The 72,089-nt window shown below is 35.4% G+C and overlaps 2 pseudogenes; one reads left to right on the top strand and one right to left on the bottom strand.

Moving 5' to 3' along the window:
* Positions 1–5,825: 5,825 nt before the first annotated feature.
* On the bottom strand, positions 5,826–6,162 carry LOC124514299 (60S ribosomal protein L31-like; annotated as a pseudogene).
* A 34,210-nt stretch (positions 6,163–40,372) lies between these two features.
* LOC124514298 (60S ribosomal protein L15-like) lies at positions 40,373–42,550 on the top strand (annotated as a pseudogene).
* The last annotated feature ends 29,539 nt before the right edge of the window (positions 42,551–72,089 follow it).

Genomic DNA, 72,089 nt, shown 5'->3' with positions numbered 1-72,089 from the left:
GATACTTTACAGCAATGATAAACTGTTATATTCAGTAAAAATGTATCAAGCACCTACTATATGTCAGACACAACTCTGGGTACTGATGATAAAGCAATAAAGAAGACAAATAGGGTTGTGATCTTACTGAATTTCCATTATATATAGAAGGATTGACAATGATAGAAAAGCATATTTAACATATATTTTAAGGGAAAAATGAAGTGTCTTAACTTGGTTCCCTGGAAGCAAATCCAACAGCAGATGATTTATGTGCTATTATTTTATTAGGGAGTGCAATCCCAGAAAGCAGAAATGAGGCACAGAGAGAGTGAGGCCAGGAAAGAAGGGAGAGTCAATAGTTAGAGAAGGCGTTACTGATATGGTCCCCACTAAGTGAAACCAATGATTGGACCAGTGAGACTGAATCCTTCTCAAGAAGCCATATAAACTATATACCCAGACTCTGGAGGATGAGGGTTGGGAATAGAAAAGGGGCTGAATGTATCTACTGGCATCTCGGTTGATCCATTTTCCCCTGTAGGAAGTTAACTCCTCCATACTTCCTGGTTACTCATTAGTGAGGGTGGACACTAAGTGGGTTCATCCGTAAGGATCCCCAAGGCATGTCAAGTGTGCCTATGTGAAGCAGGTCCGAGACCACCCAGGAGAGGCCTGAGCATCTAGGCATGTAGAACACTGGCTGAATACCTTACAGAGTAGTATGACTACTATGATCCTATCTTTGATATAGAAATTTTTATAGTATTAACAATGATTATAGTTGGGTTTTGAGAATATGGTTTGTATTTATTTTATTTTATCTGTTTTTTCTATTTTTTCCTGTAGTATGATTGATTTTATAATAAGAAAAAATTAAAAATTCATTTTCAAAGTGTTATTTTATTATTCTCCATATTTAACAAATTCTCATTTTCTCCATTAGTTGGTTATTTACTTAGATTTGGCTTAATTTACCCAAATTTATTTTGGTAAATACGATAAAAAAGGATTATCAGCTCCAGCAAGCTGCCAAATTAATTAATAATTCCCTGTAATCTGTATGTATAAAAAATGCTAATGATCCCACTGTCATAGGATATGAATCTGAACAGTAGGAGCTTACAAGTGATAAGTAAGATAGGAAATACATGTCAACAAATATATAAAACATATAAAATATTTAGCATGTTAAATGGTAATGAAACATTTTCTATGGAGATAGATGAAGTATTGAGTGGAGAAGGGGAATGTGCGTGCAATTTTAGACCAGGTGACCAAAGAATGTCTTACTGTGAAGTCGACATTGGAGAAAGTGAGGAAAGTGAGAGAATGATCCTAGAGATAATTTAGGATTGGAAGAACTTTCCCAGGGAGGAAACAAGTGCAAAGCTTTGAGATGGGAGGGTGTCTGGCATGTTCAAGGAACAGCAAGGAGGCTGGACTGGGGAAACTGAGTGAGAAGAAAAATAGAACTACAGTGTTTAATACAGTAAGTGCTCAATAAACTTTAGTTGAATTGCAATAAATCTACTTTTGAAATTGTGTATATATAATATATAGTTCTAGGTCTTAGTATAATGTGTGGCAGAGAGTAAATTCACAGAATTAATGAATTCTCTTATTCTTGCATTTTCTAAGAATCTAATTTATATTTTGGAAATATTTCATAATTTCCCAGTTTTATGTATTGATGCTTGCTGTACTTTGTTTGACTCCTTGTTAGATGATAAGTTTTATGAGAGCAGGACTATGTGTGTTTTTATTCATTAGTGTAGTTCCAACCTGGCACACTTTTAAAAGAATAACTTGCTACCTTTTCAGTGGGAATTTCAGGGACAAGTAAGTTCAAGGTGTACATAATGTAATTAGTTGGATTTAAATTCACTGTAGGGACACCTGGTTGGCTCAGTCTGTTAAGTGACTGACTCTTGATTTTGGCTCAGGTCATGATCTCCCATTTTGTAAGATCAAGCCCCATGTCAGACTCTGTGCTGACAGCACGGAGCCTGCTTGGGATTCTCTTTCTCTCTCCCACTCTCTGCCCCTCCCCCACTTTTGAGTGTGTGTGTGTGTGTGTGTGTGTGTGTGTGTGTGTATACCTACGTGTGCACATGCTGCCTCTCTCTCTCAAATAATAAATAAATTAAATAAATAATAATATTTATTAAATTATTTAATAAATAAATAAATTCACTTTAAAAAATTTTTAAAAAGAGCAATCGTTGGTCTTCTAAGCAGAAATATTCTGAGATAAATTGTGGGGAGGATAGGGAAAACCATGTAAAAACGGGCAAAATGGCAGCATGATGAAGGCTCTCCAGATCAGATACATTGATCTGGCAACAGTGGCCAATTTAGAGGAAGGTGAACAATGCTCCTTCTTCATAGCTTCCTTCACTCTGGTGTATTTTATTCAGATAGTAGAGTGAAAATAAACCCATTTTTATTTATTTTTTATTTTTTTCATATGAAATTTATTGTCAGTTGGTCTCCATACAACACCCAGTGCTCGTCCCAAAAGGTGCCCTCCTCAATACCCATCACCCACCCTTCCCTCCCTCCCACCCCCCATCAACCCTCAGTTTGTTCTCAGTTTAAACCCATTTTTAAAGGAACACAGAGTGCCAGCACGATCTTATTCCATATTCATACTTGGTGCCTCAAGGCTTTCAAGTAGAATTGCCCTTCTACTCTGAATGTTTTCCTCATTACCCCTCCTTTTGCCAGCTAGCCTACTCAGTTTTCAGGTTTCAGGACAAATACCATTTCCTCTGAGAAACATTACCTGTCTCCAAGACTAGTTCAGATCTGCCTTTTTATATGCTCTCTTGGCACCAGGTTTTCTCCAGGATACCTTTCAACTGTGCTGCAATTAAATAACCACTAGGAAATTAAAGGTTCAGCTTGGTCTTCCCCATAGAGATATGTAAGGTCTGAAGCACAGGGACCATCTCTGTCTTGGTCATCTCTTTGTCTCCAATGCTTGGCACATCTTTGAAACATAGATGGTCTACAGTTAAGAGAGGTAAAAAATTAATTGTTCAGATAAGCATAATTTTTTTTTTTTTAAAGAAAGGACAAGAACCACACAATCCTCTCAATAGATGCAGAGGAAACATTTGACAAAATACAGCATCCTTTCTTTTTTTTTTTTTAATTTTTTTTCAACTTTTTTTTTTTTTTGGGGGGACAGAGAGAGACAGAGCATGAACGGGGGAGGGGCAGAGAGAGAGGGAGACACAGAATCGGAAACAGGCTCCAGGCTCTGAGCCATCAGCCCAGAGCCTGACGCGGGGCTCGAACTCACGGACCGCGAGATCGTGACCTGGCTGAAGTCGGACACTTAGCCGACTGCGCCACCCAGGCGCCCCATAGATAAGCATAATTTTAACAAAGGTCACAGAAAAGATCCAGTCTCAGTTACTTTTCTAAAGAGTCTTAATTTAAGAATATAAACTGAATCAGGTTATACAGAAATAAAGTGCCTATAAATGGGAAGAAAACAAGTTAAAGCTCTGACTGCTGGAGGTACTTCCAGTTACACTAAAAATATCATCTAGTATCTTATAAATACTCTGTCATGCAGATATGATCGAGTTAACTTACCTCACAGAAATAATGAAAATCTGTCATATATCAGCTTCTGTTTCTAGTAATACTCTGATGCCAACTATGTGTCTCCTTTTAAAGATTGTAATGCTTTATTTTTGATATTGGTTCAGCATGAAGTTATAGCAAACTACAGAATTCTGTTACAATTACCAAACACTGCATAATTTCTGTCTAATTATACAGAACTAATGTGCAACCTCTCTGTATTAATAATAAAGCAATTAACCTAAAATACCAAATTGGTGTGAGTTCCTTGACTATTTTCTTATTACCACAGTCTGTTCCTGGTTTTGAACAATTGTACATTGTACTTTATAAATGTTAACTGCAGATAAAGTTTATCTTTATATCTATTACAATAGCCTTCACACTCATCACCTCCAATGTTCTCACCTTTCCCATTCCCTAAATTTGTGTGTATGAAAAAGCTGACGTCTGCAACAGGAGTTCATTATAAATCAGATGAATTTATGGACAATTAGAAATGTTAAGAGACATTATATTACCATAATCTTTTGCATTTATTTTTCTCCTTTTTTTTAAATACCAATAGATCTTGTAGGAGACGCTTCCATTGTGTCTGACACTTCTGATGTTATGGTGTCAATGTAAGTATGTGTGAAAACCATTACCTTGTCAATTCTGTGATGTCAATGGCAACTTGATGTCAATGAAAATGTATAAGGTTCTTCCATTATCATTGTAACAGCTTCTGTAGTCTTTTAAATATATCAAAAGACACTAGTCTGTAAGAAAGACTAACTACCGAAAATTGCTGCCTGAATTTCTTAAATTTAAAGCTGGGGTATTGCATTATGATTTCTCTTTGCAGCCAGCAGTAGAAAAAATATGTAGAATCACAAATAAATAAAATAATAAGTAGGTTATTTTGTGGCTAAGGTTGTAAAATGACTTACTGTTTTGAATTTTTAGAATTCAAATGGCTGGTGCACATAACAGGGAAAATTCTTATTTATAAGTGGAAATAATGAAGAGAACTTCATCTGTAGACAATGCTATGTTGAAAATATATTATGAAATACACAAAAAAGTAGGAAGGTCACTGGAAGCAATTACCTTACCTAAAATTATGCCCATCAAAAGCCGCAATGTCCCTGTTGTGGTATTGAACTGTTCATGTAGTGATTTTCCTAGGCAGAGAGTAATCACGGTATATCACTAATCTTAGGTAAATAACACTTAGGTCCTTGTGTAATAAAATAAGTATGGATTGCTTTGTACTTTCACACCATTTATGTTTCTTTCCCATATGTATCGTGTTGTTTAGCAAGGCTCACTCACTTTTTAAATGACTCTTTAAGCATAAATTTTGCCCCACTTTGCTTTGGCAGATGTTGAGTACTTCTAAAAGTACTTGAATAGGTACTTTTGCCATACAAAATGCACATGCACATGCACACAAATAGTGGCATCATTTGCTTTAGGTTCTAATCATTGGAGATGATAGGATTTGGGAACTTATAAAATATTAGGAATTTGTTTAATTATTTTTAGCAGTTTGCCTATTAGATCTTTGGCATATAAAATTCTTAGAATGAGAATAAAGTTATAAAATTTTAGGAATATGTATTGTGTATATATACCCTGTCCTTCAAAAACCTGACATTGTGAAGGGGGACAGAAATTAAGTATATAGGTTGATTACAATTCCAAGAGGTACTTTTTTTTTTTTCTAGGTTTTTCATCCTGAAGTCTTGGAGACTTTGCAAAAGATAGCTATGTTAGTCGAGCTGTCTTAATGTAAGTGTAGGGTTTTCTAGGTAAAGAGTGTATGGAATGACATTATTAGAAGATGAAGTGAACTGATACATAACAAAAATTCTATCAAAATAGGTGTATAGGGGCGCCTGGGTGGCTCAGTCCATTAAGCATCCAGCTTTGCCTCAGGTCATGATCTCATGGTTCATGGGTTCGAGCCCTGTGTTGGTCTCTGTGCTGATACCTCAGAGCTTGGATCCTGCTTAACATTCTGTGTCTCCCTCTCTCTTGGCCTCCCCCTCCCCTGGTCATGCTCTGTCTCTATCTCTCAAAAATAAATTTAAAAAAAAGTTTAAAAAAAAAGGTGTTAGTGTAAATGATGTGTGTTTGTGTATGTATATATATAATCATATAGCCATGTTGTAAGTTGATTCATAGCCATAAAAATACATTTTTAATTTAACTTTTGGAAACTTTATACCTTTATTTGATAATCAGCTGTTAGTTCTCATCTACACTAACTGTAGATTTTTGAAAATGGTGACAGGTACATAGGTAACCAATGTATAGAGCTTCATCCTTGTTAGGTTTTCTGGACCACCACACATGGGTACGGTGTGGAACATCCCTTATTCCTCTGGCCCAGGCAGCTTTGTTGTGCTTGGTGTCAATGCACGTTTGGAGTTCCCATCTCCTTCATGGCAAATTTCCTCTGAGTGCCCATGGGGCATGCTTCTTGAAACCCACTCTGTGGATGCGATTGTGAATGTTGATGGTATTTTCTCTGGTCAGTACCTCATGGATGGCAGAACAGCCCTTCTTCTCACTACCCTTCCTTGAAGAAGCCATTCTGCCAGGCCCTGATTGGAAAAGCACATCTCATTTTTAATTTGGGGTCAAAATCTGTTGTCTTTATTATCTGGGTCTAAATTTAGCATCCCCCCTGCAAATCTTTACTGATTATTTGGGGGGGGCATTTCAGAATTTGTAAAAAGGACAGAAAATAATCAAAGCTTTTAGGCTTCAAATGAATTAATTTGCTATTTGTGAGCAACTTGATGAAAATTTGAGAGGAAAATTAAAGTGATTGAATTAGATAAGACTTTTAAAGATTATCTATGGATTTCAGTGAATGTGTTGAAATATATAATGTGTATATTCCATGATTTCCCATTTGCAGAATAATCAGGAGTTGGGTACATCTTAAAGCAGATGTGTGTGTGTGTGTGTGTGTGTGTGTGTGTGTATGTGTGTGTGTTGCAGACTATGGAAACTTTTCTGAAAATGCCATTTTCTATCTTATGGCATGTACCAAAAGAAGATACCATTAAAAAGGAAACCATCAAGCTTAATAGTGTCTTTCAAAGATGAAAGCCCTGTAGATTAATTCTGGTGGATATATAATGTACTTCTTTATCTTCACCCATATACAGGATTGGGGTTGAGAGTGAGAGTGAGAGAAAGAGAGAGGATGAGAATGTGTGTGTATCATCTATCTATCTATATATCATCTATCATCTATCTAAAGACGAAGGAAGCAATAAAAAAACAATTAATGGAAAAGAGAACAAGAAACTGTTGCTACCTGGAAGAAATAATAAATATTAGGCTGAAAAGCTCTGCTCTCAAACCATGGGATTTGGCATCTCTCCAACTGGAGAAGACCCTTTTAGAAAACATATTCTCCTCATCACGGTGCTCTGTTTTCCCATTTGTGAGAGTGAAAGAGAAGGCATCACTAAGAAATATGTTCTCCAAACTTTTTTAAAACAATTTTCCAATTCTGAATCAGATGCATCCTTACACAGCTTGAATCACATGCCAGCAGCATACTTCATATCCCAAATCTAAGACATTGTAGGAAATTCAAACTGAATTTTCATTCTAAAGACAATAGTGACACTGAAAAGAAACCAGAGCTGCTTACCTCAAAATGTGAATCAAACTGTGCAAGTGGGTGGTGGTTAAAAATATTCACTAAGCCTGACTTGATTTTCTTTAGGATGGGTGATTGTAATTCTTCCCTAGCATGAACAGTTTAAGTAAATTTGGGCACCTTTGTTTGCATTAACTCATTGTATGCTTTCCTGAACTTTCTGTTTTATTGTTGTCAAAAGGCAAAGATGCTGAAAGACAACACACTCCAAACTAAAAGTTGGCTTCCTCAGCTAGGGCAAGTGTTATCCCTGAGGTCAAGGACTGTCTGAATCAATAACACACCATTCTATATAGTTGAATTTAAATGGTGAGTCAGTTCACATAATCTAAATTCTCGTCAGCTGCAGAAGAACTCTTTAAAAATACCTTGCTGTCATCTATTTCTTAAAACTGATTAGCAGCAAATTACTAGAGACCATTCTATCAATGCATCAATATATCTTGATGCACTAGCGATTTGGGCAAGGTGGTGTTTTTCTTCATATTTAGCTGCTTATCAAGTACTTTTTGATACATACATATTTATTTTCAAGCACCATTTAGAAAATATTAACTAGAGTTGCTGCATCCACAGAAATTTTAAGCCACTTATTTTGTTTCCAATTAACAAATGTATTTCAAAGGCGGTGAAAGCTGATTAAAAAACCTGCCACACATCCACTTTATAATACAAAATAATTTATCTCAAATGAAATTCAAAATTTAAAAATAGACTCCCTTTGCCAAGCATATAACAGTTAATAATGCCTTGATTTTTCTTTTTTTTTTAAATCATTTGCTTAAACTTTGACATATTTAGCACACTAAATTCCAACTTAAAAATAATTTTGTATAATAGTAAGTAATTCCATTGAGCTGAGTATATCTGGTCATTATTTCCCACCATTTATGAAGAACTTCTAGTATCTCAGGGACTATTTTGTGTTATTTTATTCAGTTATTGTTTTATTTTTATTCACAAAAATCCTGTGAAGTGGGTATTATCTCCACTCTGTGGATGAGAAGACTGTTGTGAGGTTGAATAACTTGTCTTAAAATCTGCCTGGCTATTAAACTTTTAATTGGAATTCACACCCAGTTCTGTATAATTACACAGCTAGTGTATGTTTAACCATGCCATTCTTTCTTAGAAAAATTATAGAATCAAATACTTATTATGGTATTTTATAAGTGTGATTCATCCCATGTCAAATTATGTTTTTTTAAATTTTTAATGTAAACAGAGTAGTAAAAATGTTGAAATCTAGGAGAAGTGGGAAAGAGAATTAGAGAAGCAGGTCAGTTGATGGTGTAAGTAGGGTTGTATAGATGGTATTCCTGGTCCTTCTTTCTCAAATTATGGTCTAGGACTTCTAGTTAGAAATGCAGAATCCCATCACTATGTCAGGCCCACCCAATGAGAATTTGTGCTTTAAACAGATCACCAGGTGATTCATCACATTACATTTTCAGCAGCACTGGTCTGGGTCACTGATTTGACAGAGTAGAAACTGAGTTGGTATTTTCACTCACTTTGGAGAGCTTGAGTTGACCTGCAGTACTGTCTGTAAACCTGGGTTCAGTACTCTAATGAAGAGGGAGAATGCTCAGGAGGGGTTACCATGGGATTTAGATTGGCTAAGCCACCAGCAGTCTTTCTAGCCAGGCTCAGGGGAAATCATATCAAAATAGTAGAGACTTGGCAAGCTGCCAGCCTTATCACACTAGCTTCTTTTTCTTTTTTTCTGTCTAGACCCATGTCTTATGTCCATATATGTTTTCACTTCAGCTCCTGTCTGAGCATGAAGAGAACACAGTTGGATGATGTCAAAAGAGTAAATGTGAAAAGATAAATAACTGGTGAGGGAAATTTGCCCCCCTTGGTGAAGCAGTGAACAAGTGTTTCAGAGAGGAAGGGAGGGAATGAAAATGCATGGGTGGGGACCCCTGGAAGGCTCAGTCAGTTAGGCGTCCGATTTAAGCTCAGGTCATGATCTCATGGCTCGTGGGTTTGAGCCCCATGTCAGGCTCTGTGCTGATACCTCAGAGCCTGGATCCTGCTCAGGACTCTGGCTCTCCCTCTCTCTCTGCCCCTTCCCTGCTCACACTCTCTGTGTCTGTCTCTCTCTCAAAAATAAATAAACATTAAAAAAATTAAAAAAAAAAGAAAATGCATAGGTGAAAATGTAAAGGATTTACTCAAGACCTCTCAGAATTAATATCTGTTTGGAATCTAAATTTAATACCTAGTTTGTCACTCAAGCCATGGGGTTATTTTTTATCTGAGCGTATAATTTTCATATCATCAAGAGAAAGGGAATCTTGGCTAGATGTAAACCTTTACTAGCAAAAGATTTTTAAAGTATTAATAACTTTTATTGAATTAAAAGGGTGTAACATTAAATTATAACCTTAACTGTCATAATAATATGGCATAATAGCATAATTATGATTAAATTATTATCACTATTACATCTGTCACAGATGAATCTCCTAGATAGATGAAAAAAATCTCACTTGTTCATTATTTTATCTTCCCAGCAAGTGTCCTACTGTCATGTCACAAATTCACATAATGTCCTTGAAAGCTGGATTTTCTGTTAGAAATTCAGAGTTAACACTGAAGTATGTGAAACCCACAGATGGCAGAGTGAAATTCCTACTGAATATACATTTGATGAGATTATGTGTCTCATTTATTCCAGCCACAAAAGAAATATTTTGTCCTTATGAACTGTGCTGCAGTTAAACTTGTTTTGGTGATAGTATGTGAATAAGGATGAACTGGGTTGAAAACTTTAAAGCTTAGGGAAGTCTTGTCTTTTTTACTCTGGAAACATAGATATTCTACTGCCCCTTGAAGCACACTGCTCTTGATGAGGTGCTGTCTCATTTCCTTTTTACTTTTAAGTTTAGAGGATACATGTTGTGATCAAATATATACCACGGTTATCATTAATGATTTAAAGAAACAAAAAAAAGAAAGCTTACCTTTATATAGCATATACACAGAAAAACTTACTTCTATGTGTATTACTCTCTTTATAACCTTTATAGTAGATTTTTTAACTGTGTATTATTATGATTTGCAAATGAGGAAGTCAGAGTGGTTAAATGATTTGCTCAAGGTCACATAGCTAGTAAGTGGCAGACCTATGTAAGACTTACCTAGATGTTGGATGTTAAGACTATTTTTAATTTGTTCATTCATTCATAAAATATTTATGGAACACCTATTATATTCTAAGTATTGTACTGCATACTGGTGTACAATAACAAGAAAAGAGAAAACCTGTCATTTCTTGAAGTTTTCAGCCTAATGGCAGAGGAGAAAGGCATGTAGGGACAGACAATTAAGTATGGAAAACTGAGTAAGTTCTCTAAAGGAGAGTTTAGGCAGAGGATCTCAATGTACTGAGAGTCATCAATATCTATCCCCAAACCAAGTCCTTGAGCTGGGGATTGAAAGAAGAAAAAGGAGATACTTTCATGAAGCAGAAGGTGTGTGTGTAAAAGGGATGTGGTAACTGGGATAGGGTAATATTTTGAAACAACAGGAGCAGCATATATTCAAAGCCCCAGTGTAGCTGGGAGTTTGGTATTTTCCAATTACTACATGGTCAGTGTGGCTGAAGCGTAGATAGCAAGGGAAAGAGTGGAGTGGTAAGTGATGAGAACTTGACTATGCATGACCTTCCAACACCCTGTGAAAGATTTGAGTCTAAGGCAATGGGAACCCCCTGGAGAACTCTGTATGTTTTAGGAGTTGGGTGAAAATGGCAAGATGTACATTTTGAAAACTCACAAGAGCTGACATGAGTGGATTAAAAGGGAAATAAGCAGTGGTGAAAATCAAGAAGAGTGAAATTTGAGGCAGCTGGATTATGACTACTAGATACCCCAACTCTTTTTTTTTATTTTTTAATTTATTGCTATATTTATAAATAATATACATATCTCATTATTTCCTGATTTATCAATTTCAGGCAATGACTTCCTGCTAAGATTGGTGAGCATTTTATACTTCCCATTTTATTTCCCAGTATTTGCACATTTATATTTTTACTTATTATTGTTACTATTATTTTAGTTTTGAATATAGTTGACACACAGTGTTATATTATTTTCAGGTGTACAGAATAGTGATTTGACAAGTTAATACACTGTGATATAATCACCACAAGTGTAGCTACCATCTGTTACCATATAACATTATTGTAGTATAATCGACTCTATTCGTTATGCTGTGCCTTTTATTCCCATGGCGTATTCCTTCCATAACTGGAAGCCTGAATCTCTCACTCTTCTTAACCCATTTTTCCCATTCTTCCACTCCCCTCCCTTCAGACAGCCATCAGTTTGTTCTGTATGTTTATAGGTCTGATTTTGTTTTGTCTGTTTATTCACTTGGGTTTTTTTGTTTTTGTTTTTGATTAAATTCCACTTATGAATGAAATCATATGGTACTGTCTCAATCTGACTTATTTCACTTAGCACAATACCCTCTGGGTTCATCCATGTTGTCTGAAATGTCATGATATCATCTTTTTATGGCTATATATACATATATATACATATATATGAATTATTGCATCATATAGTATTTCTATTTTAAATTTTTTGAGGCATCTGCATATTGTTTTTCATGGTAGTTGCACCAATTTACATTCCCAACAACAGTGTATGAGGGTTCCTTTTTCTCCACATCCTTACCAACACTTGTTATTTCTTGTGTTTTTGATTTTAGCCATTCTGACAGGTTTAAGGTGATATTTCATAGGGGTTTTGATTTACATGTCCCTGATGATTAGCGATGCTGAGCAACTTTTCACATGTCTGTTAGCCATCTTTATGTCTTTTTTGGGAAAATGTCTATTTAAGTCCTCTGCCCATTTATTAACCAGATTGGTGTGTGTGTGTGTGTGTGTGTGTGTGTGTGTGTGTGTATGTGTGTGTGTGTGTGTGTTGATTATGTACATTCTTTATATGTTTTGGATATTAACCTCTTATTAGATACATCATTTGCAAATATTTTCTTCCATTTAGTAGATTTCCTTTTTGTTTGTTTAATGGTTTCCATCATGGTATGAAAACGTTTTATTTTATTTATTTATTTTTTTAATTTTTTTTTTCAACGTTTATTTATTTTTGGGACAGAGAGAGACAGAGCATGAACGGGGGAGGGGCAGAGAGAGAGGGAGACACAGAATCGGAAACAGGCTCCAGGCTCTGAGCCATCAGCCCAGAGCCTGACGTGGGGCTCGAACTCACGGACCGCGAGATCGTGACCTGGCTGAAGTCGGACGCTTAACCGACTGCGCCACCCAGGCGCCCCTGAAAACGTTTTATTTGACGTAGTCCCAATAGTTTATTTTTGCTTTTGTTTCCCTGACTATAGGAGATTTATCTAGGAAAATGTTGCTATGGCTGATATCAGGGAAATTACTGTGCACTCTCCTAGGATTTTTATGGTTTCAAGTGTCACATTTAGGTCTTTAGTGCATTTTGAATTTATTTTGTGTACAGCATTAGAAAGTGGCCCAGTTTTATTCCTTTGTATGAAGCTGTCCAGTTTTCCCAACATCATTTATTAAAAGAGAATGTATTTTCCTCATTGTGTATTCTTGCCTCCCCTTTGTCAGAGATTAATTGACCATATACTTGTGGGGTTTCTCTTTGGGTTCTCTATTGTGTTCCACTGATCTATGTGGCTGTTTTGTGCCAGTACCATACTGTTTTGATTACCTCAGCTTTGTAATATATCTTGAAATCTGGAATTGTGATACCTCAACTTTTGTTTTTTTGTCTTTCCTTCAATATTCCTTTGTTTCTTTGGGGTCTTTTGTGGTTCCATACAAATTTTAGTATTATCTGTTCTAGTTTGATGAAAAAATACTGTTGATATTTTGGTAGGGATTACACTGAATCTGTAGACTGCTTTGGGTAATAGGGATATTTTAACAATATTAATTCTTTCAGCCCATGAGCATGAAATTTCATTGTTTGTATCATCTTCAATACTTTCATCAATATTTTAAAGTTTTCACCTCTTTGGTTAAGTTTATTTCTAGGCATTTTATTCTTTTTAGTGCAATTATTTTCTGAATTCCTTTCTGTTACTTCATTATTAGTGTGTAGAAACACTACTAATTTTTGGGTAGTAATTTTGTGCCATACAACTTTACTGAATTTATTACTTCCAGTAGTTTTTTGGTGGAGTCTAGGATTTTCTATGTTTTCTATGTATAGTATCATGCCATCTGCAAATACTGATAGTTTAACTTCTACTTTACCAGTATGGGTGCCTCTTCTTTTTCTTGTGTGATTGCTTTGGTTAGGATTTCCATTAATATGCTGAGTAAAGTGATGAGAGTGGACATCATTGTCTTGTTCCTGATCATAGGGGAAAGCTCTCAGTTTTTGCACCAAAAACTGAGTATGATCTTAGTTGTCGATTTTTCATATATGGACTTTATTATGTTGAGGTATGTTCCCTCTAAACATACTTTTTTGAGTTTCATCATGAATAGATATTGACTTTTGTCAAATGCTTTTTCTGCATCTACTGAGATGATTTTATGATTTTTATCTTTTTTGTTAATGTGGTGTATCATGTTGATTGATTTGTGAATTGAACTATCCTTGCATCCCTGGAATAATTCTCACTTGATCATTGTAAATGACATTTTAATGTATTGTTGTATGCAGTTTGGTGACATTTTGTTGAAGATTTTTGCATCTGTGTTCTTCAGGGACATTGGTTTGTAGTTTTTTCTTTTTTGTGGTGTGTTTGGTTTTGGTATGAGGATAATGCTGGCCTGGTAGAAAATGTTTGGAAGCTTTTCTTCCTTTTCTATTTTTTGGAGTAGTTTAAGGAGGATAGGTACTAACTCTTCTTTAAATGTTCAGTAAAATTCACTTGTAAATACATCAGATCTTAGACTTTTATTTTTTGGTAGTTTTCTGATTACTGATTCATTGTTGTTACCAGTAATTGGTCTGTTCAGATTTTTTATTTTTTTTTTGCTGATTCAGTTTTGGAAGATTGTATGTTTCTATAAATTTATCCATTTCTTTTAGGTTGTCTGATTTGTTGGCATATAATGTTCTGTCATATTCTCTTATAATCCTTTGTATTTCTGTGGTGTCACTTGTTACTTCTTTCTCATTTCTGATTTCATTACTTGGGTCCTTTCTCTATTTTTCTTGATGAGTCTGGCTGAGGGTTTATCAATTCTGTTTATCTTTTCAAAGAACCAGCTCTTGGTTTCATTGAGTTTTTTCTGTTGCCTTTTTTTATTCTCCATGGCATTTATTTATGTTCTTTTTTAAAAAAGAAACTTTTTAAGTTTATCTATTTTTGACAGAGACAGAGTGCAAGCATGAGCTGAGGAGGAGCAGAGAGAGAGGGAGACACAGAATCTGAAGCAGGCTCCAGGCTCCAAGCTGTCAGCACAGAGCCTGATGTGGGGCTTGAACTCACGAACTGTGAGATCATGACCTGGGCCATAGTCAGATGCTCAACTGACTGAGCCACCCAGGCGCCCCCATTTATTTCTGTTCTAATCTTTGTTATTACCTTCCTTATACTCACTTCGGGCTGTGTTCTTTTTTCCTTTAAGTATTGAATTTTATTTTTATTTGAGCTTTTTCTTATTTCTTGAGATAGGGCTATAACACTGTATATTTCCCTGTTTTGCTTTATTGACCCATTCATTGTTTAGTATTATATTGTTTAGCCTCCATCTGTTTGTGTTTTTTCCAGTTTTTTTCCTGTGATTTATTTCTAATTTTATACTATTGTGATCAGAAAAGATGCATGGTATGATTTTCAGTATTATTAAATTTATTGAGGTATGTTTTGTGGCCTGACATGTGATCTATCCCAGAGAATGTTCTCTGTGCACTTGAAAAGAATGTGTATTCAGTTGTTTGTGGATGGATCTTAAGTCCATCTGATCTAGTGTGTCATTCACTGGTACTGTTTCCTTGTTGATTTTGTGCCTGGATTATCTATCCATTCATGAAAGTGGAGTGTTAAGGTCTTGTACTATTATTATATTACCATCAATTTCTCATTTTATGTCCATTAATATTTGCTTTATATATTTATGTGCTCCAGTGTTGGGTGCATAGATATTTATATACCTTTGTGGGATTAATCCCATTATCATTATGTGATGCCCATCTTTGTGTCTTGTTACACTGTTTGTTTTAAAGTCTATTTTGTCTTATATAAATAGTGCTATGCCTGCTATTTTTCCCTTCCATCTATATAGTAAATGCTTTTTTTTTATCCCTTCACTTTCAGTTGGTATGTGTCTTTTCATTTTTATTAAGTAATCTCTGTACCAACATGGAGCTTGAACTCATGACCCCAAGATCAAGACATGCATGTTCCAGAGACTGAGCCAGCCAGTCACCTCATCAATTTGTATGTGTCTTTAGGTCTGAAGTGAGTCTCTTGTAGGCAGCATATAGATGGGCTTTGTTTGTTTCTATCCATTCCACCACCCTAGGTGTATTGATTGGAGCATTTAGGCCATTTACATTTAAAGTAATTATTGATAGGTATGTGCTTATTGCCATTTTGTTATTTGCTTGCTGGGTGTTTTTTTTTAGTTCTTATGTACTAACTTCTTTTTTCCCCTTGCTGTCTTTTGTGTGTGTGTGTGTGTGTGTGTGTGTGTGTGTGTGACTGATGAGTTTTAGTGTTATGTTTGACTTTTTTACTCTTTATTTTTTTGTGTGTATCTAGTATAGATTTTTGGTTTGTACTTACTATGAGGTTTATATAAAATGTCCTAGGGGCGCCTGGGTGGCGCAGTCGGTTAAGCGTCCGACTTCAACCAGGTCACGATCTCGCGGTCCGGGAATTCGAGCCCCGCGTCATGCTCTGGGCTGATGGCTCAGAGCCTGGAGCCTGTTTCCAATTCTGTGTCTCCCTCTCTCTCTGCCCCTCTCCCGTTCATGCTCTGTCTCTCTCTGTCCCAAAAATAAATAAACGTTGAAAAAAAAATTAAAAAAATAAAATAAAATGTCCTAAATAAATAGCAGTTTATATTAATCTGATGCTCATTTAAGTTCAAATACATTGCCAAAAAAAAGAAGATAGGAAAAGAAAAGAAAAAAACACTTTGCTTTTCTTTTTCATTTTTTTCCTTTTTATTCCCTCTTCCACATCTTATATGTATGCTGACATATTTGACATCTTTTTATTCATAATTTTCTTACATTAAATGTGCCCATATCTTTTCCACTTAAAGAAGTCCCTGCAACATTTCTTGTAAGGCTGGTCTAGTGGTGATAAATTCCTTCATCTTTTGTTTGAGAAACTCTTTATCTCTCCTTCAAGTCTGAATAATAATATTGCCAGGTACTCTTGCTTATAGTTTTTATTTTTTTTTTCTTTCAGCACTTTGAATATATCATACCACTCCCTTCTGGCCTGCAAAGTTTCTGCTGAACAATCAGCTGATAGTCTTATAGGTTTTTCCTTGTAGGTAACTTCTTGCTTTTCTGTTGCTGCATTTACAATTCTTTATCTTTAACATTTGACATTTTTTAATGTTTATGTATTTATTTTGAGAGAGAAAGGATTAGCAGGAGAGGGGAAGAGAGAGAGGGAGAGAAAGAATCCCAAGAAGGCTCTGTACTGTCAGCACAGAGCCAACGCAGGGCTGTCTCATGAACCCATGAGATCATGACCTGAGCCGAAATCAAGAGTTGACCACTTACTGACTGATCCACTCAGGCGCCCCAGTATTTGATATTTTAATTATTATGTGTCATGATATGGACTTCCTTGGGTTCATCTTATTTGGAACTCTTTCTTCGACCTGGATTGGATGTCTGTTTCCTTCGCTATGTCACAGAAGTTTGAACTACTGTTTCTTTAAATATGTTGTCTATGACTTCTCTCTTCTTCTGGGAACCCTATAATGTAAATGTTTGTTAACTTAATGTTATTCTAGAGATCCCTTAACCTGTCCTCATTTTATTTTTTTCATTCTTTTCTCATTTTGTTGTTGAGCTTGGGTGCTTCCCAGTTTCCTGTCATCCAGATCACTGATATGTTCTTCTGCATCTGCTAGTCAACTGTTGATTCCCTTTAGTGTGTTTTTTATTTCAATTATTGTATTCTTCAACTCTGATAGATTCTTTTTAATATTTTCTATCTCTTTATTGAAGGGCTTACTGAGTTCTTCATTCTTGTCTCCAGCCTGATGTATCTTTACAGATCATTGCTTTAAAATCTTTATGAGGCATATTATTTATCTCCGTTTTATTTAGTTCTTTTCTGAGGTTTTTTGCTTGTGCTTTCTTTTGGACCACATTCCTCTGTCTCCCCATTTTACTTGACTTTCTGTGTTTATTTCTATGGATTAAGTGGAACAGGTACTTCTCCTAAGCTTGAAGGAATGGTCTTGTATATCATCTTCCTGTATGAAGACTGTGTGTGCTTAGTGACTTTTGCTGACGTGTTTGGAGCTGTGCCTGGCATGGGCTTTTGGTCGTGGTGATTTCCACATAGTGGGTGTCCTGTTAGGACAGCTAAAGCTCAATTAGATGCAGGCCAGGTGTCCTGAGATTCTATGCACTGAGGCCACCCTGGAAAGACATGTGAAGCTGATATGGGAGCAAGCTGGAGCACTCTGTGCAGGAAGTGCCTTGGCAAGGTGGCTGGAGAAGATATGGCATGCAACCCTGGAGGTTCCTGAGCTCTCTGCACAGAGGGTGCCCTGGAAGTATAGCTGGAACTAAAGTGGGTGCAAGCCAGGGGGACATTGGCTCTACACACAGAGGGCATTTTGTCAGGATAGCTGAAGTTGAAGTGTATGTAAATGCGGATGTTCCAGGACTCTCTGTACAGAAAGTGCTCTAAAGGAGCAGCTGTTGCTGAGGCAGGATACAAGCTGGGGGGATCATATGGTACTCTGTACAGAGGATGCCCTGGCAGCACAGCTAATGCTAAAACGGGCATGGGTCAGTATGGTCCCTGGGCTTTCTGCAAAAAATGTGCCCTGACAAGATAGCTAAAGCTGAAGTGGTTGCATGCCATGTTGTTTTGGGGCTCTGTACACTGAGGGTGACCTGGCAAGACAGCTGATGCTGAATAGGGTGCAGGTTGGGGTGTTTCATGGTGTTCAGCATAGAGGGTATTCTGGCTGGAGGATTGGAGCTGAGGCTGATTCTGGCAGGAATGTTCTTGGGTGCCCCTCACAGGGGGCACTCTGGCTGGGTGGCTGGATCTGAAGAAGATGTCAGCTGAGAAGTTCTGGAGCTCTGCACTAACAAACTGTCTGAAGCCAAAATGGTGTAGGCTTGAAGTGTTCTGGAATGTTTTGCACCTGTATCACCTTGGTGCAAAGGCTAGAACTATAGTTAGCACTAACCAGGGGTGTGCTGGTGTATACCACCCTGTCACCACCTTAGTGGGATGGCTGGAGCTGATTTGGGGTAGGGGCCAGGTCTCACTGAGGTGGCAAGCTGGTTAGCACTTGCAGACTGTGCATGTGTCTGTGCTTTCAAGGTGGAGGGGGAGTGTAGACCATGTGTGTTACCCCTTCCTACTGAGAGAGCTTTCCAGCAGCTACCCCCACTGCTTGGTAGAGGTCTAGGGCTGGCTCTTTTATATGCTAGTTACTGTTTTAAACTGCTGCTTTTTAAACAAGAATTTAAAAAAGAAAGCAAAAGGAATGGAGGGGCACCTGGGTGGTTCAGTTGGTTAAGTGTCTGATTTTGGCTCAGGTCATGATCTCACAGTTCATGGGTTCAGGCCCTGCATCCGGCTCTATGCTGATGGCTCGGAGCCTGGAGCCTGCTTTGGATTCTGTCTCTCTCTGTCCTTCCTCTGTTCATGTTCTCTGTCTCTCTCTCAAGATAGATAAATAAAAACATTAAAGTTTAAAAAAAAAGAAAGAAAGAAATAGAAAAAAGAAAGTAAAAGAAAAGGGAAAAGGAAGGAAGAAGAAAAGAAAAAAAAAGGGAAGGGAAAAGAAAAAGGGAAATGGGTTAGGAAAGGAAAAGAAAGAAAAACCTGGGCCTTATTTTCTGTGCCCCAGAATGACCAGGGCTGGTATCAGCTTCAGTACCTGAGACTCATTATAGGGACCAAATCTTACTCCCATCTGTACTTTTAAGGAAGAGGGGGTGCATAAGCAGTGTCATTCTCTGGTCCCTCTGACCTGGAAAGCATTGCTGCAGCTTCCCTGCTGTTTGGCACAATTCTAGTGCTGTCAGTTTTATGTTAGTTGCTCTTTTAAACTGTAGTTTTGTTGTTGTTGTTGTTTGTTTGTTTTTTGTTTTTTGGTTTTTTTCCCTGTGCCCACTGACAGAGGAATCCATTACAGTACCTCAGCACTGTCCCTTTCCACTGAAGTTCACAGGGTCAGGGGTGAAGTTTCCCATTGTTACCATGTCCCCATCTCTCTTGCTGTTGTCTTTTGCTCTTTTGTCTTTTGTTGTGCCCTCAGTTCAGTCAGCCCTTAGTTCTTGAGGTGGGGTTGTTCTATATGTAGGTATGGTTTAGTCTATTCCATGGGGGTGAGTTCAGAGTCTCCAACATTGCCATCTTAGACCAGAATCCACGATTTACCCATTTTAATAATAATACAATGTTAGTTAAGTCAGTGTTTGCATTATTACATTATGATGATGATGTAAACATTATTGGCTGATCATGTAAATTAATTATGATTATAATTTTTGTTTCATACAACTTTTTGTTTTCTTGAGATCAGTAATTGTCTTCACTTTTCACTTGCTTAGATTTCTGTAGATCTCCTTAGGTAGTTTGCCAAATGTTTAAATGCATATCTTTATGTTTTTCCAAATTCACAAATGTATCAAGTGGATTCATTAGTTTCATTTTTCTCCCACACACCTTCCTTTGATGTCCCTCCGTCTCTTCTTCCCACCTGTATTGGTTGTTCTCTGTGCCGGCTGCTTAACTACACCTGCAGTCTCCCTTTACTCTTGTCATAGATTTACTTTCTTTGCTCTCCTCTGGGAAATTCCATGCCACTCTGACTTCACCAGATCATTTGTACTAATTTTTTTCCTTCTCTTTGGAATTCAATTCATCTGATGTTTGGTAATTCAAAACTCTGTGGGGCTAGGTATATTAAAAGTATTACTATATATTGTTTTGAATAAACTGGATACTTTGAATGTACAGATTCAGTTTTCTATAGTATTTTTCTAATACTATTTTTTAAGAACTTCTCCCTCTGCACCCTCTGACCTCTACTTTTAGACTTTATTAGTTGGGCATTGGTCTTTGTGGCCTCTACACTAAGCCTCCATTTTTGTTATATTAGTCTCTCGTTTTCTTATCATTTCTATTTTCTATAATTTTTATTTTTCATTGAGGTAAAATTGGTATATAACATTGATATATAACATTATATCAGTTTCATATATACAACATAATAATTAGATTTTTCTATACACTAAAGTGATCACCACAATATCTAGTTACAATCTAGCACTATACAACTAACCAACCCCCTGTACCCATTTTGTCCATTCTTCCCTTCTGATAACCACCAGCCTGTTCTTCATATATGAGATTGGTTTTGTTTGTTTTGTTTTCTCATTTCTTTTGTTTTTTGAATTCCATATATAAGAAAGATCATATGTTTTTTGTCTTTTTCTGTCTGACTTATTTCATGCAGCATAATACCCTCAAGTTCCATCCATGTTGTCTCAAGTGGAAAGATTTCAGTCTCTTTTTATAGCTTTTTATTCCATTGTATTTCTATATTTCATCTTCTTTATCCATTCATCCGTTGATGGACACTTAGGTTGTTTCTGAATCTTGGCTATTTTATTTGAGAGAGAGAGAGAGAGAGCAGGGGAATGGAGCAGAAGAGGAGAGAATCTTACGTAGGCTCCAAACTCAGTGCAGAGCCAGATGTGAGGCTGGATTCTACAACCCTGGGATCATGACCTGAGCGAAAATCAGAGTCAGATGCTCAACTGACTGAGCCACCCTCCATATCTTGGCTATTTTAAATAATGCTGCAGTGAACATTGGACTGCATGTATCTTTTTAAATTGGAGTTCTTCTTCTTCTTTTTTTTTTTTTTCCTTGGATGCACAATAGTGGAATTGCTAGATCATTTGGTAGTTCTACTTTTGATATTTTGAGGAAATCCATACTGTTTGCCAGAGTGGCTGCACCAATTTACATTCCTACCAACAGTGCACCAGGGTTCCCTTTTCTCTACATCTTTGTCAACACTTGTTACTTTTGGATAATAGGCATTCTGACAGGTGTGAGGTGATATCTCTTTGTGGTTTTGATTTACATTTCCCTGATGTTCAGTGATGTTGAACATCTTTTCATATGCCTATTGGCCATCTGTATGTCTTCCTTGAAAAATATTTATTTAGCTCCTCAGCTTATTTTTTAACTAGATTGCTTGTTTTTCTTTTTTTTTTCTTTCTTTTCTTTTTTGTTTTTTTGCTATTGAATTGTTTGAGTTCTTTCTATATTTTGGAGGTTAGCCCCTTGTTGTATACATGATTGGCAGATATTTTCTCCCACTGGTAGGTTGCCTTTTCATTTTGTTGATGGTTTCCTTTGCTGTGCAGAAGCTTTTTTGAGTTTGTGTAGTACCACTTTTTTATGTTTGCTTTTGTTGCCTTTTTTTTTTTTTTTTTTTTTTTTTTTTTTGGTCAGATCCAAAAATTTGATGTTAAGACTGATGTCAAGGTGCTTACAGCCCATGTTTTCTTCTTGGAGGTTTATGGTTTCAAGTCTTACATTCAAATCGTTAATCCATTTTGAGTTCATCTTTGCATATAGTATAAATAAGTGGTCAAGTTTCATTGTTTTGCATGTAGCTGTCCAGTTTTCCCAACACCATTCATTGAAGAGACTGTCCTTTCTCCATTGTATATTCTTGGCTCTTTTGTTAATTGACTATTATGTGTGTATTTATTTCTGGGCTCACTATTCTGTTCCATTGATCTGTGTATCTGTTTTATTTCAATACCAGACTGTTTTTATTACCATATGTTTTGATTTTAGTATAGTTCGAATCAGGAAGTGTTATAGCTCCAAATTTGTTTTTCGTTCTCAAGATATTTTTGGCTATTTGGGGTCTTTTGTGGATTCATACAAATTTTAGAATTATTTGTTCTCGTTCTATGAAAAATGCCATTGGAATTTTAATAGGGATTACATTGAATCTATAGATTGCTTTAGGTATTATAGATACTTAATGATACTAATTCTTACATTCCATGGGCATGGAATATGTTCCCATTTTATTTGTATCTTCTTCAGTTTCTTTCATCAGTCTTATACTTTTTTGTGTACAGGTCTTTTACCTTCTTGGTTAAATTTATTCCTAGGTATTTTTTGTTCCTTTTGATGAAATTGTAAATAGGACTGTTTTTTAAATTTTTCCTTCTGATAGTTATCAGTATATAGAAACACAGCAGATTTTGTATCCTATTTTAATTGGATTTATTTATTAGTTCTAATAGTTTTTTGGTAGATGTTAGGGTTTTCTATATATAGTATCATGTCATCTGCAAGTAGTGAGTTTTACATCTTCTTTTTCAATTTGGATGGCTTTCTTTTCTTTTTCTTCCCTAATTGTTGTGGCTAGGACTCCTAATACTATGTTGAATACAAGTAGCCAGAGTGGACATCATTTTCTTGTTCCTGATCTTACAAAGGAAAAGCTTTCAGCCTTTCACCATTGAGTATAATGTTAGTTCTTGGTTTGTCATATATGGCTTTTATTATGTTAAGATCTTTTCTTCTATACCCACTTTGTTGAGATTTTTTGAATCATAAATAGATGCTGAATTTTGTCAGATACTTTTTCTGCATCTATTGAGATAACTGTATGATTTTCATTCCTCATTTTGTAAATGTGGTGTGTGACATTGATTTGCAGATGTTGAACCATCCTTGCATGTGTGGACTAAATCCCTCTTGATCATATGTATGATCATATGTATAATCTTTTAAATGTATTTTTAAATTCAGTTTGCTAGTATTTTGTATAGAAATTTTGCACCAGTGTTCACCAGGGTATTGGCCTATGATGATTTTTTTTTTTTTTTGGTGTTTCTGTCTGGTTTTGATATCAGTGTAATACTGTCTATGTCAAATGAGTTTGGATGTGTTCCATTAATATTTTGGGAGAGTTTGAGAAAGAGAGATATTAAATCCTGGAATGTTTGGTAGAATTTACTCATGATCCCATTTGACTTGTTTCTTGTGAAGTTTTTGATTGCCAACTCAATCTCCTTACTGGCAGTTGGTCTATTCAGATTCTCTTTTTCTTGTTGATTGTCTTAGATTGTTTCTAGGATTTTATCCATTTCTTTTAGGTTGTCCAGTTCATTGGTGTATATTTGTTCATAGTAGTCTCATGATCCTTTGTATTTCTGTGGTATCATTTATAGCATCTGTTTTCTCTCGAATTTTATTTATTTGAACTCTGTTACTTGTTCTCTGTCTCTGTCTCTTTGTTTAATTTGGAAGTCTGTCTAGAAGTTTGCCAATTTTATTTATCTTTTTAAAGGATCAGCTCGTAGTTTCATTGATCTTGTTATTTATTTTTTTAATTTTTTTGTCTTTCATTTATTTATGCTCTGATCTATATTATTTTCTGCCTTCTACTGACTTTAGACTTCATTTGTTCTTTTTCTAGCTTCTTAGATTTAAAGTTCATTTGAGATTTTTCTTGTTTCTTGTGATAAGAATATCTTTATGAACTCCACTCTTAGAACTGCTTTTGATGCCTCCTATCACTATTATAATATTGTATTTACATTTCATTTGTCTTAAAGTATTTTTTGATTTCCTATTTGATTTTTCAGTTGAGCCATTTTTTTTAGTAGCATGTTGTTTAATCTCCACATTTTGGGGGGAATTTTTCCAGGTTTTTTTCTTATAATTGTTTTATACGTTCACACCATTATGGTTAGACTATATCCTTGGTATAATTTCAGTCTCCTTAAATTTATTGAGACTTTTATATGGCCTAACATGTGATCTATCTTGGAGAATATTCTATGTGGAATCAAGAAGAATGTGTATTCTGTTGTATTTGAATCTGGTGTTCTGTACCTGTGTATTATGTTCATCTGGTCTAAGGTGTCATTTAAAGCCCATGTTCCTTATCAGCTTCTGCCTGGATGATCTATCCATTGGTGTAAGTGTGGTATTTAGATCTCTATTATTATTGCATTGAAGTTGATTTCTCTCTTTAAATCTGTGCATGTTTGCTTTATACATTTAGATACTCTATGTTAGGTGCATAAATATTTACAAGTGTTATATTCTCTTCTTGCATTGACCCCTTTATCATTATGTGCCCTTCTTTCTCTTTTATTAGAGTCTTTGTCTTAAATTGTATTTTGTCTAAGTATAGCTATATCAGCCTTCTTTTCATTTCCATTTGTATGGAGTATGTTTTTTTCCCATCTCTTCACTTTCAACTTGTGTTTGTTCTCAGATCTGAAGTGAGGCTTTTTTAATCCATATACAGATGGGTCTTTTTTTTACCCCATTCAGCCATTCTGTGTCTTTTGATTGAAGAATTTAGTCCATTTGCATTTAGAGTAACTATTGATAGGCATGTACTTACTGTCATTTTCTTAATTGTTTTCTGGATGTTTTTGTAGTTCTTCTCTGTTCCTTTCTTCTTTCCTTGCTCTCTCCTGTTGTGGTTTGTTGACTTTCTTTAATGTTATGTTTGGATTCCTTTCTCATTATCTTTTGTATATTTTCTATAAGGTTTTGCTTTATACTACGAGGCTCACATATAATACCCTCTATATATAATAGTCTACTTTAAGTTAATAGTAATTTACACATTCTAAAAACTATGTGTTCATTCTTCTCCTATGTTTTATGTTTTTAATGAGTTTTTAATATTTTTTACATTAAAAATTTTTTTTTAACATTTATTCATTTTTGAAAGGCAGAGAGAGACAGAGCATGAATGGGGGAGGGGCAGATAGAGACAGAGACACAGAAACAGAAGCAGGCTCCAGGCTCTGAGCTATCAGCACAGAGCCCAACGTGGAGCTGGAACTCACGGACCATGAGATCATGACCTGAGCCAAAGTCGGCCACTTAACCGACTGAGCCACCCAGGTGCCCCTGCATTTTTAAATTTTGTGTAATTATCCTTTAACTAATTGTTGTAGTTATAGTTAATTTTACTACTTTTGTCTTTTAACCTTCATACTACCTTTATAAGTGGCTACCTTTATTATATATTTATACTTTCCAATGATATATTTTTAACTTCATATGTTTCTTTGTTACCAACTAGTATCTTTTATTTTCAGCTTGAAGTCCCTTTAACATTTCTTGTAAGACTGGTTTAATGGTGATGAACTCCTTTAGCTTTGCTTGTCAGGAGAATTCTTTATCTCTCCTTCAATTCTGAATGATAGTCATTCAGGTAGAGTATTCTTGGTTTGATTTTTTTTTTCCTTTTAGCACATTGAGTATGTTGTGCCACTCCCTTCTGGTCTTCATAGTTTCTGTTGAAAAATCAGCTTGTAGTGTTATGAGGATTCCTTTGTATGTGACAAGTTTTTTTTTTTTCTCTTGCTGCTTTTAAGATTCTTTAACTTTTGACATTTTAATTATGATGTTTTTTTGGTATGGTTCTTTTTGGGTTCAATTTATTTAGAATTCTCTGGGCTTCCTGGCCCTGGATGTCTGTTTTTGTCCACAAGGTAGAGAGGTTTTCAGCTATGAGTTCTCATATACAGTTTTTGTCCCTGTCTTTCTTTTCCTATCTGGGACCTCTATAATGTAAATGTTATTCTACTTCATTTTGTATAATAGGTCCCTTAAGCTTTCTCCCCACTTTTTAAAATTCTGTTTTTTCCTGGTCTGTTTGAGTTCTACTGCTCTTTCTTCTCAATTGCTGTTTTTTTTCTTTCTTTCTTTCTTTCTTCTTCTTCTTCTTCTTCTTCTTCTTCTTCTTCTTCTTCTTCTTTCTTGCTTCATTTAGTGTGCTGTTGAACTACTCTAGTTATTTTTCATTTTAGTTATGGTATTCTTTATTTCTGTGACTTTTGTTTGGTACTCTTATATTTTCTTTTTGTTGAAATCATTACTTGTTCATCCATTCTTCTCCTGAGTTTGTTGAGCATCCTTATGACTGTTACTTTGAACTCTCTATCAGGTCAATTACTTAACTCTATTTCATTAAGATGTCCCCACCCCCTGGTTTTCTTTTTCTCTTTTTTTCATCTGAAACCTATTCCTCTGTTTCCTAACTTTGTTTCCTCTCTGTTTATTTCTAAGTATTAGGTGTACCAGTCACCTGTTCCAGTCTTGAAGGAGTGCCCTTGTGTAGGCAATAAACCTTATTATTCAACATTGCCCTAGTTTTTGGTCCCTTGAACTGTTGTGATTGTCTAGACAGTCTGATTTATTCTTGATAGTTTCCAGTTGTTTAGTTTGTGCCAAGCTCTGTCAGTGTTTGAAAAGGAGGATCTTAGCTCATAGTTTAAGGCTGACTTGAAGCCAGACCATCAGGCAACCGCTTCCAAAATATACACATATATAAAATCCTGTGGGACTCTAGTACTGACCCCTGCTGGGCTCCAGACCTGGTGATTTGAAGATGTCCCCTTGAAACATTTGCAAGACATTTGCAAAACTTGGGACTCCAGATGAGTGTATAAGCTTCTTTCAGCAAAGGAACAGGCAATGTGTATTGACGCCAAGGGAGAACACAAAGCTGGTATTTTCTGGTCTGCATTCTCTGAGTGCTCTCCCATAGTCTCTAGTAATCCTGAAGTGTGCCTCTCAGGCTAAAGCTCTAGTTTGAGTAAATAGACTGTTTTCACAGGATGACTGGGAGTTTGTTTTGTCTGCTGTCTGTGTTGTGCCATGGGGTTGGTAGCCTGCCAATGCTAGCAAACTAGAAAGAATGCAAAATGGTGCCTGCTGTCACCTCCTTCCCTAGAGAAAGTCCTAATAGACACCTGCATCTCTGGTGGATGATCCTAGCCAGATCTGTGTAATGAATCTCTTAAACATGGTGAAGGTGGTTTTCAAATTACTTCTTTTGTACTGTGTCCTGGTGTGAGTGAGATTGTATGTGAGACTTTTAAGAGCAAACTTTCCATTCCCTACAGTCTTTTGGGTCTCCTGGATATAATCTTTGTTGGTTATCAGAGCCAGACATTTTGGAGGCTTGTCTCTTCAAGGTCCCAAGGGTTGGGGTGTTGATGTGAAGTATGAGCCCTTCACTCCTCAGTGAAATACTCTGTATTTGTGAGATCCCTCCCAATTGTGGGACACCACGTGTGTCACACACCATGGGAGTGGGTTTTTTTTTTTTTTTTTTTTTTTTTTTTTGTGGCAAGACCATTTTCAACCTCTCCTACCTATCTGGATGCGATCTTTTTATCCTTGTTGTGGAGGAGCTTTTCACCTAGTTTTCAGGTCTTTTTCAGGGAGAACTGATTCATATGTAGGTATAGATTTGGTGTGTCCATGAGAGGAGGTGAGCTCAGGAATATTTCTATGCTGCTGTCTTGAACCACTTGTATATGTTTTCTTTTTTGTCCTCTTTGTAAGAGTTCCTGATTTTTATTCCAGTTCCATTCTTTGTATTAATTTGATTGCCATGTTCCTGATTTTAGAGATCAAAGATCATTTTCTTTTTCTCCTATTTTCTTTGATTTATGTTTTCTTCTGTTTTATTTGGGCACAATATCTCCTTATCTCTTTATGTCACAGAGAAAATAGATTATAGAGATTTAATAAAAGAATTTTCCATTTTCTTATGTCCCCTTCCCCACTTTTGATTATTTTTACCTCTAAATCTCAATCAAGAAGCTTTACTTAAGTGTCTTTTGATCTGGGCACCTGGGTGGCTCAGTTGGTTTAGCATCCAACTTCAGCTCAGCTCATGATCTCATAGTTTGTGGGTTTGAGCCCCGTGTCCAGCTCTGTGCTGACAACTCAGAGCCTGGAGCCTGCTTTGGATTCTGTGTCTCCCTCTCTTTGTGCACCTCCCCCACTCACACTTCATCTCTCTCTCAAAAATAAATAAACATTTAAAAAATCTTTTAAAAACAGTATCTTTTGCTCTGTGGACACCCATTAACATTTCAGTGGTTCTATACATGTAATGGCAGCATATGTGATTTGAATCAACCTTCATATTGAGAACAGCTGTAAGGAGAGATATTTCAAAGTAATAAAAATTTCAACTGCACGGAATTAGAGTAACTTTGAACTTATATCACATATTATATTGCCTCAAAATAATTCAAGGAAAATTAAAATAAAATAATTATAATTAGTCCATAGTCAGAGTGAAAAAAATTCACACCTCTTTCAGTAATTAACAGGAAAAGTAGATAAAAAAATCAAATGTTGATTATAGAATATTTTTAGTGGTATGTAGAATATGATTTCATTAATATGATTAAAAAATGGACACTGTATATATCATCAGTAAAGTGACATAAGTAAATTTTATGTATGTTTAAATTTTATATAAACTATATATATATGTATATAATTGTACTCAAGGGCTGAAAAATATATTATTTAGAAGTACACATAGAATATTTACAGAAACTAACAACATACTGAGACATAATTATAGTTTCAAAATTGAAGCGGAGTGTATAATGTTAGTATAATGAAATTATGGTAGAAATAAATAGGAGGAAATTATTAGAAAACTCCCCATCAAGAGATTAAGAAAATGAAAAAATAAAAGTAGCATGAGTAGAATGATAGTGAATATTCTAAATATCAAATTTTAGGAAATTCACCTGAAGTCATGGTTAAATAAATGTTTACAGCCTTAAATTTATAAAATAGAAAAGAAGAAAGAGTAAAATGCAATATGGGTGTGAAGTTCATGAAGTTGTCAATAGAATAGCAAATTTAACAAAGAATTTTAAGAAAGAAAAAACAAATGAGCAGATTACAAAAATAGAAACAAATATATAATAGTATGTCAGTAAACTCAAAGAGAGTTGCAAATAGGTTTTCTCAAGTCTTTGCCTGAGTACTGATTGGCACATGTGTGAGAAAAAACTATCTGAGGCTGTGGGGAAGATCTGCTAAAGGAAGAGAGAGAATAATTTATTAGCTCATTTTAGATTGAGAGTGGTTTGTATTACCACTAACCAAAGTGGAAAAACTCATAAACAGAATTTCATAGAGATTTGGTTAAATATTCAGAAGGATATTGCCTTAATAATGAGTCTAATCCTAAATAACTAGTTTTTCAGATCTTGAAAGACTCCAACTGATTCTAAGTAACTAAATGGATGCCAGGAAGAAATATGATATCATTTAGAGAAATACAGCAAAATCCAGAAACTAAAAAGGTAAAATTGACAATCTTTGTGATCCAATAAAAATGACCAGGAATGGAAAGAAGCCTGAAAATAAAACCCATAATCAAGAGAAGAAACAACAATAAAAACAGACTTACAGATTTCAGAGACAATAGAACTACTAGAAGAGGACATTAATACAGGTATCATAAATATTGTTCATTGTTCAAGAGGTAGAGGGAAATATAAGTATGGTGTCATCAAAATTAGAAGATTTTTTAAAAAGTAAAATTAAATATCTAAAATAAAAATACACTGAATGGAATCAAAGTATATTAGACACTGAAGAAGAAAAGGTCAGTAAATATGAAGGCATACTAATAAAAAGTAACTAAGATGAAGGATAGAGAGAAAAAAGAATGAAAAAGGATGAACATAGCATCAATAACCCCTGGAATAACATCAAGTTATCTGATAGATCTAATTACAGTCACAAGAGGAGAGGTAAGATTGGGAGAGAAAAAAATGTGTGAAAAAGAAATGTCCCAGGTTTTCTAAATTTGAGGACAATTATAAACTTACATGAATTAGTTTCCTATTGTTTCTGTGTTCAAAATAACACAGAATTAGTGGCTTTAAATAATAATAATAATGATAATTTATTACAGTTTTGCATGTCAGAAGTCTGAAATGGATCACACTGGGCTAAAATCAAGGTAAAGGTAGGGCTACGTTCCTTTCTAAAGAATCTAGAGGAGAATTCATGTCTTTTTCAGAATCTGTAAATTTTCTGTATTGCAGTATCTGGTTGAATCTCACAAGGCATCACTCTGACACTGACTCTTTGCTTCCCTCTTTCACTTACAAGGACCCTTGTGATTACATTGGACTCACTCAGAAAATCCATAATCTGTTCATCCCAAGGTGACCTGACTAGCAAATTTAATTCTATCTGCTATGTTAATTCCTAGTTGCTATATTATGTAACATATTCACATGTATTGGGGGTGGACATGGATATATTTAAGGAACAACTATTCTGCCCACAAAACACATATCCAGTAAGCTTAATCAATCAACAGCAGAATAAACATAAAGAAACATAAACATAGCATCATAAGACAATTATTAGATGCAATCTGTGAAGGAAAAAATATTAAAAACAGCTATAGAAGACACATGCAGAAGAACAAAGATGTGAATGAAAGAACACTTGTTTTCAGAAATTATGCAAGTGAGAAGATTATGGAGAGACATCTCTAAGATAATGAAAAAAAGAACTGTCCACCTAAAATTCTATATCCAGCAAAATTATCTTTCAAAATGAAGACAAGACTCAAAAATTAAACCTGATATTTTCAGTAGCAGATTTGTATTACGTAAATAAATACATACATACATACAAAATTATTTAAAGAGAAGGAAAATGATACACGTTAAAGATTTGAATCTATACACAATAATGAATAGCACCACAATTTACCAATATAAAGTATATATATATATTATTTTAAAAAGTTTCTTAGGGGTGCCTGATTAGCTCAGTTAAGTGTCCGACTTTGGCTCAGATTATTATTTTGTGGTTCACAGGTTCAAGCCCCCCATTGGGCTCTGTGCTGATAGTTCAGAGTAGAGCCTGCTTTGGATTCTGTGCCTCCCTCTCTCCCTGACCCTCCCCTGATCATGCTCTGTCTCTCTCTCTCTCTCTCTCTCTCTCTCTCTCTCTCTCTCTCTCTCTCTCAAAAATAAGTAAACATTTTTTAAGTTTTTGTAAACAGTAACTATTTAGACAAAATAAAAACAATATATTTCTAGGTTTATGGCATAAATAGGTGTAAAATGTGTAGTGATAAAAACCCAATGGGAAGATGTAGAGGAATGGAAATATATGGTAAGGTTCTGATGCTATATTTGTACTGCTGTAAGTACCATTTGAAGGTAAACTGTAATAAATTAAAAATATATTATGTGATCCTTAGAGGAACCACAAAAGTAAAGGAGAGGTATAGAAAATAAGACAATATTGGAGATAAACTAAAATTATAAAAAAATATAGAAAATGATAAAATAAAAATGAACAAAAAACACATGGGACAGCTAGGAAACAAATAATAAGACAATAGATTTGAATATAACAGATTAAAAGGCAGAAGTTGCCAATTTCAATAAAAAAAGCAGTAACCAACTCTTTTGTTTACAAGAATCCCACTATACATAAAAATACATAGCTAAATTAAAAACAAAAGAATATAAGAAGGTATACTTTGACATACTAACCACAAAATCTGTAGTGGCTATGTTAATATCAAACAAAGTATACTTCAGAACAAAGAATATTACGAGACATTTCATATTGATAAAAGAGTGAATTCACCAAGAGAACATAAACTCTAACCCTAACTCTAACCCTAATGCTAACCTAAGTGGTTTTGGGAAATTCAGATAGCAACATGCAAAAGAATGAATTTGCACCCTACTCACTAATTAACTCAAAATGGATTAAAGAGTGGACTTCTGGACCTGAAACCGTAAAACTCCTATAAGAAGACATAGGCAGTAAGGTTTTTGACATCATCTTGATGATGTTTTAGGTTTAACATAAAAAACAGAGGCAGGAAAATAAAAAATAAACAAGTAGGACTACCAATCTTAAAAGCTTCTACACAGCAAACCATCAATAAAATGAAAAATCAACCTTTGAGTAGGAGAAAATATTTGCAAATCATATATCTGATGAAGGGTTAATATCCAAAATAAATGAAGAATTCAGACAACTCATCATCATCAACAACAACAAAAGAAAAACAATCTAATTATAAAATGGGGTGGGGGGCGCCTGGGTTGCTCAGTTGGTTAAGTGTCCGACTTCAGCTCAGGTCATGATCTCTCACTGTGGGTTGAAGCCCTGTGTCGGGCTCTGTGCTGACAGCTCAGAGCCTGGAGCCTGCTTCAGATTCTATGTCTCCCTCTCTCTCTGCCCCTCCCCTGCTCATGCTCTGTCTTTCTCTCTGTCTCAAAAATAAATAAAAACATTAAAAAATTTTTAAAAATGGGTAGGGGAATTGAGTTGAGATGTTTACAAGGTAAACATCCAGATGGCCAAAAGTTACATGAAAAGATGCTCAGTATCACAGGGAAATACAAATCAAAACCACAGTGTAATATCACCTTACAGGTGGTAGAATGTCCATTATGAAAAGATAAGGGGTAACAGGTGTTGATGAGGATGTGGATAAAAGGGGACCTTGTTCACTGTTGGGGTAGAAATGTATATTGGTACAGACACTATGGAAAACAGTATGGGCATTTCTCAAAAACTTAAAAATAGATCTACCATATGATCCAACAATTCCACTTCTGGTTATGTATCCAAAGAAGACCAAATTTCTAACTTGAAAAGGTATTTCCACCCCAATGTTCATTGAAGCACGTTGATAATAGCCAAGATACAAAAAGAACTTAAGCATCATCAATGGATGAATGGATAAAGGCTGGTATTTTATTTATTTTTATTTTTTATTTTTTATTTTTTTAACGTTTATTCATTTTTGAGAGACAGAGAGAGACAGAGCATGAGTGGGGAAGGGGCAGAGAGAGGGAGACACAGAATCTGAAGCAGGCTCTAGGCTCTGAGCTGTCAGCATACAGCCCGACGCGGGGCTTGGATGCACAAACTGCGAGATCATGACCTGAGCCGAAGTCAGATGCTCAACCGACTGAGCCACCCAGGCGCCCCTGTTTTTATTTTGTTTTATTTTATTTTTTTTGAGTGCAAGAAAGAGAGAGGGTGGAAGGGAACGAGGGGCAGAGAGCGAAAGAGAGAGAGAATCCCAGGAGGGGCAGAGAGAGAGAGAGGGAGAGAGAAACAGACAGAGAGAGAAGTGAGGCTTACCTGAAGCAGGGCTCATGCTTACCCCAGGTGGGTTCAAGCTCACCAGATGTGGAACTTGAACTCATGAATTGTGAGATCATGACCTGAGCTGAAGTCAGATGCTTAACAACTGAACCACCCAGGTGCCCAAGAATGGTATTTTATATACATATAATAGAATATTATTCAGCTATTAAAAAAATGAAGTATTGCCATTTGCGACAACATGAATGATGTTTTTGGTATTATACTAAGTGAAATATGTCTTACAAATACTGTATAATCTCACTTATATGTGGAATCTTAAAAAAAACAAGCTTATAGATTCAGAGAACAGATTGATGGTTGCTGGAAGTAGGAGTTAAGGGTAAGTGAAATGAGTAAAGGGAGTTAGAAAGTACGAACTTCTTGGGGCACCTGGGTGCCTTAGTCAGGTAAGTGTCTGACTCTTAATTTCTGCTCAGGTCATGATCTCAGCTTCTGAGATCAAGCTCCGTGTTGGGCTCAGTGCTGACAGCATGGAGCCTCTTGGGATTCTTTCTCTCTTCTCTCTGCCCCTTCCCTGCTCATGCATGCTCTCTCTTTCTCTCAAAATAAATGAATAAACATTAAAAAAAAAAAGAAAGTACAAACATCTTGTTATAAAATAAGTTATCAGTAAGTAGTGTATACCATGGCCACTATAGTTATTATACTGTATTGCATATTTGGAAGTTGCTAAATCTTAAAAGTTCTCATCACAAGAATAAAAAATTCTATAAGAATGTATGATGATGGATGTTAACTCCATTTATTATGGTTATCATTTCACAATACAAACTTCAATCAATATGTTGTACAACTGAACAAATATAAAGTTGTGCATCACTTATATCTCAGAAACAAAAGCAAAAACAAGTAATGTATGATTCAGCAATTCACCACTGCCTCTAACCCTAAAAGTGAAATCAGGGACTCAAACAAATGTTCATAGCAGAATTTTCACAAAGCCAAAAGATGAAAACAGACCAAACATTTGTCCGTGAATAAATGGATAAACAAATATGGTATGTACATGTAATAGAATATAATTCAGCCTTTAAAAAGGAAGGAAAATTTGACATGCTAAAATATGGATGAAACTTGCAGACACTGCATGTTAAGAGAATTATGCCAAACATAAAAAGGACAAATATTTTATGACTACTTTTATATGAAGTAATTGGAATAATAAAATTCATAGAGACAGAGAATAAATTGGTGGGTGCCATGGTAACTAGAGGGAAAATGGGGAACTATTAATGAGTACAAGAGTTTCAGTTTGGGAAGATGAAAAAGTTCTGGAGATGGTTGGTGGTGATGGTGTAGCCCAACAATGTGAATGTGCTTAATGTCACTGAATTGTACACCTAAAAATGGTCAAAATGGTAAATTTTGTTATGTATATTTTTCCACAATGAAAAATATGGTGTTACTAACATTAAAATAGCTCTAATTTACAACCATAATTATAAACAAGGTAGTATTTATTATTTGATATTATTATTCACCATTGCTTGAATGCAATTGAATATGAGCATCAAATTTATGAAAAAATATTACAAAATGTGTATATTATCTATACATGCTAGAGTTCCTTAGAAGGAACTATGAATAGAACAGACAATAAGATTTCTTGTTACATTTACAATTTGCATGTATTTGTTTCTTCACACATATAACCAAATTCAAAGACATAACCTGAAGATCAATTAAGCAAAAGAAAGTTAAATTTATTCTAACTTACTACTTATTGATTAATCAGACATACGTAAGATGATAGTGCTACGGCTCAAAATACTTATTTTTTCTATATCTGAAAATAGTACATCCCCCGTTCATGCTCTGTCTCTCTCTGTCTCAAAAATAAATAAACGTTAAAAAAAATTAAAAAAAAAAGAAAATAGAGCTTCAATCAAAGAGAATATAACCCACTATTCCTTTGTAAGTATATTGCAGAGTTTAATATTGCAAAGGCCAGGAACTATTTTCCTTATGTCTGCATTGGGCACTCCTGTTTCGAATTAGACATCCTTAGTATTAAGCATTAATTTTTATTAAGTGGGATGTTATTTGGGGTGCTTTTGTTAGTAGTTCACTACCCTCTGCATTTGATTAGGTAATTTATTTGCCATCAGTTGCATCTGTAACACTTCCCAGTCAGCTTCATCAATGAGTTACATTAGGAACTTGTTTAAGCCTCTTTTCAAATCATTAATAAAGTTGTTAAATAAAATCAAGCTAAAAGAAATAACTCGTTGGCAGCCTATGAGGTGCTAAACCTGAACTGAAAATAGAACTGTTTATGATTTCTCTACACACAGACTTTCATCCAGTATTCAATCCATTTGATGATACTTTTATGTAGGACAATTGGAATTAATTTTGTTAGTTGCATTTCATGATGTTTTAAACTCCCATTGCATTTAATACAATATTTTTTTAGAGGGTAGGGCTCTGGAAAGTAGCAGTGCAGTTGGAACAGAAAATGACCCATTTTAGAAAGACTATTATGTTTCAGTATTAACTAAATCTATTATGGATAGGAGAAATGAAGTAGAGACATCTTACACAGACACTTGAGTTCCTCAGGCCAAATGTCACTATGAACAATTTGATGTAAAAATAAGGACATTGTAGAGGTAGGAATAGGGAGAGAAGTAAAACTGGAAGAAGAGTATCATTATTTTAGGTAGGTATTTTAGATGGGAAGTTATTGATTCTAGATGAGTGCTGACCGTTAGAGCCTTTTGTGATGGAAATATTCCACAATTTGCACTCTCCAATAGAGTAGGCACTAGTATTTGCGGCTTTTGAGCACTAACAGGGTTAGTGCAACTGAAAAAGTAAACTTTTTAATTTTATTTAACTTTAATTTAAATTTAGATAGCCACCTATGGCTACTGGCTACCATATTGGACAGCACACTTCTAGAGCATTAAGGGAGCTGTACTGGAAACCAAAGAAATAGGAACTTTATACTCAGGGAGAGTTCTAATTTATATCTTACAATAAGGGGAGCTAGGTAAAGAGTTCTTTAGTTTTCTTCTTGCATGGTCACCAAATGAAATAAAAACAAGCTTTACTCACTTTGTCCACAGCATAATTAACTGCAACTTCCTTTGTCTCAAACCCATCAGAAACTGAAACATGGTAAATGGAACATAAGAGAATTAGGATTTCTCCTCAAGTAGTATTTTATTTTTATTTTTTAATAGTTTATTTATTTATTTTTGAGAGAGAGAGAGAGACTGAGCAGGGGAAGGGCAGAGAAAGAAGGAGACAGAGAATCTCAAGGAGGCTCCATGCTGTCAGCACAGAGCCCGATGCTGAGCTCGAACTCGCGAACTGTGAAATCATGACCTGAGCCTAAATCAACAGTTGGACACTCAACCAACTGAGCCACCCAGGAACCCTTCAAGTAGTATTTTAAAATATACTTGGGGTCCCTGGGTGGTTCAGTTGGTTGAGCATCAGACATCAGCTCAGGTCATGATCTCACGGCTCATGAGTTTAAGCCCCGCATTGGACTCTGTGCTGACAGCTCAGGGCCTGGAGCCTACTTAGGATTGTGTGTCTCCCTCTCTCTCTGCCTTGCCCCCACTTGCTCTCTGCCCCCCCCCAGTATAAATAAACATTAAAGAAACAAAAAATTTAAAAAACGTTTAAAATATACTCAACTTGGGAGTTCATTGTAATGTTTTTCACGCACCTACTAACACTTTAATATATTTGAAAAAAAATTTGTTCACTAATTCCATTCATCTAGATAGCATTCATTCATGAGTATTTATTGAAAAATTGTTATATAGTAGACATTAAATTGGTTGTGATTATCACTTTTAAGAAGTGTTCAGTTTTTATCACTAATGAGTATCTGCTACTTAGTTTCTAATAAATTAGATTTTTGTTTCTTTTCTCTGACGAAGTTTCTTTCCTGTTGAACATGTTCCTAATGCTGTTCTGATACCATCTACAGCTTTTTTTTTTTTTCCAACGTTTATTTATTTTTGGGACAGAGAGAGACAGAGCATGAACGGGGGAGGGGCAGAGAGAGAGGGAGACACAGAATCGGAAACAGGCTCCAGGCTCTGAGCCATCAGCCCAGAGCCCGACACGGGGCTCGAACTCCCGACCGCGAGATCGTGACCTGGCTGAAGTCGGACGCTTAACCGACTGCGCCACCCAGGCGCCCCCTAAATTTTTTTTTTTCAACATTTATTTATTTTTGGGACAGAGAGAGACAGAGCATGAACGGGGGAGGGGCAGAGAGAGAGAGGGAGACACAGAATCGGAAACAGGCTCCAGGCTCTGAGCCATCAGCCCAGAGCCCGCCATCTACAGCTTCTTAAAAATAGCAAGTGCTTTATGTTTTTTATTTATTAATGGATTACAATAGGTGTAGTATGCATGAATTATGAAAGACTTTTCATCAACTAAAAGTTTTATGAAAAAACTTATGAAAAATGGTTGCAATTGTTGTATTGGAGAGAATCAGTCTCTTTCCATAAGAGATATTCTCAGACTCAATATTCTTAGTATTTTTATTTCTAGCTAGAAAAATAGAACTTACAACACATTGATTGACAGTGAACAGTAATGCTATGTAAGGTTTATGACTTTATGATTTTATAAACCTGTTCATTCAGGTTTTTTGTATGTTCATAAGTTGTCTTTTCTTTTGGATAAATAATTAGGAGTAGAATTGCTGAGTCATTTGGTAAGTGTATATTTAAATATATAAGAAATACAAAGCTGTTTTTCCAGAATGGCTATATTATTTTCATTCCCATGAGCAATGTATGAGATTTTCAGTTGTTCTACATCCATGGCAGTACTTAGGGTTGTCAGCTTTTTATTTTAGCTAATAAATATATTCTGGTACCTCATTTTGGATTTAATTTGCATTTTCATGTGGCTAATGATGTTGAGCATCTTTCCTGTTGTTATATGCCATCAGAATCTCTTTAATTAACTGTTAAAATTTATTATTATAATTTTTTTTATAAATAGGGTTGTTTTCTCATTATTAGGTTATGGGAGTTCTTCATGGACAAGTTATTTTTCAAATATGTGTTTTGCAAATATTTCCTTTTAGTCTGTGGTTTGCCTTTATGTTTGTTTGTTTATTTTTGGAGAGAGAGAGGGAGAGAGCGTGTACAAGTTGGAGAGAGGCAGAGAGAGACGAAGAGAGAGAATCTTAAGTAGTCTCCACAACACAGGGGTCAATCTCATGACACTGAGATCAAGACATGAGCTGAAACTGAGTCTAGAGTTGGATGCTTAACCAACAGAGCCCGCCAGGTACCCCACTTTTTGTTGTCTTAAAGATATCTTTTGAAAAGAAGAAATTTTCATTTTAAAGATGTCCAGTTTATCAAATTTTTATGGATTTTTATTTTTCTATCTTATCTAAAATGTTTTTGTCTAATCCAAAATCACAGAGATTTTCTCCTGTGTCACCTTTGAAAAGTTTTGGGTTTTACAACAGGGTCTATGATCCATTTTAAATTAATTTGTAAATATATTATGAAGACCTAGGTTCTTTATTTTTTAAATGTATGCCCAGTTGTTTCAATTAAAAAGACTATTCTCTATCTGTTGAATTACCTTGGCAACTTTGTTCAAAAATCAATGGCATATATGTAAGAGTTTATTTCTGTACTCTCCATTCTGTTCCATTGTTCCGTGTGCCAGTACTTTACAGTTGTATAGTAAATCTAGAAGTTCAGAAATAGAGTATAAAACTTATAATACATTTCCTGCAGTGCAGTTTTGCTGGAAAAAAATTATCTCCAGTTTTATGTGACTGGGAAAAACTATCTATTTTTCTTTAATTTTTGTAAAATATTTTTCCTGGATGCAGAATGATGGGTTGACTTTTTTTTTTTCTTTCAGTACTTTAAAGATGTCACTCCAATTACTTCTAACTTGAATAATAGAGATATAGATCCTCCTTGTGTTTCTCTGGGATCTTGTACCTGTGGGTTGATGTCTTTAAACATTTTAAGGAAATATGTGGCCATATGTCTTTTCCTTTGGACTCCAATTTCACTTAGACTGTTAGAATATTCAGTATTTCCCCACAGTTCTTGAATTCTACACCCCTACCCAGTCCCAACCCTTTGTTTTTTCTCTGAGTTTTCTGACCAAGAAAATTGTATAACTCTCCATTTATTTAAGTCTTTCATATTCTTCATTAATATTTTGTAGTTTCCAGTATGCATATCTTACACTTCATTTATCAGATTTATTTTTAGATTATCTCATTAAGTCCCTGGGTATTTAATACTTTTGATGCTGTTATATATGTGCTCTCATTCTCTTCCGTCTCCTAATTCTCTACATCTCTCTGTATCTCTCAACTATTTCCTGTCTTTAAGTTTGATCATTTTTATTGACCTATCTTTAAGTTTATGGATTCATTCCTTGTCTTTGCTAGATCTAGTGATGAACCCATCCAAGGAATACATCATATCTGATATTATGTTCTTTATGTATAGCATTTTCATTTGATCTTTAACATATTTTCCATTTCTGTGCTGGAATTCTTCCATTAGTCATTTGTGGTGTTCTCCTTTTCATTATATACTTCAATTTATAATCATCGTTATTATAAAGTCTCTTTTCCACAGTTTTGACATCTGAGTCTTGTTCTCCTAATTGCTTCATCTCTTGACAATAATTTTGCTTTCTGTGTCTCACAATTTTTATTGAATTCCAGACATCCTGGGTATAACAGAAGATACAGAGGGAAATGGTAGTTATTGTAGGCAATAACAATGGGTACATCTTTTTGGCCTTTCATTTGGGGGGTGGGTTGAATCAGTCTAGTCAGGAATTGGATGAGATATGAGTTGTTTGTTCTATCATTACATTCAGTTCAACACAGGCTCCAAATCAATTGCTACTTACCGCCTTGTACATAGAGAGAGTGCCGTAATGGTGGTGGTATTTCTGTGTTTGTGTTCCATGTGCAGCCTTCAGATATTTATCAGATATAAATATATATGCTCTTGCTCTTCCCCTACCAGCAGATGGTTGTTGCTTGTTAGTAAATGCCCCAGTCCACCCTCAGGCTTAGATAGGCACTTTGTATTGGGGCATTGGGAGTGGCATTCTCTTAACATTCCTGACCCTTAAACCCACCTTTTAGCAGCCAGACTCTGCCTTGCGCCTGTGATTGGTCTTGGGCAGAAGTTTCACATTCTCCTTTAGAACTAGAAGATTTCTGCTTGTGTCATTATAGGAACTTAGGACCAATCTTTGAATTTACTCCAGGATGAGAGTATTTTTATCCTGACCCCTGGTTGTTCCAGAATGAGATGTTAGCCTGAACTTGGCTTTTGACAACTTGTTAAAGTTTAGGTGCTTCTTTTGTATGTGTTTGTATGGTGGTTGCCTCCTCCTCCTGTTCTCTGCGGTAGGTACGGCATTTCTTTTGCCTTGTCTCCCTTTGAAGAGGATTGTCTTTCTTTGGAATTCAGGTTTCTTATATGTGGATAAATGGGACTTCTTACAGTGGGATTCTAAGTTAATGCATAGATTATAAAACCTCAACTCTTTGATGGACTCAAAAAGAGTTATGATATTGTAGTTTTCTGGCTGTTTTCCTGTTGTTAGTGTGAGAGTGATATTGTTTGCAATTTCCATATTCTAAATACAAGTAAATTCTGTATGATTCGAAATAGCTGAGTTTTTAGTTGAAACTGTTCAAGGCACATGAGAATCAAAAGGGATCTGGTGGCAAAGGTAATAAAAATTAAAATAATAACAATAACAATAATAATAATAATTCATGTAAACTTATCTTTTAAAAATTCTTTATCCTTCATTGATAAGTAGAAATTTACTTAGCAAATCTCTTCACATTTCCACTCTATATAGGGATTCTTAGTCTTGATGATAAATATAATTTTTCTTTTTAAGGAAATGATGACTCAGTGAAATAAAATTCTTTACATTCCACTTCCCCTACAGTGGTACCCATGTATGTGTACCTGGCATTATGGAGGGTATGTCTGCCTCACTGCCACCCTCTGGTGTTTTCTATAATTGACTGCGGTAAACTTTTCTTATGCTGGCATGTGCTGTTCACCATCCTGCCATGACCTTCAGCCGTCAGATTCTGACTCCTCCTCCCTACTTTGGTCTCTGCATGTCTGCCAGTCCCATCTAAGCATTATCATGTTCCCCTGCTTACCATGTACGGGGCTGAGGCTCAGGCACATTAGCCAAGGCTTCTTATTCAGCCATTGGCTGGTCTATTGTTCTGGCATCACAGGAGGGCTGGGCTTTTTACAATAATTGCTCTGTCCTTCTGGCTATTCCATAGGAGGAAAAGCACATGTTCTTTATCTTCTAGATCATAAAACTAAACTGAGAGTCCTATTTCCCTGTCTCTGCCTCATCTCTACCAAGGATAAGAAGGCCACAGTTTGAGATCATCAGAGGACTTCTCCTATGTTTCATGTAATTGTTCTCTATCTATTTCTTATGTGCCCTCACATGCTGTTGATTCTGTGCTTCCTTTTGAACAAAAAACTAGCTTTTAGCTCTTTCCTTTACCTCTGGTGGTAGCCATCAGCTGAAAGGGTGAGCTGGTAGCAGTACCACCAACTCTCCACTCTCCACAGGGCCACTGGCCCATCCCACCCTGATAAAGCACACAGATGGGGGTACAAAGCCAAGAAAAGTTTTGTCATTTAATGGATTCTTGTGCGATGTGGTGGCCACAAACGCCCAGTTCCTAAGGGTGCTACCTATGGCAAGCCTGTCCATCATGGTGCTAACCAGCTAAAGTTTACCTGAAGCCTTCAGTATGTTGCAGAGAAGTGAGCTGGATGCCACTGTGGGCTCTGAGAGCTCGGGATTGGTGAAGATTACACATACATATTCTTTGAGTTTACGCTCATTGATTCATTCCACAAAGCTATCAGAAGAAATCCTGACACCCAGTGGATCAGCAAAGCAGTCCACAAGCACAGGAAAGTACTAGGGCTAACGTCTGCGGGCCACAAGAGCCATGGCCTTGGAAAGGGTCACAAGTTCCACCACACTATTGGTGATTCTCACCATGCAGCATGGAGAAGACATCATATTTTCCAGCTTCACCATTAGCAGCAATATAAGTAATGCTTGTAAAATTCTTACCTAATAAATTATTTAGGACAGTCATGTCTGCTTAAAAGTGTTCTTTAATTTGTCTGTTAAAATGAGTTGTCTGCAGATCGTTCCATGAATTCACTGTCAAATCATGAAATTTAAAGTGCAATAATGTTTGAAGACTGTAAGTGATGGTGTATCTTGTGTCTAATAAGATAAATCCTTTTGTCCTTGCTTTATCATATTAGGGAGTTTATATGCCAGTGTTTAAAATGCTGTTTGGTATAATGGTGTAAAATAAAGTCTATAAAAGTGGAATGCAGAAACTAGCCATGTAGATTTGTTGGTGTATGTAATGCAACCTACAGCTTCATTGGGACGATGTAATGCTCTGCTGGTTTACTCTCAAATGGCTATTTCTAGAGGTTTGGTAAGAACAAGCTTTTAAATTTGGATTTTGCTTGGAAATGTGAAGAATATCCTAATCTTTTATCAGGATCGTATGCAGAATAATGTTAACTAAGCCCATATTTTTAGGTTGAATCTGATGTTCCATTTATGTAACCACTGCTTCTGAGAGAATAGTTTGAAAGAATGCCACCATTTGTCGGAGAATTAAATAAACCTGTTCAAGAGGTTTCCCTTACAAAGGAAACTAAATTCTGCTTAACCTAAGCAAAATTGCTTTGGTCTCCACAGGACCATTGAAGTTCACATAAAAGATGGAGACTCCTAGTTCTATCCCATGACTTCATGGGATCTGTAAAATACTGAATTCCATGCAAAGCAGTCAGTAATGGTATTTACACTGGTCTATATTAAAACTGATGGAAATTGAACATTAGGTAAATGAGAAAAATTTACCTTAAGATTGGTAAGCTAGTAACGATGCTAGGATTGAGAAACCATCAGATAACCTTTTAAGTGTGAGGATAAAAAAATTAAAGTTAGCTTTGATTAGAATTTTAAAAAAGAAGAAGATTTTCATTTTCATGTATTCTTGTGTGTGTGTGTGCGCGCGTGTGTGTGTGCATGCGTGTGATTTTTGGAATTCAAAATTAAGAGAGGGGGATAGTAATGGATATATGACAGTACACAGAATGCATTTGGAGGGAGACAAGTATCCCAAATATTTAGTATCAATCCTGCTAATAATTTCTAAGTATCAGATACTATTCCTTGTATCTTATAAAGATGTTTTCAGTTTTACAAAAAAACTCATTAAGCAATTTGTACTATTTTAGAAACAGAATTAAGCAGTTTACCTAAGGGAGAAGTACACCAACATTTCTATTGACAGACGACAACACTGAGAATTGGAGTATGAGATTAATTTGAATAAGAATCTGTTGCGTGTTAGTGACAGAACCAGGATGAGAGCCTGTAATTCCAGATGCTCTCTCTGCTGTATATTGATCAGACAGTTTAGTTCAGGTAGATCTACTTTAATTTGAATAAAGTTGTTAGTCACTTGGAGATAGGCATATGATTCAAGGTGATTTTCACGAATTAGCTATGTGATCCCCAAAAGATAGAAATAAATGCTCTGTACTAAATAATGTGATAAAAGTAAGTTATACATATGGGAACTAAATTGCTAGGCATTATTGCTTTGACTGCGTGCTTAAAATGAGTCAGCAAGAGTACTCCTATTCAAACAACTCACTTGGTTTGGGGATATATTAACAGTAAAATAACAAGAAGCATTTAGAAAGTAATCCTCTCCGAATGTGCAACACCTACTTAAATGCAACTTCTATTTTTTATGGCTTATACTATATGGAGAATGATAATAGGATGAGGTTGGTTCAGTGAAGAGCAGAAAAATGGAAGGTTACTGCAGGTAGATGACACTGATCAATTTTGACTGCAGAAGTGATGCTGGGGAAAACAATCAGCGCTTTTGAATCTGAGTATCATTTTATTTTATTTTTTTTTAATTTTTTAAAATGTTTTTTATTTTTGACTTGAAGAGAGAGATACACACACAGAGTGCAAGTGGAGGAAGGGCAGAGACAGAGGGAGACACAGAATCTGAAGCAGGCTCCAGGCTCCGAGCCATCGGCACAGAGCCTAATGCGGGGTTCGAACTCACAAACTGTGAGATCATGACCTGAGCCGAAGTTAGACACTCAACCGACTGAGCCACGAGGTGCCCCAAATCTGAATATCATTTTAAAGTGAAGAGAGTAGATTTTAACAAGTTTTATTTTTAATATTTGAATATATGAAAGAATGTATATAAAAACAGATGTAGGTTATGATGCAGATGTGAAAATATGTGAACACTACTTAAAAATTAGAATGGTACATTGTTTGTTATGTGATATTAGGAGATTTGGTTAGTGTTTTCTTTGATTCATCCATGTTGTTACATGTAGCTGTAGTTTGTGATTTTTTTTTTGATTGTATGATATTCTAAGGCAGGAATATAGCAGTTTTTCTGTGCCTTCTGTGGATGAACATTTATTTGACTTGTTTCCAGCTTCACAAATATGAAAATTTTTGTACCTGTATCCAAATGCACATGTATAAAAGTTCCTAGCAGTGGAATTTCTGGATTGTAAGTTATGTGAATATTGAGATAGTGACATAGCACTAAATTGTTTTATGGTGATTGCATTAACTTGGAATTTCACTGTGAGAAGTTCCTTTATTTACATCCTTTCTTTAACAAGGCTTTTGCGAATCTATTTATTTTTTTACTTCTCAAATTTATTAATATTCTCATTTAATGCTTCTGCATCCTGCCAAAAATTTTGTCTTCAATATTTAAGTTTTTAACCCATTGTGAATTGATTTTCTGTATTTGATACAAAGCAGCAATTCTATTTCAGCCCTTTCTTATGATTATCCTATATTCCAGGCTTATTTATTTCCCTGTAATGTGCCATATCAGCTTTCTTATATATTAAGTTTGCTTATGTGTGTGGATCTGTTCCTGGACTCTATAAACTGTAGCAGTAGTGAAATTTTCTACTACTGCATTATCAATACTAGATAATTTTAATTACTATGGCTGTATAATAAGTTTATACATGAAGAGGAAAGTTGTCTTCACCCTATTTGTTACTAGGACTCTCCTCATTATCCTGTTACTTTTTCCCTTCTATATAAATTTTAGTATCAGTTGGTCCAGTTCCTTGAAAAAAATCTACTTGGGTTTTGATTACAGTTTATTTGAAATAATTATTTGGGAAACCCTGAAATTTTGAAATACAGAATTATCCTTTTCATGTATCTCGTATCTATTAGGCATTCTATAATGATTTTTCATAAATGTTATATTTTTTCTGGATAGCTTATATAAAATTTTTGTTATTCATTTATACTTCTTCCTATATATTTGTAAGTATTATTAAAAAATCATTATCTTAAAATGTATGCTTGGTGTATATAAACACATTTTTATCTATTGATCATATATCCACACAACTTACTAAACTCTCAAATTATTAATTGACAAATGCTCCATTTGTGCTTGAAAAAATATGTATTCTGCCATTATTAGACAGAGTTCTAGAGATACCAATTAGGCCAAGTGGGTTGATAGTCTTATTCAAATCTTATATATCCTTACAGATTTTTGGGCTTCTTTTTTCTATCAGATGTTGAGAGAAGGATATTGAAATCTTTGACTTTGATTGGATTTATCTACTTCTCCTTGGGTAGTTGCATCAGTTTGTACTTCAGGTACAACTGATGAAGCTTTGTTATTAGTTGCAGAAACTCATAGAATTGCTATGCCGTCTTGAAGAATTGACCCCTTCCTGGTTATGAAATGATCCTTTTTTATCCCTAATTATATATTTTGCTTTGAAACCTATTTTTTTTTTTGGTATTAGTGTAGTCACTCTACCTTTCTTTGGATTAGGGTTGTCAAAGTACATCTTTCCCATCATTTTACTTTTAATCTGTTTCTTTACTCTTACAGTGGTTTTTGTTGTTGTTGCTGTTTGTTTGTTTTTTGTAGGCATCATTAAGTTGAGTCTTTCCTTTAATCCAATCTGGCAAATTTTTATTTTAACTGGGTGTTTTGACCATTTATATTTAATGTTTTTTATAAATAAGGTTGGGTTTAAATATGACATCTTAATTGTTTTTTTCTGTTTGTCACATTTGTCCTTTGTTCTTCTTTTCTTCTTGTTTGATTTCTCTTGAATTGAGTACTTTTTAAAAATGTTTTTATGACTGTTTGATCTCTTATATTTGCTTATTTGCTAGAAATATTTTTTAGTTCTTTTAATGGTATATGGTATACATCTTTGAGTACATAACCTATCTTTACACATATCATATAAAACTACATGCTAAGTAGGCACTTTGTGATTATTTATCTACTTTCAGTTTTTGTTCTGTTGATGTTATCAATTTTTCTTTTACAGATATTCTAAACCCTACAATTTATTGTTATTGTTTTTGTTTCAATATTCAATTATATTTTAAAGAGATTTTTAAATTTAAAAATTAAAAATTTATGCACTTATTTCCATTTTGAGTGCTCTTCAGCTCTTGTGAAGATTCATATTTACATCTGGTATTATCTTTTCTTCTGCTTGCAGGATTCTTTTTGACATTTTTATATTAGAGGTTTGCTGGTGATTAGTTATTTTGGCTTTGTATATCTGATAGTGTTTTATTTTGCTTTAGTATTTGGAAGGTATTTTTGCTAATTTAACTTGTTTTTTCTTTCATTACTTTGAAGATGTCTGTCCACAGTCTTCTGGTTTGCATTGTTTCCAAAAAGAAATCTGCTGTTTTTCCTGCTAGGATTGTACCTTTCACAGACATTAGTACTTGTCGAAGTAGAGGAGGCGTATAAAGAGCAAGACATCATGTATGAAAATCAAAGACTTAAAAGACCAAGAAAACACCACACATATGTTAAAAACTTGACATATTATAATATCAAATACAGATTGAAATGATAAAGCTTGAGATTAAGAGTTATAGAAATCCATGTTTGAACATTCTGACAGAAAAAAAAAAAAAGTACTGTCAGGAAATGGAAACTATATAGACTAAAATAACAGACTTGAAAAAGACCCAAATAGAAATTCCAGAAATAAAAATACAATGACCAAAATGAAGAAATCAATGGATCAGCTCAGCAGTAGCATAGTACAGCCAGAGGACAGCATTACTCAACTGCACAATCATTAGGAAGAAATTGCAAAGAAGGTACGTACAATGACAAAAAAGATGGAAAATAGTAAAAAGTATAAAGGATAGTTTTCCCCCCAGAAAAGTGAAGTTTTAAAACATCAAGAATAAAAAAGAATAAGGAAAAAACCAAATCACATGTTAAGGAAATCATCACAGGGTGCATATAGGATTTTTTTTTCCAGTTAATTATCTAGGAGGAAGCAACCCTCACAGATCTCAGTCTTTCCTCCCACTGTCTCGTTTCTTAGGTGCAAGGATTAAAAGTTGATGACAGCTCTCTCCATGTTGTATGGGGTAACAATAAAGGAAAGGTTAAATTAGCCTATGCATGATGACAACCAAGAGATTCAGATTAAATTGAACAACGACAGATATGAAAACCAGTGAAATGGGTAGAGGTTGAACAAAGCTGAGTAGAGATGCTATTGAAGTAAGAATGTGTAAAAAACCTACAATGTATCTATAAACATTGTTGGACTCTTTGGGAGTGTTCACAGCTTACCTCTTTGCCTAGGGTGCCATGCATGGGTAAGTTAGGCAGTTTACTGATCAGAGAAGATATCTTTCAGGGAAATCATGAGCAAAACTGAGTAAGATGCTAGATAATACCAAAGTTGTAAGACAAGCATTTATAAATAATGTGTTGTGCCCACACAAAAACACTCCCATTACTGCATCAGTCTGTAATAAGAAAGTCTTGCTCTGGAAGCTTTAAAACAGTGATTAAATGGGAGCCAGGTATTTGTTTGCAGTAACACCTGACATGTTTCTTAAATTTGGGGATTTTATAAAGAGACTAGAGATGTTTAATTGAGAATGGATGAAGCCCTACTACAGAGAACTGTACATACTATTGTATGACAGTTTATAACAAATTTAAATCAATGGTTTGCTTTTAACTTTCACTTCTGATAAAATGATATAACCTTTAGGTAGATGTAGCTAAAGGAATTATTTCTATTAGGGTTTATCTTCTATATTTATCTTCTTTGTTCATGGCTGTACCTAAATTCTTCAATGCATACCTCATAGAGGTATGGTTGTTTCATTTTCTCTGATGGTTGTTTCATTTCAATGGAGCTATTATTAATAATATTTCTTTACTCAAACCTAGAGATTTCTTGATCTTTTATGATTGTGCAGAAGTTCTGTTTTCCAATTGTAATTATCATCTGAACATTCTCCATGCCCTTTATGTTGGCCTATAGTTGTGAAGCCCAAGAATGAAAAAAATAAATGAGATAGTCCAAGTAATTAGTCTATTATTGTCTGACCCATATTAACTAGAACATTTAACCATTTGATTATCAGAAGAATGGATGCTGAGTGTTTCCTACATCAAAACTCCTTAAATGCAGGAATCAGCTCCATCTCATTCTTTTGTGTTTCTGGAACTAAGCACAGTATGGCATATATCAGAGCTATTCAATCAGTGTTGAATAAATGAGTAAATAAATGAAGTAGGGCCTTATCAACTTTAAAATGTATAATTAATATGCATACATATGCTGTTTAGCTATATATACCAGAGATGAAGCTTTAGTCAGTATTTCCAAAAGCTGTGTTTTTATGAATGTGCCCTAGATGAATGCTGAGATATTAAAATTCATACTATATATGTACATGATGGGTCAAAGGCATTTTAGAGAGTCATATCAGCTCATTTTTATATGTCTCACCATCTCTTATACTGTGAAGGCTATAATTTTCTAAAATCTCATATCTATTTTCATAGCCACACAGATATGATGTGGATGGTGTCAACCTCATTAGCTGCTGCTTTTTGAACCTAAGTAATTCTTTTCTTGGATTTAGTTCAAAAAGAATTTCAACAAAATAGAAAAATACTGATTTGAATTTACTTTTTGATTTAAGTTAAAACTACTCCAAATCAGACTTCTGTTTCGGGTTTGATTCAACTCCCAGCTCAAGAATAAGTATTAATTTTAGTTAGTAATTTTGAGTTGAATCTCAGATAGAAACCAATTTCAAAGTATTTGTGTGAGGATTTTTTTAATAACTGTGCTTTTTCCCTTTTTCTTTCTTTTCCAATAGGCATAAGTAAAAATTCTTTATAGTCTCCAACATGCCTGAGTATTTCCATGAATTTTCGAATTTTTTTCTGCTTAGAATATGTATTGATTCCTTTGGAATACAATTCTCAGCTTTTGTGTGAGCAATAAAGGAGATTCAACATTATATTTGATAAAGGATATTTGGGGGCTGATAGCAAGACCATATATTGAAGATATGTTCTGGCACCGTGATCTGGAGCGAATTGAATATACAGTCTTTGTAGATATTCCTTTTTACAAAGCACTATCTCTGAAATTTCTAAAAAAAATATTTTATAGAAATGGAATAAAATGACAATCTGCATTGCTGAATAACTTCTATAGTTCTCTAATACATTTTTTCCTGAGAAATTTTATAGAACATTTTGTTACTTATTCTGTGGCTGTGTTATTTTATTTTAATTTAGTTCTGTCATGTGAGTGATAAGCAGTCAAGACTGAAAATTTCCTGCTTTGCATTTCTCTGAATGTTAATAATTATACTAATTAGCAATTCACAACAAACAGGTCTCAGTCACATTGAATCATTTCTGCCACATTCGCCACAATTTTAGCATCATGAGTAAATTTCAGGCTACTGTTGTTGTCTTGGAAATGTTCTTCCATGAAAAAAACTCCTCCCTGAATCCATTCAGGTCTAAAAGAAAGTGCAGATCACTGAGGATGTAAACAAAACCAAAAAATTACCTTCTTTTTAAGGAATACATTTCTATACTCAATTCATATCCTTTAATTATGTATCAAATGAGTTAAACCTCTCATCTTCAGTTGTAATGTAGATTATTCATTAATCTAAGTCAGTATGAAATAACTTTGCCGAAAAATTCAACAGCACATATTATTTTGGGGAGACAATTCCCATATGGCTGGAAAAGTGGAAGTGCCAAGTGATTTAGTCTTTATTATGGATGGCTGAAATTCTAAATAGCTGAGATGGATGCTGTTCTCTTGTTTGCATAGCTGGGTAATTCCTGCTGGTCCTATGCGGCATAGCAACTATCACCCCTTCTTGAAAAAACTGTCAGCTACCCACCCTGGACTTTGCTAACTGTCCTGCTTTTCTCCCCATTTCCAACTCACATAATAGGTTACAGTTACAGCTTTCTCAGCACTTATCTCACCGCTTTTGTTAATCTTGATTTTCCTTCTCTTAGGTACTGTTAGCTCTTTGTGATCTACCTGTGTATTCCAAGCACCCAGCAGAACTCCATGTACATAAAGATTTCAATGGATGCTGATGAATAAATGAATTGGAATAATAATTGTTGAGAGACAGAGTGCGAGCAGGGGAGGGGCAGAGAGAGCGAGCGAGATACAGAATCCAAAGCAGACTCCATGCTCTGAGCTGTCAGCACAGGGCCTGAAGTGGGGCTCGAAACACAGATCGCGAGATCATGACCTGAGCTGAAGTCAGACGCTCAACCAACTGAGCCACTCAGGTGCCCCCAAAATTGTGGGTTTTGTTACCAGAAATGATATGTGAATTTAGAATGAGTCAATATTTCCACTTCTTCCCTTTCCCCTTCAGTTTAATGCCCACCCTCACCCCCAACATGCATACTGTATAGTCTTTTTTTTTCTTTTTCTTTCTTTTTCTTAATGAGCAGAGTAGAACTAATTGCATTGCACATATTTGAGTAGGGCTTCAATGTTGATTAAAAGTAACAGTGCAACGCCTCCCATCCTGACCTCTCAGCCAAGAAACACTGTTTACTTTATCCAGCAATTCATTGGCAGATGGTTGTTCTGTACCCACCATGGATCAAGCCCTCACTGTGCTTAGTGCTTGAGCTAGAGCAGAGAACAAGGCAGTGTGTTACAGTCTAATGGAAGAGGCAAGTATTTGACAAATAATTCTTTAATTACTCTTGTGATTAATGTTATAAAACAGAATACAATGCAGAGAACATAAAATGTGGAGCTGGTCTTATAAAGGAGGTCAGGGTCTTTGCACTATTTCCTATACCTGGAAAGCTCTTCCCACTGTCATTTGTCCAGCTTAATTTTCAGGACTCAACCAAACCATCACTTTTCAGAAGACTTCCTAAAGTTCCTCCCCCAATTCTTTCCAGGCTCATGTAAAATAGATCTTTCTTTAAAAAAATTTCTCTCTCATAGAGTTTCCCTCTTGTGTACCTTAAAACCAGTTGTAATTTGTGTTACATGTGATCATATGTAATTATCCATTGCTTTTCTTTCTCACTGGATTACAAGCTCCATGAAAGTGCAGACCTCATTTCTTATGCTCACATACATTTAACAGAGTTCTTGAACTTAGCATGTGTTCAGTACACCTATTGCTTGAATGAACAAATGAATGAATTTATGAATGAATGAACTGCTATTGAAACTAGGTTCTGGACAAAAATGTGTTGGAACTAGCCAGGTACAGAATGTGGCAGGGGCATCTGTCTTCCAGATAGATAGAACAGTAATGGAACAGTATGTATGGAAGTCCTTGAAATGCCAGAAAGAGGGCTGGTGATTTTTGAAGCGATTCCTAAAGATTGGAAGGCAAGGGGTAAAGAGGAGAGGGGTACAAGATGAGATAAGAGGAGTCAGAACATGCCCCATCTTTCAGAGTCTTTTAAGTCATGGCATGGTGTTCGTATTATATATATTATATATGTAATGTGTAATTATATGTATATACGTATGTATGGTAATTATTATACCATATTGTAGTCCCACAGAAAAGGAAAAATTCATATTTCTATATCCCAAAGTAGCCAAGATGAGTACTACTTTTTAAAAATTTATTTCTCTATTTTTGAAAGAGGGAGAGTTAGAGAGGGTGAGAGAGAGAGAGAGAGAGAGAGAGAGAGAGAGAGAGAATCCCAAGCAGGCTCCATGCTGTCAGCTCAGAACCTGACATGGGGCTCCAACCCAGCAACCGTAAGAACATGGCCTGAGTTGAGACCAAGAGTCAGATGCTCAACCGACTGAGCTGGTGCTCCAAGATGAGTGCCCCAAGATGAGTACTTACTTCTTAATTCAGCTATTTGGAATAGTGTTTTAAAAAGCAGATTGCTACTAGATATTATAGAATAGGCAAAATGATTTAGTGAAGAGAAACATGGTACACAGTGCATTCAAATTCTGTTATACCTTCTGTGGACTTGAAGAGCCTGTTGGGAAATAGCTGTGTAATGAGAGGCTGGCTGCTCCCACCCTTCCTCAAGTTTGCTAGAGAACTATGGCTTACTGGTTTTTTGCGTGTGTGTTTTCCTCTATGCTTATTAAAAATCAGGAATGCTGTGAACAAATAGTGATGATAAACTGGAAATAGATTTTGTACCTAAGGCTTCACCTAACTAGTTAGCCTCTTTTTCCAAAGGCTTGAATATATAGTCACATGCGTGGTCTATACAATTACTTTCAAATACAAATGAGATTTGAGATTACATTTTATTTTGTCTAAACCCTGACTTTCAAACTCAGAAAATTATACTTTGGAGTCTGAGTGACTCCGTGAATCAATGTTTACAAACACAAACACATTGGAAGTTTGGCCTTAGGCAGGAAATATGCTGCATTTACACCAGCAGCTACAACTGTGAATGCAGAAGTAAACAAAAAAAGGTGATATAAAGAAAAAGATTGGCATTTTAGGTCTTCCTATTTGTACAAGTCAGCTTCTGAGTGAGTTCTCATAGGTCATTTTGTTAAGCTGTGAACTTTGTGTTTTCTCCTTTTTAAGTCAGTAAGAAAACAGGAAGCTTTCTGTTTGGTGACCTCTTGCAAAGAAACAAACCCCTGGACATCTTGAACCATCTCTCGTTTCATTAGATACAGTCAGACAAAGGTGTGTGTGCTCTCAGTGACCTCACTATCAAGACTTGTGCCTCCTGGAGCAGTGCTGAAGTACATTTCTTTCTAGTATGGGGTCTTGCGGATGACATGCTCTCACACACTCATTGAATATGTCAAAGAACCCAGATCTTTTTAGGGCATTATCTTCTTGGTTGTAAATAGATATTACCCCTGTGGGAGAGTATTGGTTGTTCTCAGTCCCTGGAAGACCCCCAATTTGTGGTATAATAGTAGCTGATACCAGCTAGCATTCATAAATACTTTTTACTCTACTAATAATTTATTTTTCATGAAAACCTAGAAAGTATAGTGGAGGAAACTGAGGCACAGACGGATTGTCCACAGTCACACAGCTATGAATCATGGAGGAGCTGGAATCTGGACACAGGAAGTGTGACTCAAGGTTCTCCATCTTAGAGTCTCTGCTGTTTTGCTACTTGAAGGGGTGTGATACAGCTTTTTAGATGACATGCTGAGGAACATTTTTTCTTTTAATACTCATGTTTATTTTTATTGTATTAGGACATGCAATTTGTACATCAAAGTCATGATTTCATGGATCTTTATTGCTCAGAATAGAGTTAGGTTTTAAAAGCAAATTAGTTTATATTGATCTAAATACAAATAATTTTATAGTACACACAGATTTAAACAAATCTGGGACAAAACAAATGACTACAATCTGTGTAATATGACCCAAATCTCCTGAAGTACAGAGACCTGGAGAGAATCTGTTTGATTAGGAACAGTATGTACTGGAAAAATCCATGCTTTTCTACACTTCAGAGGGCTGTGTTATTTGACACATGCTTGTCACTAGGCTTCGTGCTCTGTTATTCCTCAACATAATGGCAACTATAGAGGCAGGTGCATGTTTTCTGGGATGATACAGCTTTCTAATTTTTCACAAAAAAACCATTTGTTATTAGGTTTTTAATGTTTCCAGTAACTTACTGCAATTTGATGAACACCTTACATATTGAATTGTAGGTTGTGATGACCAGATACTACTTTGGGGTAGGGCTTGCAGCTTATAAACCTTTGTACCCCACACCTTACAGAATTAGAACTGAATATGTGACTTCTTTTTCAAATCTGGCAGTACATAGAATTATTTCTTCTTAACCCAGTTACCATCCCACCACATGAGATATTAAATTCCCTTAAATCCGTATTCCTCTTTCTTCATTGTTTTCTTCCACACTTTTATCAAAGTGTTCTAATTATGGCAAATCTTACCCTAATTATAGAGCTGATGCCAACTAGTAATATAATAATTTCTTTATCCTTCTGTAGTTGTTACAGAGTGAGTAAATTAAAGGACAAAAGAATTATAAAAATTTAGATTGTTGTGCTTGCTAAAAAGCAGAGTGATCTTTTATGGCTAAAAGAACCAAGTCTGATTTTGAGTCTGCAATATGTCTTGTCTGAAAAAGCCTCTGACTCTACCACCTGCATTCAATGACCAACTCATCTTCCTATAAAAAAAACTTCCAAAGCTTTGCTTCAAATTTTCTTCTCCATGAAGCTTAAACATTGGCTAAGACTAGATTCAGATTGGGCTATAAGAAAGATCTTTGGAGAAGTTCCTAGAAGCTCCTTCCAAAGATTCTCCCCAAATCATGGTCAAGGAGTCAGAAATTTCTTTGTTAGAGGTTTATTTCTCTGCTTTAAACAATTGTGTTTTTCCAAAGTACTCTTCCAAAAAAAAAAAAGGAACCAAAAAATGATGAAGGTAACTATACAACTATTCAGATAACACTATACTTGACTATGAAGACCTTGATATTTGTGTTGGCTAATGAATGTAAGTCCTTAAGGAAACTGTAAATTCTTTTAAAAAATATTTTTCATTAGTAAATTCATTTTAAATAGCTAAAACTACTACTAAATGAACAGAAGGATGTAATTCATAATTTTGTTGTCCTTGGTAATTTTCCATATTTGATGTAAATCTTTCTAAACTTACATATCATTTATATGTATATTATTTGATAATTTTTTTCACCTAACAATGTAGTTTGAACATCTTCCCATGATACTTAATCTTCTTCTACAGTATATTATGTTATATTATTTGTGTCTTGAATATATCATTGCACAAATCATCCTCTTTTTTAATTATTTATTTTTTTAAGTCTTTATATTTATTTATTTATTTATTTATTTATTTATTTATTTAACGAGAGAGAAAGAAAGCACGAGTTGGGGAGGGGCAGAGAGAGGGGGAGAGAGAATCCTAAACAGACTCCACCCAATCAGTATAGAGCCCAAAGTGGAGCTCAAACACACAAATAGTGAGATCATGAGCTGAGCCGAAGTCAGGTGCTCAACTCACTGAACCACCCAGGCACCCCAGTTCCTCTTTTTGAAATTTAAGTTGTGTCCCCATTTTTGCTCTTCTAAACAACATTGCGTGAAATCCTTATAATTAACTCTGAATATTATGACACTTTCTTTAGAATAAATTAGAATTGATTATGTACCACTCCTCCATCCTCCAAAACATTGGTAGGTGTGAAGTACAGTAATTTTGGAGTGGGAGTTCCAGGTGGCACTTCAGAATAAATGGAGGAAGGGTCATTGGCAGAGATACATGAAATGATGTGATGATAAACTGCATGTTTGACAGTTTTATCAAAGAATTTCTCATCTTTTATAGATGGTGTACAGAGTTAAAATTTACTAGCTCTGCTAGACAATGCTTTCTTTTTAGTGTTCATTTGACTATTCCACAGTCGTTAGTCCACTCCCTCCCAAAGGACTGTAAGCAACTTATGGCCCGGGGCTGTTACCAAATAAAGATTTAATACTTCCAAAAAGGAAATAACATCAGATCTTTAAGTCAGAATGCTGTCTTTACTAGTACTCTCAATGAGCAACTTTTTAAAGAACTGAGGTTGCTGTATTTCAGGAAATAGAATGATTTTTGTCTGCTATTGATCCTGAATTTGGCACAGTGCTAGTTTTTAATAATCATTCGTATCTTAAAAGGAAGGCTGATGTTCTGTGATAGAAAAACTCACGTAAAAACAAGTTACATGACTTACATTTTTAACAAGGGATTTTGCTTCGACAAGTATTTTTGTGAAGAGTTATCATTAGGATATATAATATTTCTACAAAATGATATAAATCACTAAGAGATCCAAGTAGTGAATGCAAATAGCTTTTTCTTGTGCAATAACAATAACTCAATAGAAATATCTAACCATGGTGCTGTTCGATGCTTTGAAATCAAATTAATATAATACTCTGTGCACAGTGGGTTTTTATATACTGTTGAAGAGTTCATCACAACTATACTGATGGGTCAGTCTCAATTTAAAGGGTATGAAATTCCTGGGGGAATTGGAAATCTTAAAGGAACCTAAGACATTGGCTCAAAACCTGCAAATGTATGTTCTTTAATGCAACTTGTTGGCATTGTCTATCTTTATTTTTGAGAGAAAGGAAATGCTGGCAAGCAATGTGTTTGCAACATAGTCCCAAGGTACAGGTTCAGTTCAATAATTCAAATCTATGAACGAAAAGCAGAGCTTTTTCTTGGTACATTAATTATACTTTCACTAGACTTTAAAATGGAGGAGTTATGTAGACTTCTCTCCTTAATTCAACAATTTTCTAAGAGGTCACTGAGAGCTTTGTCTTTCCTACAGTATTTTTGAGGGAAAATGTGTTTTAATAAGTAAAATTATTTCTCAAGAGCTTGAGGACTTGACACTGATAGACCAGAGCTGAAGATGCTCAGCACTGCCGGAACCTTTTGCATTAGTTCATATCCTCAGGAGTTTTGGACTGTCAGTGCTGAAGGGTTTGAAATTGGGAAATATATTACTCAAGTTTGCCCATTAAAATATTGGAGGAAAAAAGTACTGAAGTTGCAGCTGGCGTGACATGCAGTATGTGACACTGGAAAAATGCTATGAATTTCAGGGGTTGTCTGAGCTTAGAATCATGTGATGTGACAAGTTAAGGCAATATAGTAGTGTGTATATATATATATAAACAGCTGATTTAACAGGAAGAGAAAATTCCATGGAAAACCATTAGTGCATAAATTGTTCCTACCTTGAACTCCATGCTATTAATTCTTTGATGCCAAAAGTCAAATTTTGTTAGAAATGGACTACGCTCTGACACTCTGCCAAATGGATAGACACCAAAAAATGACATTAAATGATAGTCATGTTCTGACCAACTTACTAAAGCAAAGCTATTCAGAATTATTGTTGGCATGGGACTTGCCTGCTCAAAGTTCAGCAAACTTCATTGTCACAAGCACATATTTTGCTATTTTGACTATTCACCATCATTTATATTTGGAGGAAGCATTTTAACATGCTATCCTATTTGATATTACAAATATATAGAAAAAAACCCTGAAACTTCCAGAGAGGAAAATGATGATAATGGTGATTTCACTTGAGAATGGATATAGAATTAGTGATAATAATAATTATCCTATTCAAATAGATTCACTGACTTTTTAATGCACTCAGTGTGTAAAGTCACTTAAAAATAATACAGGGACGCCTGGGTGGCTCTGTTGGTTAAGCATCTGACTTCGGCTCAGGTCATGGTCTCACGGCTTGTGGGTTCAGGCCCCACGCCAGGCTCTGTGCTGACAGCTCGGAGCCTGGAGCCTGCTTCAGATTCTGTGTCTCCCTCTCTCTCTGCCCCTCCCTGCTCATTCTCTCTGTCTCTCTGTTTCTCTCTCTCTCTCTCTCTCTCTCTCTCTCAAAAACAAGTAAACATTAATTTTTTAAATAATATAAAGTACAGGATTTATTCTCAGGAATCTTGCAGCAGTTTGTAAATACCAGGCTCAGTTTCCCCCTCTATATCAGAAAAGGATAAAGAGCTACCCCTTGCCTCTCTTGTATTGTCTTTTAATATCCAGTTGCCCTTGGGCTTTATGAAAAATTCACTAACAGACCAACACCCAGCAAGAAACCTATACAATTATTTATGTGGTCCCATTTCTTTAAATATTTCCTAAAAGATCCAGCAAAAAGTGACACATCGAAGAACACACAATTCCATCCCTAAGAGCATAACCTGGGAGATTCTTTCTCCTCTCTTACTTATGGTCAGGATTAATGTCTCTTCTTCTGGGATATTCTGAGAAGAATGCCCTTGTTGAATTACCAATTCTTTACATTTGCAAAGTTCTAGGACATCTAGAAAGAATGTCCAGATATATTATCTCATTTGATCTTCACAACAACAATTAAATAGGTAGAGTAGATAATAATACCTCAACTAGAACCCATGTTTTCTGATTCCCAAGACAGGACTTTCCATCTCACCTCCAAATATGAGGTCAGAGAATGGGGAAGGTTGTTTCAAATGTCATGGTAGTGCTTCTTGGTGGTACTCATCAGACAGTATAATTCAAATTGTCTGCTATCCAGCTCCTGTCAAAAGCCTGGCTGAGACATTGGGAGAATAAATTTCTGGAGATCAATTTGGCAGTATGTGACAAAAGGTTTAAAAATGCTCCGATACTTTGACATAGCAATTCCATTTCTAGTAATTTATCATAAATGTGTGCAAAGATATATGTACAATGGTGGTAAGTACCTAACTATCTATAATGGAGGGAAATTTTAAACCTAAAAATCTAAAATTAAGAAATTGGTTAAAACACTGTAATATATACCCATATGGTGGAATATGATAGTAATTAAACATCTTGTATGATACTATTGATTAGGGATAGTATTCCTCATATATTTGTAAATGAAAAATCAGACATAAAAATAGAATATAAGGTACAATAGCATCCTTGGAAAGAAAAACATGAATTTTATGCATGAAAAAAATATTGGCTTCCTATAGACAACAACATGTAAACAGTTATCTGCGGGTGATAGGGTTAGAGGTGGTTTGTTTACCTTTTTGTTTATCTGTTTCTGCGTGTGTGTGTGTGTGTGTATGTATGTATGTATGTATGTGTGTGTGTTCCCATGGGGCATGTGTTACTTCTGTGATTAAGGTTCAAATGGCTCTGCAAAAAGAAAGCCTAGCTGAGAGAAGTGATACCCACAGAAGATGGCATAAGAAACATGCTGTCTAGCCATTTCTTTAATTCACAGTTCTAACCTTCTGTTAAATTAGAGCACATAAGTTATTTAAAAATTTGTTAAATTCAATTATGGAAAAGAGTTTGTCTTTCAAGTTTGGAATGTTTCCATCTAGATTGCAGAATATATGGGAAAGTTGTAGAAACCCATTTTGATTCTTTCCTCCCTTCTCAGGTACACCAAGAAGATGTACACAACATTTAAAAATAGGGGCACCTGGATGGATCATTTGGTTAAGTGTCTGACTTTGGCTCAGATCATGATCTCATGGTTCAGGGGTTTAAGTCCCATGCTGGGCTCTGTGCTGACAGCTCAGAGCCTGGAGCCTGCTTCAGATTCTGTGTCTCCTTCTCTCTCTGCCCTTCCTCCACTTGTGCTCTGTCTCTCTCTGTCTCTCAAAAATAAATAAAAAATTTTAAATAAAAAAAATTAAAAATAAATATAAAATTTTAAAAATAAATCTCAGTAACCATAACTCTTTTGGTTATCATATTTTGTTTCTCCTCTTTATTGTTTCCTTTTTTTAAAATTTTCAGTTTGTGTAGCATTGTTAGATATATACCTTTTATTTTAATCCTCATTGTTTTTGAAAAAAGTGGTATAAATTAGGATAAAACAATAGCCCCCAAAGTGAATTTAAGGACCATTTTTTTTTTTTATTCATGAAAAAATGTGAAACAATACCTAGTTATGTGGCTGTTGTGTGACAGTAGAAATTTTAGAGGATAAAGTCAAAAAACTTATTTAAAACCATTAGGACACTGGAAAAATCACAGTTCCTCTTTATCTGTGACCCTATCTGAGAAAAAAAAAATTCTAATCTTTATTTTTGAGAGAGAGAGAGAGAGACAGAGCGTAAGCAGGGGAGGGGCAGAGAGAGAGGGAGACACAGAATCTGAAGCAGACTCCAGGCTCCGAGCTGTCATCACAGAGCCTGACGCGGGGCTCGAATTCACCAACCGTGAGATTATGACCTGACCCAAAGTCGCACACTTAACCGACTGAGCCACCCAGACGCCCCTGATAAATTTTTATAATAATATGTGGGAGTGGAAGCTGCCGTTGTCTCACCTTTAAGAGCTATTTCTAACCTCTTTTATCCTTACCTTGCCTCCCCCTGGAGATACTATAAAAAGTTAACTGCTCACCTTCTAGTCTCCTCTATGGCTGGAAATGGCCACATGACTGGCATGTCTCTTGAGAAGATTTTTTTTTTCGTTAAAGAGAAGTAATTTCTCTTTTTCACTAAGAGAAGTAAATTCTACTTGCTTCCATCCCTTGTCAGCATCTGCTCCAACTACCTGTTCCTGCCTTGTTTTGTTTGGAACTATGAGAAACATTTTGTAAATACAAGATGAAAGTGTAAGAACAAAGTCAACATGTCTGGAATGGTGGAGGGAAGAGTAGGAAGGAGCCTAGGCTCACTGAGCCACTAATACAATGCCAGCAACCAACTATGTCTGGACTTACTCTAGGAAGGAATAAACCCCTTTCTGATTAAACAACTGCTATCTAGGCTCTCTGTTACCTGCAGCTCAATGATCCTAACTAACAGCCAGTACCATAGAATTGTTGTGAGTGTTAAATTCAGTACAATAATGTATGTGCAATTGCTTTATATACTCTAAATTACAGATTTGTTGTTATTTAGCAAGGCAGTAAAGAGCAATGGAAAATATTTGGATTTGGACTCAGATTTAGGTTTAAATCCTATGTGGTCAACTCATTAACTTATTAGACCTTGTTCATAGGAAAATAACCTAAACTCTCAATGTGTCGCCTATAAAATGGAGATACTGAGTATCTCCGAAGATCATTGCAAAAGTCCTTTGCACAGGTCTTGATACATCTTGCTCAATTAACGTTTGTTTGAGAGAAAAATTAGCAAGTGACAGTGGTGTGTGGTTTGCCCTAAATGAAGAGACTTCCTTTTTCTGAGTCCGATTACACTGTCCCTTGAACATTTATATCACTATGCAAAGTTTAGGACACTAAGAGATACTTCAGGATGTGTTACTAATAAAATTCATAGAAAGAGTTTTATTATCTTACTAAGTGTAACAGAGCCAGGCACCATTCTAAGGACGTCACATATACTGACTAATGTAATCTTCACAGAAGTCCTATGTGTTATTTTTTACCTTATTATACAGATGAAGAAAATGCAGTACAAAGAGATTAAGAAATTCACCCCTGATTGCATACCTAAATAAGTGCAGGAATGAGGATTCAAGCTAGGCCGTCTGGCTCAAGAACCTGTGCTCTTAATCGCTATGTTAAATCTTCTGACAAAATGATTAAGCACATTGCACTGTGTCCTGTATCTGAACATGGAAAACTGAATCTAAGTGATCCCTGCTTGCAGGTCAGGATTGTACACAAAGAAGAGAGTATAGGCCCGCTTCCCGTAGGTGGCTTTTTGGAAAAACATTGCGGACCATTCCACCCAGGAAATAGAGAGGCATTTCAATTTCTAGCGAATTGAAATGGCAGAAAGCGCAAAATCCCCCTGGGGTTTCTTCACATTAGGCCTTGCTGGGCAAAAGTCCAAATCCAGGCTCGCTTCTTGGGCTTGTAAATAATAGGATAAAATATGCCCTAAATAGATAGAGAAGCACTAAGAGGAACCCAGAGAAGAAGTTCTAGAATTTGTCTAGGCTGTTCATTCTTCCTTCTTATAAAATTTGCAGGAACTATAATGGAGAAGACTTGTCGGCATTTTGGCCTACTTTCTTCAGGAAATAATATTTATCATTGTCCTTTATTCCTATAAAATGAAAATTTCTTTACAGAGATATTAGTAGTATGAGACTTCAGTTCCCATTAGGATGTCCGTAATATTCCCCAGAGTAAGCAGGCTTCTTAGCTAGGCATAAATCTATGTGAAGTTTTAAGAATGAGCATAATTAGAAACTTACTTGAAGTGGGTATGATAGTTTTACTCTCCTAGTTTGTCTTCCTGTGTTGCAGAAGCTAGAAAATTAAAATATATCGTTTCCAGGCTTCCTTACTGCTAAAGTTCTGGATGCAAATCAGATTCTCCCAATTAGAGGCACTTACATGCTATTGAAAAGGTGGAAATAAGGAAGGGCTAATCTGCATGCCACGTGAATGTTTCTACTGGCTGGTGTGATGGTGTATACTACATGGAATCCTACTTCCTGTTCTGGGCTTTTGTTCTGGGAAAGGCTGGCCTCATAGGTTTCCTGGGACCAACTTGGAATAGTTAAAGTAAAATTTGCAGGCAGCAAAGGGACTAGGATTAGGCAGAAAGAGGGCCAAATTTATTCTTCACTTCTTGTATGGAGTGAACAAAACTCAGATGTTTCTACGGGAAAATGTGAGCGTAAGGGCTTGTGGCCTTTCCATTGTGTTCTGCTGAGGCATATGGCACATAATCCAGCTATGAGGATCTGGGTTGAGACGTTTCAGTAAGGAGATAGATGGAGGCCATGACAGGTGTTCCAAGTAGTCTGCCTTCAGAGCCTTCAGAACCAAGGTGCCATATTAAGAGGGAATACAGATGGATTCTAGCCAAATGAAAAAATAAAAATGGATCACAGATATAGCTTCAGCAGACTATAGCATCTGAAGTCAGCAGAAGTCCTGAGATGGTGCTTGTTCTGGTCCATGGGAAACCCAGACTGGCCATATCTGGCTGAGATGAGTGAGGTTACAAAGCATTCTGTGAGGCATGAAGCTCCAGGTCACTTCTCTTCCACCACTATATGCTGTGCATGTTGCCCATATCCCAGAAAAGCAGAGCAGGGCACTGGAAAACTAGACGGTTGAACATTTTAACCTAAGATGTTTGAGTACTGCCTAAAGGGAATGTTTAAGTTATTGTATGAAAGTTTAGTAGATACGATGAAAATTTAGCTATTCCTCCCCATCTGTTTTCCAGAAGGTGCATCATGAGAACAATCAGAACAAGTGAAGGACATAGAGCATCCATATATTTTCTTCTGAGTGAAGAACATATAAGTATCTTTCTGATTCTGTAGCATTGCCTCTTTTTAGTTTACTCTGATTACCTGCAGCCCTAATTACCTGCCTTCAATCTAGGAAATACATAGTGTACAAAATGGAAGCTATTCATGGGTCAAATAGGATGCTTTCTTATCTGCATGAAAGGGGAAGAACTCTGTGCAGGGGAAACACAGCAATATTTCAGCTTTCCCTATTAAGATATAATGACATAGTTTTATTATTTTGTTTTAAGTTGATGGAATTTTCAGAACCCAGACTAAGCCATATATTCAAATTTATGTACAAAGGCAATCAGGTTGAATCTACATTGATTTTTTAAATAAATCTGTGACTTGACTCACATGGTCAACATGAATAATCAACAGCTCACTGTATATTTCTCAGATGCCAGCTTCCCCACCCCACGCCCCTGCACTGCCCCCACCACAAGCACTGCAGGTGAAGGATTATTGTAAGAGGCCATCTGTGGTTCACTGACTTGCCTGGAGTGGGTAAACACTAAATGAACACTTTGTCAGCTAACATAACACTCATATCTTCAGCTTAGCTTCTTTCTCAGCCTCCCAGGTTGGCAGAGTGCAATACCCCTTCTCTCCTTATTTATTTTTTAAGAGTTCCTATAATACACATAGATGTGTTCTTTTCTTAAAGTAGCAGTTATTTTCCAGACCAATTAAAAAAAAAAGGTTTTGCCTACCGAGTACAGTAAAACTCGCTAATTCTTTTGCTGCATAGATATGTTTTAAAACATATATCTTTGTCCTACTTTTAGCATTTCTGCCCTTATTTAATTTAATGCCCTTACAAAAGTGACTCCTGTTTTTCCTTTTGAGATGCAAATAGTTTTGATTGCTTTGTCTTGGCTTATGTTAGTGGATCCCATATGCAAAGGCACCTGTACCATGTTCAGGGACATTCAGCAATTTGTCAGTTAACCCAGAGTATTACTGAGTGTGTTTAGTTAGAGCTAGTGAGCAGAACTTAGTCCCTGACCCTAATGTTGAAAGCCAGTTTCCTGGGAATCACTGTTGTGAAAAAGTACTGCAGAAAATAGGATTTTTCGTGAGAGTTACTTTTAAAAAATATCCAAATGATGATTACTGAAGGAAAATGTCAGTGTTCAGGATCTAGCTCCCTAAGACCCCAGTGCTAGTAGGATTTTCTTGAACTTTGAAATGTCAGGAAAATGTTGTTACCTATACCATAGGTAACTTACATTACCTATACCATATGTCCCTTGGTTATGTGGTTCCTACCACTGCTGTGTTGTGAGTCCCAGGCACTGTGCACTTGTTCATTGACTGACTGATTGATTGGTTGACTCCGTCATTTATTTAGTCAATTAGTTGATTTACAAACAGCGATGACCTCCTGGGGTCCATCCAGATAACATGCTAGGTATTCAAGGACTGGAGGTACAACAATGAACCATATATCTTTGGCTCTCAAAGGGCTCCACAGTCTAACAGAATAAGCAAACACAGCAGGGGTCTCCAAAGGGGTGTGCATATCCATAGCTTGTACTAAACTGTCCATTGGGAAAAAACAATTTCTGCTTATAATTTTATCTAAAAATTCAGATAAGTATTGATTTCTTGATAGTCAACATATAGATTGTCATTGATGCCATAACTTGTTTTGGGTGGGAGATGGCCACATGTCACTAAGGTACAAATTTTCCTTAAGGAAGAGTGGACTTCTATGATAGGGAAGAGTTGAGGATTGTATTATCATTTGTTTATTTACATTCAATTTATTTCCACCAGTAAGAGTTTATTTGTGCCAGGTTTAGTGGATTTGTGGGTCAAAATCTCCTAAATGAAAGATTGTTTTACAATACTTTGTAATAAGACACGAAGTGACCATGAATTCTTTTGTACACTCATTGTACACTCATTGAATATCTTTTGACAGAATTTTTGAAAAGGCTACTGACTTTGTTACCATTAGTTAGTTTTGCCTCTTTTTAAATTTCGTTAAATGGAACCTTAGAGAATGGTAAGAGTGTTCTATATCTTGATCAGTTTACGGTTACATGGCTGTTTGCATATTAAACTAATGTAGCAGTATAGTTATATGCACTCTACTGTATGTATATTATCCCTTAATAGACAAAATAAAAATAAAAATAAATGCCTAATTAACTTAAATTTCTAATACTGGGATCCCATGTCTGTACTCTGCTTCTCCCTCCAAAAATAAAAGGACAAACACAAACCAAAAATGCAAGGAATTTTTACTTTGGATAAATTAATGAAATATCTATTCCAGCTATGACAACCGTTAAAAACTGGTATCAAAATAAACTGAATTCAGAATTGTATCTTTGAATTCTTACATCATAAGGATTTTAAGCAAGATTTTTAAAAAATGAAGTATATGTTATCACATTGTGATAACAAAGATAGTACTAACTTTTATGACCTTTAGTGAAATTGAAAGTGAGGTTTTTCTAACAATATAAGGAAAAGTACTTTTTAATAATGTTTACTTTCATCCTAATCTCATCTTTTTGGTTTCTATTTTGAACATGTATACAGTGTGAATAAATATTAGTATGGTAGTAAATGTATGTCATTTATAATTATACAAGTAGACATATTGAATATGCAGGCAACATTCTTCTTCTTTTTTTTGTTTTACTGATAGGGATATGTAATAATAAAAAACCTTTAGAAATGGCTAGTGTTGATACCTAGAACAATATGATAAGGGCTACAGTAGGCAAGGGGTATAAACAAGCCTTAATGGGGGCTTAGTGGCAGACCATACAGATTCTGCCCTGAATTTTGGGAAGGATCTTTAAGCCTTGAATGATGACTAGGAGTTAACCAGACATGCAAAAAAAGAAAGAATGGAATAGCATATTTAGGGTTTTCTATATAAGTATAATGTATGTCTCTAAATGTAACATAATGCATAAAAATACATACTATATAACATATAAAAATATATATGTATATATACTTGATAAAATGGTACTTTTTTATACCTATAATTAATCATATATGAATTTTTATTTTGTAGCATTTACTTTATAATTTTGAGCCTATTTTTTAGGTCACAATTTTTCAATCATGAAAAAATATAAGTCATAGATCTATAAAGCCAAATGGGTACAAAAGCTTATAGGCAGAAAACAAAATCATAAAGCAGTTTGCATCGTATAGACTTATGCTCAGTTTTAAGGAGGAGTCAAAGAGATTCAAATAATGGAGAAACATTTTCAAGTTTGTGTTCAGAAGTTTCTGATGGTATAGGAGATGGCCCATTGGCATATTGAAATAAGATAACCCATGAGAAAGCTATTAAACTGTTATTCTTAAATTTCCTAGCATGCAGCACAGTTTATATTTATTTTATTTTATTTTTGTTGACTTGTTTTTGTTTGCTTTCTCCACTAGACTGCAAACTTCATGTAGGTAGGGACAAATTACATTCATTTTGTTTTTAGTTGTATTCTAGTACCTACCACAATGTCTGGCGCCAAGAAGGGACTCGGTCAATGTTTGGAGAAGAATGTTTGAGAAATATTTAGGAAGTATAACTTGCAAATTGTATTTGAGATCCTTAAGACATTTCTGTTCCTATTCTCCCAGTCAAGGCCATCGATCATAAGCTTTAAAAAAGGCCATTTTCTATTTCTGTGTCCTACTTGAGAAGGAAGAGAGATTGACTGTTTCTATGTAAATGTGTATAGTGTGTGTGTGTGTGTGTGTGTGTGTGTGTGCGCACGCGCGCGCGCGTGCGCGTGTGGGTGATGATCAGTGTGATCGTCAAAGATTGAAACAAAGGAGCTTGAAGTTTTGTGACCCTGAGCATGTCTCTTGCTCTCTCAGTTTCCTCACCAGTAAAGTAAGTAGAGTAACCATCACTTCGTGAGGTATTCTGAAGACTAAATCAAATCACGTCTGGAAAGATTCTAGCAGCTTGTTTGTAGGACATAATTAGTTTAAGCTTTCCACTGTTCTCTCCAAAGTACATTTAAAACTGCTCTAGATACTGTAAAAGTAGAGTGATTGTATAAATTTATTACCCAAACTATGATACTTTGGAGAAGACAAACTGCTGACCTGGGAGGGATATTGAGACTAGAAGCATAACTGGGATGGTATGGTCCATAATAGATGGTTATCCTATGGGTGAAGGATAATCAATTCAAAACAACTTCTGCTTATTTGAATTAAGGACACTATGAGTCGTTCTGTTGATTAGAAAGAAATTGGAAAACATATTTTATGGGTTTACCTTATTGAAAACATAATGCACCAAATAAATGTGAAACAAAGGGATTTGCAGAGTTACTAATGCTGCCAAAAGAATAATATATGTAACTTAAAATTGTTCTTCATAGTAATTATTACAATTTGTAATTTATGTGAATTTACCTGTGTACAATTTTTGCTTTCATGGGCCAGGAGGCACGATGAACACAGGGATCATGTCCATGTTGATCATCACTGCTAAGCTCTGTCTATCACAGGTCCTGGTACATGGTAGCATAGCCCAAAATAAAAATATAAAGGAAGTGAATGGAAAGAATCACTATAAGGCTTTTACAAACAGTGATTCTGCCACCTGTTGGCTTTGAGATTTGGGAAAGTTTCTTAAACTCCCTCAGTTTCATTTCTTTCATCTGCAAAATAGAGATAAATGGTCCATCATGGTCTTGAAGGATTAAATAAAGATGTTTAAAGCATGTATCTCTAATGCAGCTACATAGTATGTGTTCAATAAATGCTACCTGTAGTAGGGCCTGTTTGGGTAAGTCAAATGGAAGCTAAGGGAAAGAAATTTACAAAACATTTATGTTAGCAAGAGCTTCTCAGGAATAAATAGACAGCACTGGACAATTGACTCACTCAGAGTTTGAATTCTGACTTGCTGCTTTTGTGCTAGTGACTTTTCAGTAGACTATTCATCAAAGATAAATTACCTTGGACTTCAGTTGGACAGAGTAGGGGGCTCCATAGTAATGGGGATCAATAGATGGGAGTGGCCAGAAGCGTTAGTGCTGGTCCAATTTAATGGGTCTTGGAAAGAGTTGTATTAAAAGCTTTTAGGGGAAAGCTCCCTGTTGCTGCTTTTTGTACTCTGTCTAGTACCTTAATGAATGCTGCCATAAAAGAATGTTTTATCTCTGCATTATGAGCCCAGGTTTGACTGTTTGTGCTCTCAGAAGGATTTTAGCTGTCTTGGGATAAGATTTTATGAAGGCAAGAAAAACTCATATGGAAATATGCTTTTTATGATGAGTACTAATCTGAAGAAATTAACAGCCATCACTGGCATTAAATCCCCAAATCAGAGATTTTGGATTGATTAAAAATACACACCATTTAAACAACAGAATTTCACACCAGACTCTGATAGTATAATTATCTTTATATTATTGTAACATTTTGGGCTGAAGTATGGATTTGTTCTCTCGGATACTAAAAAGAGCTTTGGAATAACTTAACATAAAATCCTAGTAGAGTTTTGTGTTTTCTTCAAGGTCATTCATACCTTTTAAATCCTAAAGCTTATCCTTTACAATTATCAAAGGGTTATATTGTTGAATATTGATTTAATTTTTAAAATATGAAGGCAATATTGTACCAAGCATTCATCAATGTAATTTGCCTGACTTCTAGAGTGGGATATCATTGCAAAATTGCAGAGCAGAAGGCACTTCCTTTATGTGTTTCTAAGCTTTCCCTATCACATATATAGTATGTAATTTGCTTCTTAAGGATTTTTCTGTCTTGTTTTAGATTTTTTTCTGGGTTGTTTTTATGACTGTATTTATATATGGAGCCAGCACTTTTCAGAGATCATTTAGAGCCCTTTTTGATACCCACTTATGATGGAGCTTACTAAGTCTGAGAAAGGAAGTATAGTATTGAATGCATTGAAAATGTTCCCATTCTTTCCTCTCCTATGAGTTGTTTCAAAAAGCATAAACTGAAGAGCCATTAGCAGAAGCAATGCTGTTAAATTCTTCGGTTGAAATGTATTATGGGGGGATGGCTTATGAGGATGTTACTGATAAATTGAAATTCTTCTTACACTCAGACAATTTTATTTCTATTTGATTTTATTAATAGCTTGTGCAATCTAAATCTTATGAATACACTTAATCATTGCATTTCAAAATATTATTCATTTAGAAAGATCAATTTCTGAAATATTTGATCCACTTTCTAGAATGTTACTATAGTAACACATTTTAAAACAATGATTCATTACATTATGTTTTTAAAATTATCACTGTTCTATAGAAAGTTGACTATATAAGTTTATCATTTAAAATTTGTTTACCCATTAATTTTATTTATTTTATCGACTAGTTTCTTATGCTTTTATTATGAGCTTTGATTAATACCATAAAAATGAATAAAACTGACTGCTTTTGATAACTCATAGTATGTGTAGTGAGGAGAGGGTCACTGAAATAGCGAATATTATTAAAGACTTAAGTTTGTGTAGCTTCAAACTACTAGTTTACTGGACTGACAGGATATTTGATGTTTGACTGACAGCACTTTTCATTTTTGTTTTCTGAATATAAACTTACATACCTATTTAGGAAATTCACATTGTTAGTATTTTTGTGTATAAACTTGATCTTTTTCACATAAATTTATAATCTGCAACTGTTTTACATATTGGGTACATACTTTTTGTGCTCTTTTTTTTTTTCACTTACTCCTCTACCATAAATATTTTTTCATGTCAATATTTATATGGTATAATTTTATTTTTAATAACTGCTCATTCCTCTATTATTTATGTATATTGTGATTTAGTTAGTTGACTAAGGATTTTTTAAGGTGAACATAAATAATATTTTAATGAAAATTTTATAGATAAATCTGATTACTTTCTTAAGAAATAATGGAAATAGAAATACTGAAAAAGTTGGTTATAAACATATTTTTATTTTAGAGAGAGAGAGAGAGAGAGAGAGAGATCTCAAATGTCCTTCAGAAATTGTGCACTATACCAGGGTGTGCCCAGGGTTTTTACACTTTTCTCTTCATTTTACTGTTTTCTGTTTTTGATGAGTGAACAAATAGCATTTTATTTTGTCTTTATTTGGTTAATAATGGAATAGAATTTTTCATATTTATTAGTCATTTGTACTATTAGTCATTTGTACTCATTAATGACCTTTTCCTGTGTCCTTCTTTAATTCATAAAGTCTCAGAATTCTATTTCATAAAACGAATGACTACATTAGCTTTGCAAAGTTGCTGTCTCGATATTTAGAATTAAACAAACAAATAAAATGGCTGAACCTATTAAGCATACAAAAATGGGAAACCCCATGCACCAGGAGCAAAGAGGTAGCTGAGAGGCAGAACTCTGGCCGATGATGATATGGCAGGCTAGATGTGATGGAGATGGTGTACAGGATACAGTATTGCTACCCAGCTTGACTTCCATCTCTCATGGAAAGGCTGGATGTGAATGGCTATAATTGAGCCAACCTTGGGGCGCCTGGGTGGCGCAGTCGGTTAAGCGTCCGACTTCAGCCAGGTCACGATCTCGCGGTCCGTGAGTTCGAGCCCCGCGTCAGGCTCTGGGCTGATGGCTCGGAGCCTGGAGCCTGTTTCCGATTCTGTGTCTCCCTCTCTCTCTGCCCCTCCCCCGTTCATGCTCTGTCTCTCTCTGTCCCAAAAATAAATAAGCGTTGAAAAAAAAAATTTATAATTGAGCCAACCTTTGTTTTGACTCTGGGTGACACAAAACATTTCCTCTGAGAATTCAAAATCTACAAACCTGTGTCTCCAATTAATTGGAGTTCAGTTTTACACTTTTCAGGTATTTCAAGAACCCCATGCTGAGAAGTAAACATGAAAATTAGTCTCTGGTCATTGACACATCTCTGGTGTCTGTTGGAAGCAAATGCAGAGCTCTCTGGAGAGAGATTTCAAAAGCTGAGATGTTTGGAATTCCCATAGTAACACCATGCTTTACGTAAGATAAGGCAATATCAAAGAAATTACAACACACAAGATGAAACAATCCACCATGAATAAGATTTAGACAAAAAAAGAATTAACTAACACCTGCAGAAGTTGAGAACATAGAACAGTACTATTAAAGAGACTATAGAATAAGTGTATTTAAATTTCTTAATGTGATAAAATATAGAAAACAAGAGGACAAAAGACTGTTTAAAAACAAATAGATGCAGTTTTGAAAAGGTACCATACAAATTCTGAAAATAGAAAAACATAGTCATAAATTTAACTTAATGCATGATTTAAAAAGCAGATCAGATGTCCCCAAAGTATGAGAGACTAAGCGAACTGGAAGAAGAATGTGGGAGGAAAATATCATAATGCAGCACAGAAAGACAAAAGAGATAGGGAATATGAAACAGTGCTTTCAATATGCGTTAATAAGATTACCAGAAGAAGTAAAAAGAAA

This window comes from Lynx rufus, unplaced genomic scaffold, assembly GCF_022079265.1.
Source record: "Lynx rufus isolate CCGP_SWC_20201006 ecotype Redwood Valley unplaced genomic scaffold, mLynRuf1.p SCAF_2, whole genome shotgun sequence".
In the NCBI taxonomy this organism is placed as follows: domain Eukaryota; kingdom Metazoa; phylum Chordata; class Mammalia; order Carnivora; family Felidae; genus Lynx; species Lynx rufus.
This window is presented reverse-complemented; position numbering and strand designations above follow the sequence as displayed.